The sequence below is a fragment of the Liolophura sinensis genome, chromosome 1 (assembly GCF_032854445.1).
Source record: "Liolophura sinensis isolate JHLJ2023 chromosome 1, CUHK_Ljap_v2, whole genome shotgun sequence".
Taxonomy (NCBI): Eukaryota; Metazoa; Mollusca; class Polyplacophora; order Chitonida; family Chitonidae; genus Liolophura; species Liolophura sinensis.
The window spans coordinates 31,746,700-31,798,780 of record NC_088295.1 but is presented as its reverse complement, the minus strand read 5'-3'; the positions used below and the strand labels follow the sequence as shown (position 1 = coordinate 31,798,780).

Below are 52,081 nucleotides of genomic sequence, written 5' to 3'. Positions count from 1 at the left end.
TGTTCGTGTTTCATATTGGCAAATGAAGGCTGCTGCTGTTAAATAAGGTAATATAAAGAAGGGGTTATGTCACTGGCAAATAGAGATTCAGTGAAGTGATATGTAACTCAATGAGCCAACAAAACGCTGGCTTGCCGGTATCTATGTAAAAGTGATGCTTTAAGCATTGAAAACAAAAGGCTCAGAGCCTCCGTGGCTCATTTGGTTAGCTCGCTAACACAGCGTAATTACCCAGGAGCCTCTCATGAATGCGGTCGCTGTGAGCTCAAGTCCAGCTCATGCTGGCTTCCTCTCCGGCCGTAAGTGGAAAGGTCTGTCAACAATCTGCGGATGGTCGTGGGTTTTCCCAGGGCTCTGCCCGGTTTCCTCCCACCATAACGCTGGCCGCCGTCGTATAAGTGAAATATTCTTGAGTACACCAGTGAAATAAATAAATAAATAAATCGAAGACAAATGTTGGTCTTTTGTTTCTTTGTTCCCTTTTTTCCATTTTAAAGATTTCTCAGCGTAAATCTAACCAATTGATCCAAGTCCGATTTTCTTTCAATGGTCGTTTTAAGAAGGGTTTGTTAAGCTAATACATTTTCGAATCACGCAATGTTGGCACTACTGCATTTTCATTACTTCAGTTCTGTTTCACATCAACTGGATATCGGTGGACATGTACTTTCTTTCATGCAACCGATTTCGATTCAAAGGTGATTCAAAGGTGAATCAAAGCAAATGTTTTAGATTACTAGATGGAAAAAGCGTTAGAAACATGCAAAATGTAACATATGCCTATTATAATGGGTAAAACTAAAACCTCAAAGATGTAAAGAAACCATTCATTACATGATTTTCATGTGCATAGGTATATTAATGTTTTTCACATTATACAGTATAAATTAGATTGCTTGAAAATCATAGTTTCAAAGAGAGTGCAGGTATGTATGCTTGGGATTTAACGTCGTCTTAACAATTTTTCAATCTTATACCGACGAGGAGTCATTAAGTGTGTGTAGGTATAATGTGTGTTCTTGTGGCAGGGCCGAAGGCATGACACCCCACCCAGTCATCATTATACTGACACCGAGTCAGAAATGACACCGAGGAAACCGCTCAGAGCTCGGGGGAAACCCACGACCTTCCACGGTATGCTGCAAGATCTCCCCATGTACTGCCGAAGAGGAAGTCAGCATCAATTGGACTTGAACTCACAGCGACCGCATTGGTGAGATGCTTCTGGGTCATTGCATCGCTCTGGCGCTCTAACCACCACCGGAGTGACTCAAAGCAATATATGTACAACTGCTGCCACCCACGCCACATTAAAAAACAAGTTCCCTTGGCTTTAACTAGAAGAATTTATGCATGTATGGAGACTGAAAAAGTATAGACAGGGATTATATGAATTGAAAAGCGTGATATTAGTACAGGCTGTGTGCTTTCTTTGTCAAAGTGACAGTTAAAAGGAAGCGCCACCATGATGGCTGACACTTGGAGTGTATAACAATACACGTAAAATTATAAAGTTCATCTTTCTAACCTAAAATGCTTTAGTCATGTGACGTTTCGGGATTTTAAGTGAATGCGATAGAGGGTCGAATAAAGAGTAGGTTCCACTGTCGAACTGCACACATTTTAAAACCCCGTTAATATGACAATAACACTGGTTCAGAATGTTTTTAATACCTTTGTTGACACTGTGCTGTAGGGCGGAAATGATCAGATAACAGTAAACATAGGCATACTCAAATGCTATGTTGATGAATACAAGTAATAGTCCTTCTAGACAACAAAGGGATACACGGAATCACAAATGTGCGTAAACGCTTAAATACGCATTTATGTGTACACACATATTGTTTTGTTTTATGTTGTTTTTTTTATCTCGCGCACATTATTTGTCTTTATACACCGTGTCGAGAGATAAGCTTTTACATCCGATAAATGTACAGACGTGAGCTGTAATATGACATAAAAGTATGGATTTATATATCAACGGGCTTGATCATTATAAATATAAAGGCATGTCCTTTATGGTAAGTCCTTTCATGTTATTTCTGGTATCCAAGCAACAGTGTCATTTATTCGTTCACGATGTCTCCAAAACCAAAATAGTATAGCTTTTTCATAACTAAATCTGTATCAGTATAGGTTAAAAGAATACATTTTGTAAAGACAATATAAATTTGAAGACAATTCTTTGAGGGGTTGCCACTTATTTTGTCTTATAAATCAACAAACTTATAGTCACACTAATTACACTTACTGGAGTTCATTAACAGCATATTTAGTTATTTATTTGATTGGTGTTTTAAGCCGTACTCCAGAATATTTCACTTATACAATAGCGGCCAGCATTATAGTGGGAGGAAGCCGGGCATAGCCCGAGGAAACCCACGACCATCCACAGGCTGCTGACAGACCTTCTCAGTATACATCCGGTATCTAAATGTTCAGCCCTCTCGACGAGGTGGCGAAAAGATGCAAATATCTCTAACCTCTCGTAGCAGATAATTCATTCCTAAATCCATATTGCAACTTCATTTTTTTCAAAATGAATATAGGAGTACTGAATTCTTTTATAGAGAGGTTTATCTAACACATATAGGCATATATAGGACACATTTTACAACTTTATAGATGTTTGCATGCTATAATAAACAGTGGCAATTGCTACCAGCAGAGTCACTTCACATCTTTAAATTCAACTCTGATTAAAATGTACAAGTCTGTTTCATACCACTACACTTCTTTCGTGTATGATAGAACCATCTAATGATCCGATGTCTTCTGCGATTTGACACGTAACACGCCACAAGGTATATTTGTTTTTGCTATAATCCTTCATTTCTGTGGTATTCACGGTAAATAGTACTGTTTAGTTGTAAATTGCTTTTTTCTTTTCTGAAATTATACATGTATCATACTCAATGTATGACCTTTGCCACTTCTGTGTTTTTTTCTGATAATGGTGAGAGGTGCTGTCCAAAGCTTATTAAACATGCTAAAGTGGTGTTACATCTGTTAATAATACGAGTAGGAACTGCAATTGACCGGTACACGATTACTTGCCTTGTTTGTAACAAAATCTCTATGTGCTTGAAACCCGACACACTTAGAAATATACATAGGCATGGGAAGCACAGTCAGCTGACGAACACACAAGGACACCAGTTTTATCTTCAATACAGCATTTTTAGCTCTTGCCAGTGACACCTACGACTCAGAATTAAAGAAATTGTCTTAAGAATACCTGTTGACAATAAACGCATGAGAGAGGTAAGGGAATAACTATACAGCATCAGAAAGGTCAAACCTGGACTTGCTTTTTTCACGGAATCTTTCACCGTTTTTTCTTAACCCTCGTCTGCTCATTTCATTACATGCCATTAGGCATTACTAAGCTCTCCCTGTTGCTTACTGTAAATAATATATTTGTAACTGTAAATATTGGGTTATTTCATGAATTTCATGAACTGTCTCCCTTTTATCATAAAAGTCTAACGTTACTAATGTAATAAACACAAGCTTTGAAAAATCGCTAAAATAAGTCATCCAAATGTTTCCGGCAAAACATGCGATATCGGGTAAATTGGCGATCTTCAGAAATTTTTGTGAATTCAGGTCTGTTTCCATCAGATCTTCGTTTAACTATAGACTTTCCGTGGTAACTGGCTACTTGCAAAACATTTGCATTTCCATAAGATTAATAAATGAAGGAACCCATTATAAGGTCACAAGTCCAGTTACTGAGGGAATGTTTTGAATATCCCTTGGAATATCTATGTGTTGTTGTCTTAAAGCAGTGACAAAAGAACTTTTCATTCTGTTAATTAGAAACACCTAGATTTTGAACAGAAACCTTATACTACCTTCGATAAACTAAGAAGGTAATGTTCTGTCACGTCTGATGACTTTTGTTATGAAAACCCGATGTGATAAGCCATGCTCCTAAATTCCCAAGATAATCCAAGTGGAGGTAAAGCGCTCAGGTTTCTACAAGCCAAAATCTACCCTGGCTTCAAATGACAAATATCAGTGAAAGAAAATAATCTGCAATCTGTCTTTTGTGATCCAATGACTACGTACAGATTGGCCTGGAATTCAGGTTAAACATTATCCTATGTCTTACTTAAACGCAAAATACTATAGAAATGAAAAGTGACACAAAAAGGCTATTTGATCTATGTCACCAAATCACCAAAAAGCCAGATGTTTCTCAGGAATACCTGGCCAAGGGTATTTAGTGGTTTACTCTACGCACTCCGCTAGTAGGGGAATTTCAGGTTGAACTCTTTTGTTCTTAAAGATAAAACGAGTCTTACTGTATCATGTACCTTACTGTAATAATGTTACACAACCTTTGTTGCTTCCTTTAGGGTTCTTATCAACTTTACAAAAAATTTTTTCAACGCTGATGTTGTAGACGTAACATTTTTGACAGGTCACAGGACATGATGTTGTAGAAAATGTGATCAAAATTAGTTGCCTAACATATTTGACAGGTCACATGATATGATACGGGAGTACTATTTTTATTCTTTTCGATTAAAGAGTTCAATTCGAAACTTTCCTATTCTATCGACTCATAAACCCGACCACCGTGGAGCTGAAACAAATTAACACCCTGCGTCAGAGAATATGACGTGTCCAATCGACAAATAATCAGGCAGGGTTAGCAATTAAAAGCATAAACACTAGCTACATGTAGTGTGCAAATGTAGATAAATTATCACTTTTATCAGAGAATAAATATGGTAGAAAATGGACTGAAGATGAGTGCTGCTGAATGCAGGATGTACGTGCTGTTAGATTCTTCCAGGTATAGGAAAATTCCATGAGTGAAACAAACCAAGAGCGATAGAGTGACGAGACTTGACCCGTCGCACACAATCTAATAATGACGTGGCGAACTTACTGGCGCTGCCCTTGTACGAGGAATGTGCCAATTTGAATATACAGTAGCAAGTAGCAATGCGAATGTTGAACAACTCTATCAATGTGAATGCTAAAAATGTGCTAATGTGAATATTGCAAAAAGTACCCATATAAATGCCAAAGAATGTGCAAGTATAAATGCTGGAAAATGTGCCGGTGATATAGAAGAAAGGAAGAAAGGTGCCAGTGTTAATGTAATGATGAAACACTGACAAAAGTGTACGTATGAAGTTTAAAGAAAGATACTACAATGAATATAGAAAATGAGCTGGTGTGAATACAGCAGAAAGTGCCAATATAAATGTCGCAGAAGGATACCAAAATGAATGCTGAAAATGTGCCAAGGTTAACTGCGGTGCGGAAAAAGCACAATTATCGTGTAGCATAGGATGGAAAAGAACCGCTATCAGTTCTGAAAACTGTGCTAATGTGAATACTGTGGAAAGTGCCAGTATAAATGTTGAATTAACTGTCAACATCGGATTTGAACAAATATGGCCATGCGAATGATAATTTGAGTGTCAGAAAGAATACTAAAGATTGTGTCAGCGTCATTGCTGAGGGAAATGCCAATATAAATCTTGTATCGAGTTTCAGTATTGATACTGAAGGAAGCGCGGTGTTAGATGATGAAGAAAGTTCCCATGCAAAGGTCGGCGTCCTCGGAGTAAGATCGATAGCATCTTATTAAAACAACTTTATATTCTGCATTCCTCGCAGAACACCGTTAACTCGCTGACGCCCTAGTCATTATTGAAGTTGTTAATGAGATAGGTATTATCCCAGGCCAGAGGCAGCTTTGTAAAGCGGATTCGGTTTATAGTTTTCGAATTTGAGTTTCTAGCATTAGACTAACTATTCACTCACATTGTATCGTGGACAAGCATAGCTTACAAATGCTGCGCACTTTAGGGTTGTTGTTTGCTGTCACATGGAATGCCGAAATTGTCATCGTCGTTCATCGAATCCTGGTTGGACAGTGGGTTTAACTAACTGTCCATTGGGACAGTCCGGTCGTGTCGAGTCTTGTGCAGTATTGTACTATAGGTAAGCAGGTGGAGTGATCAATAACAGTCTGTGCTTTTAGACGACAAATTCGAGAGAGATATCAACAGCGGTGTAGTGGCAAATGCTGTGGCCCTTCATGGAATCGCTTTGGGTAAATGCAGTTCTCGTAGTGACGACCATTTACACACACCTACCCGTCGTCTTGTCGACTCACGATGTCTACATCCTCGGCTTGTTCCCCATGGAGGGCTCGTGGCGAGGCGGGAGAATGGCACTCGAGGCTGCCGAACTGGCCGTCCAACACATCAACAGCAGGAAAGACGTCCTTCCCGGATACAATCTGAAGCTCGTCTGGAACAATACTAAGGTATCTCTAATGGTTAATGTTTTTATGTATTTCATTATTGTATACGTCAACAATATATAAAGTGAGTCAGCAATATAACCACATGAGTTTTATGACTTAGATGACTCGAACCTTTTTTGTATTATTTGTTGTATCATTAAATACGTGCAGCTCAGAGAGTAAAATTAGAACACCGACGATAGTTTTGTAGCTGGCAAATAGTCACACGTGACCGATGAAATACACCCTCTTGTCAGTTTTATCCATTTAGTGTCTTATTCTATCTGTTCATGTAAGTGGCCAAATGGTAGCAAATTAGCTCCTGAGCACCATGGGTTAAGCAGAATGAGGTAAATCAAAAATGCAGTTATGTCAGTTGTAATTTATTAGACGTCACTGGTCTAGAATTGCTTAAAATGCTGTGTTTCCATCACATTTATCATACGATAGCATTAAACCAATGCAAAGAAATCAGATCTCGGAGAGGCTTAGACCTCTTGTAAACTATTTCCATATGCTGCACTGGTTAAGTAGACGATGGAGACAGAATGAATTAGTTTTAACATGTAGAAAACACCAGTGTGGTCATCTGAGCCCACTGAACAAAAAAGCATTTAAATGCCTATTTAAAAAATATCTGCAAGCCCTTAACCAGTACAAGCGGTGGAACGTTCAAGTAGTTTTGAATGGAAATTGCCTTGAACGATTTTGATTATTTGCTCGGCAAAATACAATTATTGAAGCTGACAAAGTAGAGCTTTAATTGCAAATTTAACATCAGACAAAGTGCTACACGACACCAGTACTTGTACAAGACATAGAGACGCTAGAGGCCAGCTCTCTGAAATTATGTATTTATTGATTGCATGCATAGGTTCCACTAGAAAGTTATGCGTTTACGCTGACGTTTTTATCATCATTTTATCGTTGCACATGGCTATTTAAAACACTTATGGGTCTTGTTAATGTATGAGAGATTGTCGATAGTTTCTAGACTAGAGAATCGGTAAAGGCAGTCACCGATAATTAATGTCAAATTAAGTCAAAAAACTCTCATACTGTTAACCGCTGTATAGTAGCAATTTTTAATGTACTGGAATTCTGCCCTACCAACGCCATGTACATCTCTAACAACAGTTTTAGTTCATGCCTAGAGAAACAACAGTGCTAACCAACAAACATATTAGTTTAAGCTAAAATGTCTCATTCTTGGTATTAATAGAGGAAATGCAATAGCTGACGAGTTTCATTGTACAGCTGTGGAATGATACTCCGAATGAAATTGTCTGAAAATTTCTCTGAAGAATTGCTGAATACAACGTCAAGCAACAACACAGAACTACATACCTGGAATGATTCTTATCCAAACGGCATCGTTTGTTGGTGCATAAAGCAGACGTTTTCTTTATTGCCAAGGTAACCACAAGGTGGCTCTTAGAACAAAGGACACCTACTTAATGTCACAAGTTATTACTGCAAAACTGGTGTGTCAAGGTTATGTCATAAAATCCCTTCACAACTTCGTTAAGTTTTAAAATGAGTATAATTCTCTTGTAAGCAAATATGGACAGGGCGTTCAGAGTCTCTGGCGCTGTGCTTCATGATTGTGTCTAATACCGCTTAAAGTACAAGACATAACAATCGAAATCCAATAGAAAGCAGCATTTTCAGGCGTGCTAGAAAGTATCATACTTTATTATTTTAATGAGATTTTGACAGAATAACTTGACAATACTGCACAAATGGCTGATGTGAAACGAGGGAGACATCTTGAGAATTTGATCCAATCAAACAAATTGCTATCAGATTGCGCGGCCTAAGCTGTGGCGTAGTCCTTCCCTCCATGAAGGGACACTTGACAACAAAGAACTATTGCACATCATTTTGAGATCGCTTACAACGATTTGCGTGTAGCCGGCGGGCTAGGTGTGTACCCTTACAGACAACCAATGACGTAAAATCATTTGATTTACAAGCCGTGTAATATTCAACGACTGTTCAAACAAATGCATCTTTTGTCGTTCATTTTAGCGTGTAGTCAGTAGTTTCTAAATAACAAATATCAGAGTCAGTGAATAATTCTTGAGGGATGCCGAAAGTTTGTGGGAATGAAATACATACAAGGGCTGATTTTTTGCTGTTTTCTGTCATAAAATACAGTAAAATTATTGAAATGCCGTGCTCAAGCCGAGGTCCTTTGACGTCCGGGATAACTAAGTCAGCACCGCTCTCATCTTAGAAGCCACCACCACAAAACTGAACTATAAAATTCAGCGACAGTCGAATGCCTAGATTAGCCTCAGTGGTGCTTAAATTTTAAAATTCCATTTGTTTCAGAATTGAGCATGAATCTAGCTGTGCAACAATAATCTTGTAATTCTGTAAACAGTTAACACGGGGCTTTTGCCAGCAGCTCAGTCCCTCCTTAGGTTAGGACCTGAACCAGGAATTCCTTGGCCGTGCATCTACAGGATACTTAAACTTTAAATGATACAGCAGGGTTGTTGTATCAACAATTCATGCAGTGGAAGAAATATCCTTCCATTCTGTCCCATTTCCGAGAAAGCTATTTATCACTTCATCGCCGAGGTTCATAACTTTTACCCGCCATAGGCTACTTCCTTGACTATAATACGGAAAATACTTTCGACGTTAGAGTGCTAAAGTAAACGAGAAGCACTGAAGTTGTGTCAAGACGAAACTTTACTGAACTTTTACTGGTGAAATAATTCTAAAAAATATTTAATGCCTTTAAAAGATACTTTGGATGGTAGTCTGTCAGTTGACATAAACATTTTTATGCAGCTCAGATACATATTTTGTTATCGACAACTTATATTCTACCAGGGGGCCTCCGTGGCTCAGTTGGTTAGCTCGCTGACCCAGGAGCCTCTCACCAATGCGGTCGCTTTGAGTTCAAGTCCAGCTCATGCTGGCTTCCTCTCCGCCCGTAAGTGGGAAGGTCTGCCAGCAACCTGCAGATGGTCGTGGGTTTCCCCCGGGCTCTGCCCGGTTTCCACCCAGCATAATGCTGGCCGCAGTCGTATAAGTGAAATATTCTTGAGTACGGCGTAAAACACCAATCAAATAAATAAATATATTCTACCATAATACACGATTTGAATACTGATTTCAGTCAGTCACCTAGAACATAGACTGCGTCTTTTAACAGCATTGAAAACTATTGACTGCTTCTCTTTGCGTGAATCCGTCCAATTTTCTACTGTATATACTTTCTTTGCTCTTTGGTGGTTTGTGTTATACGTCGTTTTGGGTTTATTGGTTGGGTGATTTAATAATGTCTGTTTCGACGCATAGATTCCCAGCTGGAAGCCACTTAAAATTTATTTATTTATTTATTTATTTATTTGATTGGTGTTTTACGTCGTACTCAAGAATATTTCACTTATATAATGGCGGCCAGCATAATGGTGGGCGGAAACCGGGCAGAGGCCGGGGAAACCCCACAACCATCCGTAGGTTGCTGCAAGACCTTCACACGTAAGGCCGGAGAGGAAGCCAGCATGAGCTGGACTTGAACTCACACCGATAGCATTGGTGAGAGGCTCCTGGGTCATTACGTTGCGCTAACGCGCTAACCAACTGAGCCACGGAGGCTTCTACTTAAAATATAACTCAAGTGTCTAAAAAAAACATCATGTTATCATTTATCATGGATGACCTTATGGCATGTAGAATAACATTCAGTAAAGCTAAATTGACGTAGTCTCTCAGCAACCTGCGGATGGTCGCGGGTTTCCCCGGGCTATGCCCGGTTTCCTTCCACCATAATGCTGGCCGTCGTCGTATAAGTGAAATATTCTTGAGTACGGCGTAAAACACCAATCAGTCAATGCCAAGGATTTAGTCATTCATCATTCATTCGGTTCTTGCTTATTTCATATATCCTCTGAACACAGTAAAATCGTTTTTCTTTCTTTCTTTCTGTATATATGTATGCTTAGAGATTTGCGTCGAACTTAACAATTTTTCAGTCATATGACGACGAGGAGTAGTTAGATGTGTGCACATACAGTGTGTCTTCTTGTGGTAGGAATCCATACCGCTAAAGTACTGCCACCACTGAAATATCATATCAAAGACACCACACATGATACCCCAATATACTGACACCAGGCCAATCAGTCATGTTTCCTTGCTGACACCAGGAAAATCAGTGCTGAGCGAGGCAGCATCAAGTATCATCTTTAAAGTCTTTGGTAGGACCCGACCCGGGTTTGATCCCGGGTCTACCCTATAACCTGAAAGCGCAAGTGTAAAGCTATACATCAGTTAGACAGCTATGCTGACGTGTTTTTTTTTTTATAATACCATGAACAGCTCAATAATTCACGCTACATATACATCACTTATCTGTCAAACATCTATATAATGTCCCACAGTTTTTCAGATATTACTAAACAGTTTGCCTTTAAATCTCTGTTTAGACGGGTCACGAAATAAATATTAGTACTCAAATTTTAACGAAATTCTTTTAATGCACACCAAAGTAAAGGTTATTCGATATTTCGGTTTCTTTTAAACTATTTTTAAGAATGTTATAAACATACACGAGAGAGACAATATAAGCATTTTACACACAAGGAGGGATTATAAGCTGCGGTAGTTGTAACCTAAATCAGAAATTACAATCGGGTCGACATGCTGTAAATGTTTACAATTATCCCAAGACTAACACTAAATACACATACTTGCCTCAGGTAGACTGCTAGTACTTTTCCGCGTGGTTTGCAAAGATGTGCAATGCAATTGTCTCAAAAGATGTCACGAGCTTTTTTCGACATGTTGTTATTAGCAGCTGAATCATTTTGATGCAGAGCTCTTTTGAAAATGAAGGCAAGAAAAGTTATTGACCGATACATTGTTCATTTACACATGTTACCTTTATGTACGAGTCAAATTTGGCCTACGGTCGCGATTGTAACTTTTTTGTGCAAGCGGGCTCACAAGTGCATCTTAATATCTGGGAACTTCTGATCACCCTACGTAGCAGCCATGTTAGATATTGTGCAAAACGAAAAAATCATCTTCTCCAGAGCAGCTGATGAGAGTGAGGTGGAATTAAAACTGCAATTGCACAAAGCCAAGAGGACATTCTTTGTTGGAAATTTTACAAGCTAGCTACTAGGTGAAAATGTCATGAGACCAAAAAACTGTTTGCTTTTGGTTTGCCAATAATTTCTACTCCATTGAAAATTTAACTGTGGCAAGTAGCCACAAGTAGCTTTAAGAAATAAAACTAGAGGGGCAGTCTTAATCTATGCGTCGAAGCAGACATTGGTATACCAGTGTCAACCAATAAAGACGTTACGGGTTAATAATCACAAGGCCAATTCCCAAACGACGTTTATCACAAACCGCCAAAGAACTAAGAAAGTATATAAAATACAAATAGAACGGAATCAAACAAAGAGAAGCGGTCATCAGTTTTCAATGATGTTCGAAAGACGCAAGGCATGCTGCAGGCGACTGTGTGAAATCAGTATTCAAGTCGTGTACCATGCTAGAATATAAGTTCTCGATAATAATTTACAATGTCAAAATTGAAACTATCACTCTTGTCGTACAGCGTGCAAGAGAGAGAGACCGTTTTGGTCTGTAGAGATACAGGTCCAGATAAGATGTACCATCTGGAGAATCTGTGGTTTCCGTTAAATCCAGCGAAGGTGGGTAAATATCTTTCACAACCTTGTCTATGTATGGATTGTTTAAAGCTAGCAGATCAGATCAGCAATAAACTGTTAGTGAATAAGAAATATCGGACCGAAAAGGAGGTGCAAAGATTGTACCCATCGGGATACCTATACACTGTTGGTATATGGTTTCAACGAATTTCAACGAAAGATGTTATTAATGTGGAATACAAGGAACTAAATGAAAATCAAAACATCCCATGAATGGTAACCCTTGTATGTAGTTGAACTCAAGAAGGCTTTGTTGCCTTTGACGTTAATGTAGCGGTGACCAGTTTTGTTAAACACTGAAACAATTTGTGATGAAATTGTATCAATTAAGTTTGTGTGAGGAACTGTAGTTTAGAGAGCGGAGAAATCCCAAGTGGAAATTTAAGGCCTAAGGATAAACTTATGCAGATGAAAATTATTTGTGTTCTGAGTAATGTGACTTGGAGCCCATGTTGCAAAGCATTTTCTCTAGAATCCCATGTCCGATTGAGTGGAAATTTAGTACACGTAAGAGGCACGCAGTGAATGTTATGTGGAAAAATGAATTTAAAGCTTCTATTCATGTTACCTGACGTAGTTTGAGGTCCGGGTCATAAGCCTGGCCTTATTTATTTCTTGCGATGTATACTTTTTAAAATTGCTGAGTTAAAAGGGCTATATATGTACTGTATCGGATGCTGAAAATCGATCACCTGTGTTAAAAACAAAAGGACTTCAAGAAGTGCCCAAAGGCCTATTACTACAGTTGGCTAATATACACGTGCTACATAGAGTGCGTACAATTTAATGATGGCTATACATGATGTACGCTTTTTTCTTTATGTTTCAATACATAAATACAATATTCAATTAAACGACGTGACGCCGCATTGGCTGGAATCAAAGGCTTAAGCAGCTATATTTATCATTACCAGTATTATTATTTATCCAGTGTAAAAATCACTTTTAATCTTGGGAGAATCTTATCTCTGCCACCTTAGACATTGTGTTTTTCTCAATTATTTTGTATAGTATGATGTCCATTTTCTCTTTCGTGCTCCCTGAAACAAACACTTTCGATCCGTTCCATGATAAATGTGAAGAAACGGAGGTAAACTAAAACTAAATAAGTCAGGTACATAACCGAATGCTTTCCCAAATGCAATCTATTCTCAGATTATGATGCTTATGAATCGGAAAAATCGTTAGGCTGATATCAAAGTGCCCCGATCTTTCCGGGAAGGATGTTGACTTCGGCAAGCGTGCAGCACTTGGACGCCATACTACGAAGGATAACAATGGGTGATAACAATAGTGGGAGGTATATTTGTGGTTTTTATGTGAAATGTGTGAGAGAGAGTTTCCTGCATATCGACAGCAACAAGAACAGATTTCCGCTCCATGAGATATTTAACACTCTTCGGATATAAAACATTCATGATTAGATGGAGTTTCCGGTGAAATGTATCAATACCTGCATTAGGTCGACCATGATTGATTGGTATTGATTCTTCGACTTGAACGTGAAGTCAATACTCCGCCTGAATGAGAGCATCCATCAATTAAATGATTGACAACACGTGTATATGAAAACATCAGTTTACATTCTTCTTGGGTTTGCTAATCACTTAATAAATGTGAACGTCCATTGCTGCTTACATCGTATTGCCTGTGGTTTCATAGTATGTCCTATAGCTTTTGCTTGGCGTTTTATAGTTACTTATATGATTTGAAAATCAAAGTTGAATGAATGAATGAATGATCATGGCTTAACTCCACACCGGCAATATTTCAGCCATATTGTGGCGAGAAAATTAAAGTTGAAAGTACATTTATGTGGGATGACATGTAACTTCTGGATTTACTTGTTGTCTTTGTATATTGCATTTCTTAATAAATGAATACAAAAGTCTAAAACCGGTGATTTGTTACAATATGCGAAAGATATCTTTCGTATTTTTTTCACTTTTTTCCCGGACCTTATCGGTCTATGTGATTGTTAACATTGCTTTCTAGTTCAAACTTGACTTGGGTCCGAATAAACTCATGTTCATTAACAAATGACTTCGAGGTAATCAAATATCAAGCTGAACATTTGCTTCTGATGAACATGCTTTGCCAAACGCAAAAAAATGGAAATCAATTAACAACAGTGAAAGGAGCAGAAGACGAATCAATTAGAGCCCATGCTAGTCAAACATATAGAAGTTTATTCTTTTCTCATGCGCTATTCCTTCTCCTTGTTTCCTGTATGTATCATTAACTTTTGCGTCTCTAATGAGCGTAAGGATGCACATCGCGAATGTCGTTGCAATTTTCTTCTGCAATGGAAGAATTATTGGGACATAACACGGATGCCTTTTCTTACTGTTTTATCATTTTGTGGCTTAAGACATCTCGGACCCAATAATATGTGTACATTATTATCCAGCTAAAATATGTGTTCTGCCGTTTAGCCAAACTTGCAAATATCGTGAAAAATATTATCAAAATAGGTCAATAAACAATAGGCCACAGGGCATCAGGCTAACTTGCGACGAGTTGGTCCCTCATTGAATGACCCACTCAATAACTTGTACATTCATTTTACAGTGCGACCCGGGGCTTGGGGCCGATGTCATGTTCAGGAACTTTTACCGTGAAGACATCGTTATTCAAATGATTCTTGGTGCCGGCTGCTCATTGGTCAGCCAGTCGACTTCCCAGGCTTCACACCTGTGGAATCAGGTTCAGGTAAATTGCTTTAATTACACTACTCGTTATACCTGTTAAAGATAAAAGACCAGCTGCACTCGTTCATTATGAGGTACATTTATGCATATGGCCGATAACGATGTAGAAAATTTACAGCAGTCAAACTAAAAATTTTTAATTCCAAAGTTTTATTTTAACACAGTAAATCAGATGGCTAGATTCTAAATAAGGACACCAACGTCTTTGCTTTACTTCACATGGAATTAAACAATAATAGAGACAACCTATGTCTTTCACTCATGCGTCTGATATATTTGTCTGGATTCAAGATGACGTGATTTTAAAGGCAACAAGTAACTGTCTGTTTCAACATATTATCGAATAAAGTTACTAACATTCATGTGTTTAGGGGCCCCCGTGGCTCAGTTGGTTAGCGCGCTAGCGCAGCGTATTGACCCAGCAGCCTCTCGCCAATGCGGTCTTTGTGAATTCAAGTCCAGCTCATGCTGGCTTCCTCTCCGGCCGTAAGTGGGATTGTCTTGTAGCAAGCTGGGGATGGTCGTGGGTTACCCCGGGCTCTGCCCGGTTTCCTCCCACCATAATGCTGTCCGCGACCGTATAAGTGAACTATTCTTGAGTACGACATAAAACACCAATCAAATAAATAAATAAATTCTTGTATTTAAGTGGTGCCGGCAAATGGTATTTGGAAAATATACATTCGCAATACGCTGGCGATCCCCAAACAAAATCCGTATATCATGGCTCTCAATCCTCTTGTTACGTAAACGACCCACGCTAAAAGATAGAATTCCAAAAACCGGACCGAATGGAGGGGTATGTTTTCTAATGACGACCAGCATAACTGCCGACGCGTCTCAAGAACGCGTGTTACCTGGTATTAGTGGGTTAATGCTGTTTCGTTACAGGGACGGCTGCCGTTTTAGATTTAAATTAGTTTATGCCCTGCTTTATTGACTTGTTTTTTCCACTCAGGATCAAAGCTTTGTATCATCAGGTTGTGTAATTGATCGGAAGAATGTGTTGATTTACTATGCCGAGATCAGAATCGTAGAATTAACACGAAGGAAAAATAATTTCCAAAAGGAATCTTCCCGGCTTAAAATCGCCGTGTTTAAAGCATCACGGTTGAGTAAAACGCACTATATTAGGCAGTATAGTTGAACTGATCTGATTTGTGTTTTAGCAGATGTTCACCTCATAAAATCAATTTGTTAGATCCTGTGTGTTATGCTACAGGTTATTAGTGGAAAAACTATTGTCAAGGTTATTTATCAAAAATTTCTTAAGTTTTCCAGTTAGTATAATTCTCTTGTGAGTAAATATTGACACAGTGTCCAGTATAATTTTCTTGTAAGAAAATATCGACACAGTGTCCAGTATAATTTTCTTGTAAGAAAATATCGACACAGTGTCCAGTATAATTCTCTTGTAAGTAAATATCGGGACAGTGTCCAGTATAATTCTCTTGTAAATAAATATTGACACAGTGTCCAGAATTTCTGGCACTGATTAATGGCTGTGTCTAATTCCGTTTAAAGCGGAGCCAGCGGATAGATATTTCATCGCGTTGAATTAGATTGCCACTTTAAATATATGAACAGTTACAGTCAAAGCGCAACTGAGACACACAGACTGTATTGTATTATCGACATATTGACATGGTACACGATTTTGAATAATGATACACTCTTTCGCCTAAAACATACCTTCTGCCTTTCCAACGTGCCTCTCTGTGCATAATGTCGTCCTAATTTCGTACTGTATGTACTTTCTTAGTTCTTTTGTGTTACATGTCGTTTTGATTACTGGTCTTGCGACCATTGACCTGAAACGTCCATAACGTTTTGAAGCGTAAAGCCTTCTATATAATCCTTTACAAATGGTGCATAGTTTTACTCGTAACTTGAACTGACTGCAGTTTCACGACTTCCAAGCAGTCTACACAGCTTTAGTATAGAGCGACATGACATTGTTTGTAGCAATCGCTCAACAACACAACGATGCTGGTATAGTAAGAAGGCAGTTCGCTTTAAAAACATCTACAGTTAAGTATTTGGGGTTAGGGATTTGGTCAGATTTACTTAAGGGCTTCAGTTTATACTTCTGAAATTGGATTACGCCGTTTAAACATCTCTTGCAAGATAACTACTAATAGTTTGCTCAGATATTGTAAATTTTGCTGAAGGTGGCTATAGTTTGGTGCAATTATAAATTTCCAGCATTCATAGCTTTTGATTTACATGCCACAAAAAGTACGTGATTTCAAAACCCTGAAATTAGTTTGAGACTATATGTAAACACGGTACAAACATAGATTCGGAATCACCAGTCCAAAATAATCTGAAATATATCAAAATTCAAAAATTTTTATGGTCCACAAATGCTGAGCTTCTAAAAGTCTTTAAAGGATTTTTTGTCTTTTTCAAATGTCATGTAACCAGTATTGCTGTACATGCATATCAGATTTCACAAAGGATGCACCTATTGATCATTGAAAGGAAGACTTTAAAGTTTTGCTTAAAATTCAATATAGCCGCCAAACTATGCAACTTAGAAAAACAAACAAATTCCTTAAAGATAACCTCAACGAAAATTGTCAGGGTTTACATTAAACATTGTGCTATTTTAGTACAATGCTGTTCTTATTTACCCTGTTGACTTGTGTTAACTGCAGCAAACAGGTCTTTATTCACTTAGGTGTTTAAGGCAGTACTCAAGAATTTTTTCTTTATTTGACGGCTGTCAAGTTTGGGTGGGGAAACTGAGAACAGGCCAATGTAGGTTAAATTTTCAGCTGCAGCGAGAAGCTTTATTAATCAACGTTCTGTTTGTGTGTAGATAGGTCCATCGGTTTGTTGGTCAGTCAGATTTTGGGTATATTCTCTCTTAACTTGGGCACATCGATGAAAGTTTTGACATCCTATACATAAAGCGAGTCATTCACTAAATAAAATGCTTAAGTGCAAGAGAACATTGACTTCTGTGCAATGCTACAGTTATTGGGTATTTGGGATTTCTTTTATTTTCTTTGGTGGTTTTTAAATACCGGCTGCTAATATTCATGTATAGAGTGAAACATTCCAGCAAGGCCATTTCACAGGGAGTCAGGAAATTTGTGACGCTGTGAGTGTTTTAGCATTGTGTAACGGTGTTCAGTAATATTTAAGGTTAATGGAATAATGTTAGAGCTTCAGGTCAGTGGTAGCTTACCGGATTTCCAGGCTTTTTCAGGCCTACTCACACATTTCCTCGTGGATAATGTGTAAATGCGATTATAACGCTCTCTCCAGATCTCTTACATCTCTACATCTCCGGCCTTGTCTGACAAAAGCAGATTTCCTCGTTTTTTTCGTCTCAATGCTCCCGACACGAAGGTGAATCCGGCCAGAGTGGAAATCATTAAGCAATTTGGATGGAAGAGGGTGGCCACCATTCACCAATCTCTGGAGCTGTTCTCCACGGTAAGATGTCACTATACATCAGTTTCTAGAGCTGTTCTCCACGGTAAGAGATCACTATACATCAGTTTCTAGAGCTGTTTCTCCACGGTAAGAGGTCACAATACATCAGTTTCTAGAGCTGTTTCTCCACGGTAAAAGGCTAATACACCAGTGTCGAGGTAAGTGGTCACCATACACGAGTCTGTAGAGCTTTTCTCCACGTCAGGTGTCACTGTCAGTAAAACTAATGTATATAGTATATTCAGTCATGTGTTTTTTTTTTCATATCAACATGAAAAAATTTTGATATCATTGCTATAGGTGTCCTTGTTCGTGACCAGACATGACGACCCACCCATTCAGTCGATACTAACACCAGGTCAACCAGTACTTGGTTTATTCCTGATAAATTTTAAGCAAGTCAAGTATCTAGGTGACGTACGTGTATTTAGCCCTTGTCTCGAACGCACCCAAGCGGGTGCGCTTAAATCTCCGCCATAGCAGCGTGGTGTACATAACTCTTATCACATTAACAAATGACAAGCGTGTCAAGGTTTGGGCTGTGAAAAGCCGCTCTATGGGAGGACTGTGTTGTTTTGGCTGTTGCTGTTGGGATGGTGTTCATATTATTGTAATGCGCATGCGTGGAAGCTTGTTACCGCACATTGGTCACTTATTCTTGTTTTGCGTATATACCACAGCTCTTAGCCATTCAACACGAGTGAGTTCGACACGTATATGAAATTCGAATTTCCTCCTATTACGTGCATTTGCTATCCCTTTCTTCAAACCCTTCAACATTAATGAGAACGTATGATGATTTAAAACCAGCCATTCATTTAAAAGTATTTGTCCAACTCTCTTTGATAATGTATGTACAGTCATTCGACATTTCAGTCCATGTTATTGTATTATTACCTGGTGACATGATATTTCTGATCAAGAAAATAAATGATCTGTTTTTCGGTGATATTCATGAGGTGTCTCTGTTGTTAGATTTTAGACGGGCTACTGGACGAGCTGGCGTTGAATAATGTGACTGTCATCACCTCGGAGATATTCAGAGACGATCCTAAAACCCAGATTGAGAACCTTAAGGTAGGTTTGTGTAATCTTGAATGCTTTACACTTATGCCAACCATATATGTCTACGTACACAACAATTTCTCGTAAAGAACTTGAGAGGAAAGCACTTAGTTTCTTCCAAATATGGTCAAGAAACTCAGTTTTGGTGTTTTGTTTTGATCATGCATATAGAAGATAGTTTTCATGTATCTGGCGTAATCTTCTCTTGTATGATGAGTAGTACTAGATGACCAGCATGACTCTGTTAGCTGGACACGTTTACTCAGTGAAGGATACGGATACGGACATACACGGTTACTGACACCCATAATGTTTCCGTATCATGCCACTGAGTAACCATGTATGAATTTATCCTGCTAAAGACTCATTGATTCTGCGCAGAAGGCTGATGTACATGTGAATTGCCTTACAGTGGTCATTGTCTTCATAGCCTAACAAATGCCGGAGATAACTCAGTCGTCTCGGTTACCGGATACAGAGATATACACCTCTCCTACTTGACAGATACTGTCCATTGAAAACCCGATTTTTCCCTCACGATTTGTAGGATGCGTTACTTTCGTCTGCAGAACGACAGTGTAATTGACCATTACGTCGCACGGCTTGTACCTATCCACGCAGCCGGTGCATAACCATCGTAACGACGAACGTTTCCTAAATCAGTGACGGTATTGAAGATGCACGTTCAGAAAATGAAACATTATATGCTCGTCTTTGATTAAAGTTATGAGTGAGTGAGTGCTTGGGGTTTAACGTCGTACTCAACAATTTTTCAGTCATATGACGACGATCAAAGTTATGAAATAAACATGTCAGCTCAGCCTGTTTGTTCTGCGGGATATCAGATACTGCCAATCTGGCGTAAAGTAATAATCATTCAAACATTCATAATCTTCGTAAATATAGCTCCTATCTTGCTCAGTCAACAAAGAAACGTATACATTCAGTAAGACATCAAGCGTCTTGTTTTTATATATTAAGTAAATGTATATGTGTCTATGTATTATTTACATGAGCGTTGTTTATCTCTTACAAGCTTGCCATCAAGATGATAGATACAAACATGCATAAGGCTTAAACGACATATGACTTCCCCTACCCCACGATCGTGTGGTGGATATTTGTCTCTGTGGATCTATTTCAGATTTCTGTCAAGATTGACTGAGATTGCTTGTCCTATTTCATCTGTACCCCAGAGAATTTATAGACGTCATTTAGATAAACAGTGTAAAGTAACAAGAACAACGTATTCTGCAATATATATGAATATATTCTACTCATTTGGGCGCAGTCGGCATTGTTGAATATGTTGATTTAAGGGTTACCTTACACTGCAGTATTCAAGAGTAAATCTGTCAGGAAATCAGGCAAACGTTTCTAGCGGAAGACCGCATATCGTCAACTGTCTGCTAAAGGACCTGCTATGGTAAGGTGGGGAAAAGACCCCAGTGCAAGAAACTGTGGGCCTCGAGTAGCGAGACTGACTATAGCTGTGACGTACAGCTGCTGACACACTCGTAAGGCTGCTTCTTTTCTCACTGCTGTTTTACCCGTCTTTTCCTCTTAAAGGGCATGCCTACGACTTATAAAGCTCCAAACATGCACTTAGGCGATGTATAGGTCATAAAATCAAAAAAATTATAGCCGGCTCCTGTCCCACTGAAATATCTTTTTTTTTTCATTAGCTGTAGAGGTTTGAAAATCACTGCGCTACAAATGCAATTTTCTGAAAAATTCTGGAGCACTCAGTTACGCATAGATCAATTAAATAAATATATAACAAATCAGCCTTATAATTTCTCTCCGCATAACATGTTAATAACATGATAGCTAGTGGACCAAATGTGCTCTCAACCAACATTCACGTATGATGTCGCTATAAATGGGCTCTTTCTAACTGCCCCAAATTTACATTTATTTGATATGGTGCCTATGTCTATGCCTAAGATTGACGCCAATTCTACATTACAGAGGAAAGTCATATCAGTTATGAATCTTGTTTCATGACATGAAAAACATTCAGCCCCAGAAGTCATTCCTCATAATTGTGTATGAAGTCCAGAACATGCTGACTTCCTCTCTGATCGTACATGGGAAGGTCTGACAGCAACCTGCGGATGAGTGTGTGTTTCCCCCGGGCTCTGTCCGGTTTCCTCGCACCATAATGCTGGTTAGGGTTAGGTATAAGTGAAATATCTTATAGGGACCTTTAGTTAGAAGTTACAAGTACGAAATTGTAACTTGTAATTTCAAATCAGAATTAGTTTATCTATTCTGGTCTGAAGCTACAAGTTACAAGGTGAACTTGTAACTTCTAACCAAAGGTATCTATTTTCTTGTGTAGAATATCTGCGAACTATAAATATTCTTATACTATGCTTAAGGGTTTCTTTTTTGTGAGGCTCAGTCTCTGACAGTGTGAATGGCAAATTGTATCATATATCATGCCCTCTCTCTAGAGTATGCCTTTTTAATTTCTTTTTAAATTTTTAACTTCCTTGAGGAATCGCCCCGGGCATAATGTTGATACATCATGGAAACATCTTTACCTACATGTATCAAAGCTGATGTCCAGTAATTATTACAATAACAGTAATTTCCACAGTCTGCTTTGGCTATGCTTGGGCCAGGTTGCACGATGAAAGCGTTCCATAAGATCAATTTAGTCATTTGAACTACAGGAGACAAAACAATTTGCATAAACGTATCCTGCAATGTACTGTACACCTGAATCTCAATTAAATGAATAATCTTCCTATACGATACAATCCTATTTTCTCATTGTGCGAGACCTTCAGTCGCATTTTCATAAGGAGAGGCAGGTTATCAGTGATGCTGTACATCTTTCTCTGTGGGGGATTCGTTCAATTCCAGACATAAAGGTTGTGTTTCATGGTCTATATGTGGCTTCATGCGGTTCGTGAGCATGATTACTCAGTGAAATAATTCTGTTTCAAGATTTAAAAGACATTTGCAGTGTTTTCAAGATGTTACACCATTATAACGTGGATGGTTCCACACTGCCGTCTATGAACCTGTCTTAAGTGATCTATGCTGTTTTATGGTCTAAAGTTGGCGTTTATCGATGAAGAAATAAAACTCCACCAGTTTTCATTCCTGTAGGCTGTGTATCGTTAAAAGAGGAATCAAACCGCATTCAATGGAAATTAACTTTTGACCTTGTCTTAATTTATCTTTCCAACCACAAAAGTGCTCTTAAGCGGGTAATTATCAGTGAAGGTGTTAAAGTCCATATTTTCCACCAGTTTTCAATTTTATAGGTTTAATGTTAATTAAGGTACATTCGCTAGGTCACTCGGTGCAAACTGACCTTTGACATTATCTTAGCGACTTTTCCACCACATAAATTTTGTCTTAAGTTGCTGAAGAGAATAAACTCTAAATTGTCCACCATTTCTCACTTCTGTAGGCTCTTTCCCTATTAAATTGCAAACTGACATTTGACCTTGTGTTAAGTGGCCTTTCCAGCACATAATCATGCGAGATGACCCAGCAGTCTCTCACCAATGCGGTCGCTGTGAGTTCAAGTCCAGCTCATGCCGGCTTCCTCTCCGGCCGTACGTGGGAAGGTCTGCCAGCAACCTGCGGATGGTCGTGGGTATCCCCCGGGCTCTGCCCGGTTTTCACCCACCATAAATCTGGCCGCCGTCGCATAAGTGAAATATTCTTGAGCACGCCAGTCAAATAATATAAATAAATAAACAATCACATAATCGTGTCTTTAGTTTATGTCCTCTCCCGCCGCACGCGGGAAGGTCTACAAGCTCTGTCGGGTTTCCTCCCACCATAATGCTGGCCGCTGTCGTGTAAGTGAAATATTCTTAAGCACGGCGTAAAACACCAATCAAATAATAAATAAATTTAGTTTGTAATTCGTGCAGTTTATACTATGCTCAACAGTTTACATCTGGTTTCACTGTTTTCGCTGTTATTCTATAATTCTATAGTTAACACTATATAGCCATTGTTTTAAGTTATGTCTTAAACTAATTTTGTCTTAAATTACCGATTCATAATTCGTAAAAATTTACTTTCCTTACAATGTAACATTAGCGTCAGTGCTATAGGCGCCAGGTCAAATAAATTTTAGGGTGAACCCCACCCACTACTAGCTGCACTAAAGGAAATGGTTTCTCTGGCCACGTAGACTGCCTCAATGCTTTTATAGCTTTCATGGCAAATAAATCCCCGCTTCTTCGACTTTAATAATCTTAATGAATGACAGATAACATTTTGCACTGTTGAATAAGTAAAAATCAAGGGGCTGTCTACCAAATAGATAGACTTATTTATTGATGTATTGTTTGCTAACTCCACAGATCATTATTTGCTTACCTCCAAGTATCATTATTTGCTTAACTCCACAGATCATTATTTGCTTAACTCCACAGGTCATTATTCCCTTAACTCCACAGATCATTATTTGCTTACGTTACTGTCCTTTCATCTAACTTGAAACAATATGCGACATCTGATGGATGTGTATATCTTTGTGATGCCTAATGCAATTATTTGTTGTTTTACAGAAACACGACGCCCGAATTATCATTGGTGATTTCTACCAAGACATGTCGTATAAAGTCTTCTGTGAGGTAGGCCATTACTTTAATACTAAGTTGCCGTTTTTCTTCAACTGTTTATATCTCATTGGAGAGTAACATGCTATATCCATTTAAATCAACACGTAGACTATATCGTTTTCTTATCGGTTTGCGTAACATTTCAACAAATTTATTCACGTTGCTCCATCATTCCGTTAAATGGAGTGCAGGAACGATTTGCTCTTTTGTGTAAGTGCGTAACTTTACCCAAATAATAGAGAGATTGCCGGAAATAATCTACCTCGGATAGAAAGGAATTTCATTTTGAGCCTTGGCATGTGAATGAATGATTTGGTTATAGTTCTACGCCTCAATAGCAATATTACACCTATATCATGTCGACGACCACTCGATCTCACGTCATATGATGAAATTCACGTCAAATGATAAATTCTTCTTTATTTGGAAATTCGCTTACCCCACCCACACCCTCCAACTCCACCACTCTTGAGATGTATGGTTTCCAAGTAAACGGGTTTGGAGAGTCCTTCCTACACATCGCGTGGAGGTGCATGCACTTGTTTATAGTCCGACCACGTTCATGCTAGATCGAGACAGGCCCTAGGTGTGAAATAATGTATGTCTCAACCATGAAGACGTAGTCGAAGCTTTGTGGTTACCAGATGGAAGGCTTTGCTTCAAAGATAATGTATGGCTTCACTCAGTATTCTGTCAGCTCGTACGGCTTCCACAATCTGTTTTATATTTTATAGCTGTCTTGTCAAGCTCTACGTCTTCAAAAAACCCGCACTGCACGGTATTCGTGTTTACCTTACTGTATGCACAATGTCTGAAAAAAGAAAAAAAAGCCATTACAACTAAACGCTCCAGCTGTGATCATAAAATTAGAATACGAAAGCACTTATTACCAGCGTCATCAGAGTAACTATATGGGGGTCAACAGAGAGTCCGGTCATAGGACTATCGTCAGTCCACAATTGGCATAGTCATACGGAATGTATTAATATCATATACACGTCTGTGTTGTAAGCCTGGAATTGTTGGGAATGGCTTTGGGAGGTAAACCCCATTCTCAGTATATTCATGTTACTAATGGAATATGACGATTTCTCATTAAGGTGATACGACTGGGTTCAGATCTCGATACAAAGCTGACTTCTCTGCAGAATTTTACACATATGAATTAGAAATAGCGATATATAGCTTTACTGCTATATATGAATAAACAAGTGTATGATTAAAATATCTGAGAATAAATTAAAAATCAGGTTTATAGAATGGTGTAGTCGACCTATTGTTACCTTTCACTGGGTTGAGGATAACATCTAAAGAAATGTAAATGATTTTTTTAATGAAGCACAGTTGGTGTTTTTCTGCAATCCAACTAGTGTTTGAACTACTGGGAACAAGAGACCAGATACAATAACCCCTGTGATTCCTATGTTTTCCTCATGTAAGTGCTGTTCTCTCCATACTGCACAGCTATCACAAGCTATGACCTCAAGCTCAAAAAACTTGCACTGGTCAGTTCTTCTTGATGTTATAATGATGTAACAAGGTTCCCTGACTTTGCTCAACCTTGATTTTTATGTGTGCATGAACGAACAAAATGTCCTACCTGTGATGTCTTTGATTTGTACCAATGCGTAATCACAGCTAGCCCTGTTAAAAAAAGTCAACCGTAACACAGCTTACACAATACAGAAGCTACGGATTGGAGACAGCCTGTAAAATATATGTAACCACGAACTGAACATGGCTTACCCAATATAGTAGCTACGGATTGGAGACAGCCTGTAAAATATATGTAACCACGAACTGAACATGGCTTACCCAATATAGTAACAGACTGATTCAACCCTGCTTACATAACATAGTACCTCGCTTGGCGTTTAGCATGAAGGGGATAGTGCAACGACTGGTTGACCCGTATCAGTATAATGGCTCGGGCGGGGCAGTTTACTTGCCTTCGGTCAGGCGTCTGAGTGAAGCAGCACTAAATAAAAGAGCGGTAGAAATCCGTCCTGCAACAAGGAGACACATTACATGCACTCTAAGGATTCCTTCGTCGTCATATGACTGAAAAATAGTTAAGAACGATTTTAAACCTCAGCCACTCACTCACTCACTCATAATATAGTAACCAGTGAATTAACAAAGCATACACAATACATGTTACCACTGATTAAACATAGCTTACACAACATAGTAACCAATGATTTAATCCAGTACACACAATATAAGTAATCACTAATTTAATACAGCTTACACAACACGTATGTATCCACTGATTAACGCACGTAACTGATGAAATTCGGCCTGTATGTCACTTTACCTCATTTACGATTTCATTCTGTTTCATTCATGAAAGGCATACAAGCAGAAATTGTACGGTTCTAAGATCGTGTGGTTGATCACTGGTTGGCTGGAGGAGGACTGGTGGGTGCACATCGATAACACGACGGGCATTGATTGTACAGTGAGCCAGTTAAAGGAGGCTATCGAGGGTCATTTCGCCATCAGAACCATCTACCTGAACCCGAAAGAGGAGGCAGGAGTGGCAGGCCTCACTGCTTCAGAGTTCCAACGTGCTTATTACAACAAAACCAATCACCAGGTCTTCTTCGGTGACATCAAGGCGTCTCTGAGCTATGACTGCACATGGGCTATTGCTTTAGCGCTAAACGATACCTTAACAAATCTTACTAATGGGAGTAAGTTCAAGTTTGGAAAAGCTCAAGCAGGGTTAGAATTTCTGCGAACTAATATAGACGATTTATAATGCAATCACCGTGTAAATAAATGTCAAAGCTTTGAGGGAAATTGTTACTTGGCATGCCGTAATGTATGTCATATATAATCCGATTTCGAATTCCTTGTCTTGAAGTTGTGGCGAGAACATGTTTAAATTTACGGCACTGTTACATTTTGTCATTACGAGGGAAAAAACATTTAAATGAGAAATAAAACATTTGATGTTTTATGACAAAGTTTCGCCTTTAATATGCTTACAAACAAGTTTAATTTTGAGTTTAAGCAGGTTTGTTAAATACAACAACCACTTAGCCGAAATGCATGTGTTTTACTGTTTCTGTTCTCGTGAACTCTATAAGTCAGGTTTTCTTCCTCTCTTTTAGTTTCTCTTAAACATAATGTTTTTAATAATTATCCTGCCAAAGGTTATATTCTGGTTAGGTATTAATCAACATACATTAGTTATAATACTTACGTTTTTGCATTATTTTCATCACCGAATACAAATATATAAAAAGGCTAAGTTCCTATAAATAGGGGTAAAACCTGAACTCCTATAAACAAACACTTCATTTTGTATCTTTCAGGTAGCGGGCTTGGTTTAGAAAACTTCACATACACCAACGATGAAATAGGCCTGCTGAATTTTAAGCACATGAAACAGATTAACTTTCAAGGAATCCGAGGACCAACTTTCTTTGATTCCAGTGGTGACCCGGAAACGCTTATGTCACTGGACAGAGTTCAAGGTCAGTTGATGAGATAGGTGCCTACTGTATTCGGGTGCCATCATAATGTACAACTTTTTGCCCATGTCACAACGTTTTGTCAAATGGGATTCGGGAATGAAATGAAACAGAATTTTGGTATTCGTAGGGAATGCCGTTTTAAAGAACAAGCGCATTCATTACCTGTAGAAAAGAATTCATGTTCGCTAAACGATGAAAATAGCATAGCCTTATTTTCTATGATATTCATCCCACATCAAAGGACAGTCTTCACGTGAAAGCGAAAGCTTTGTGACGTCATTATTATTTAACACAATACACAATTTTTCCACTTGTAGACACTTCACTTTCTAAGGTCCTTTGCAATTCATGTAGATTGTGTGAAGTCGATGAAATGAAGGATTGTTGAGGAAATCGAAGGACATGCATACAAATATATGCGTCATGGTTATATTTAAAGGAGACTCACCGTCGCCTGAATCCACAACTTTTACAGGCAGGTAATGCCTGGAGTCGCTATAAATGTTATTTTTTAGCCCATATATATACTTTTGGTTCTTGCATTTTAATTCTAATCCGAATTCGAATTTCTATCTTGATCTAAATTAGAATATAAACACTGTGATGAAAATATAGACCATATTTCTGGTCTTTTCAGCGGGGATTCGTGAAACCATTGGCTTGTACAACCCTGCGGCTACTAACGCCAGTAAGATAGAATGGTACCCATCACCTTTGCTCACCTGGTCAGGTACGTTATATATGTCTACTGTTATAACCTAAACAAAGACAATCAGTCAATGCTTCAAACCTTTGTGTGACAGTGACACTTGTTTGACTCTAAATAACATTTACTTAACCAATCAGCATTGTGTTTATTAATGATTTACATTGTCGGGAATATGAGTTACTGTACTGTAAATAGATAAAGCTTTCATTGTTGAATCAAAAAACTCTGCGAGGGAAACATAATGAACAAAGTGAACATTTATGGTCAAATCCTGTGGCTCATCAACATGTGTTTATATATGTCTTCACATTAAAAAGGAATGAATAAATGATTGTTGTTAACGCTACTTCGGCAATATTGCAGCCAAATCGTGGCGAGAACATGTTTAAACAGCACTTTTTCGATGAGACGAAAACATTCAAAATCAAATAAAAGGTAGATGGACATGTTTATAACCAGTAGGAAAACTCGAAAACCTCAGTTATTAGTAACTATGGAAAACCACAATATTTGAAATATGTAATGAGTGAAAGTGTATAATTACTAGAATGACAGATAACACAGCACTTTTTCGATTAGAGCATTCAAAATCAAATAAAAGGTAAATGTACATGTTTATAGCCATTAGGAAAACTCGAAAACCTCAGTTATTAATAACTATGGAAAACTACAATATTTGAAATATGTAATGAGTAAAAGTGTATAATTACTAGAATGACAGATAACACAGCATAGTGACACAGTAAGATAAAGTTTACACAGTACAGTGGCACAGTGAAATACAATTTACACAGGATACTGACTCAGTGAGATACAGCTTACATAGCACAGTTACGCGGTGAGATACAGTTTACACAGTACAGTGACTGTAAGATACAGCTTACAAAGCATAGTTACGCAGTGGTATACAGTTTACACAGCATAGTGACGCAGTGAAATACAACTTACACTGTATAGTGACTCACACAATATAGCTTACACATTATAGTGACCCAGTCAAACAATTTAAAGTTGACTGCCTAGAACTTTTGCCAAACAGTAATAAAGTGTACACCGTCAACCAGAGTATGTTTGTTTCCAAATTAGTTATCGCCTTGTAGCCACATTATAAAAAGATAGTCACTTAGTATTATGCTGATGTGAGCGTCAAGTTCTGACTAATGTGCTGATGTTGGCCCAATAACTATGTAGTATCATGTTGCAGCTGGTCGACCACCCCGCGATTCCGTAGAGGTTATAGTGAAGGTTCAGCTTGTGTCTCCTGTTCTATTCGCCGTCTTCTGTCTCTTGGCTGCCATTGGAATTATTCTTGGGATGTCATTTCTTGCCTTTAATCAATACTTCAAAGACCAAAGGTAAATATGAACCCGAATAATAGGAATAAATTACTTTTATATGAAATACGCCTTGATCTGAATACATGAAAAGCAAAATGCTTGTTGTCAGTGGCATTCACTTCGAAAAAGAGAATTCTGCTTCAATGCCGGATCTTCAGACTTGACCAGTTAGTAACTCTGGTTCTGCCCCTCCTGGCGCCATGATTTGGTGCGCTGGCTGAGTCAACAGGTATGACCTCTTTATGGCAGTGAGTGAGCACTACTGCTATGGTGGTACTGACTCCGGTCTGCAACAAAGAGACGGCGTGAGTACATGACCAAAATAATGGTGAAAGCATTAGATACAACAAATCAGTACGTTTATTTTATCTTCTAGTCGAAGACATTTTATGTATTGTAGTTTTTGATTAAATAAGTTGCAGTCAGTATAACAGCTCCGACTTGATTCATCGCCAAATGTCTGTTGAAGAAGTATTTTATCTTGTATGCAATGGGTTATTATTTCTGTTGTAAAAATGACAGCTGACTAACATAAAACGGTGTTCCCCGGTTTCATTCGAATAGTTTCAGAAAGTGAAATGCAATTTGCTGAAAACCAGCCTTTCTTTTATACGTTTTGTATCCATGCACTTATTTTATCACCTTGGCTAAATCAGAATCAATCGATCTATGGATGAACGATAATGGCATTCCAAGAAATAAATCAGGCATATTGTACGACAAATATGAGCCAAGAAGTAGTTTGATCTGTATTAACGGGTTATCCGAAACATCTGCAAGACTACAGTTTGACGATTAACCTTAACATTTGATCGACCTCGCATATTTATTTCAAATTAGGCTCTCCGTATTTATTTTCAGGATTATCAAGATGTCTTCGCCTCGGCTCAATAACGTTATATTAATAGGATGTACAGTGATCTATGCTACAGTCTTTTTCGAAGATATTAATGGTCAGGTCGCACAGATGTGCTGGGTAAGCTACGTATATCTACTGCCTGAAAAATCGTTGAAAACTCCGTATATGAATATGAACAAATGTAGTTCACGTGTTGGAAAATTGGGAAATACGGTCTCCCCATTACTTATAACACATTTAGAGTTATGGTGTCTTTGGTGCTTTCATCGGCAGATTTCATCGATTTTTGAGATCTTTTCTTTTTTTGTATGCGTTTATTAGGCCAAGCTTTTAATCAAAGTCATGCCATGACAGTTTGCTTCAAACTCATTGCTGATTACAACCAGGAATTCTAAAGGCAAAGAGATACATGTATCCCGGAAATGAAACATGTTGCTTGTACAGAACGTATGATACACATGAAACGGACCTCTCACATGGCCGGAAACCAGTTCTGTTCTTTTAAAAAATCCACACAAAGGAATATATCACCACACGCGCCATTGTACAATTAATATCCGCTCCGTTAATCTGGACTTGTAACCTTAATTGAAGTCCCATTGTGTACTTTTCACTTTATGTTCACTTGTTTATGATTCATCTATTGTGGTAAATTTCTCTTTCCGATAGATTAAAACCCTCTTTCTGTTGACTGGATTTTCCCTCACCTTTGGTGGTCTATTTTCCAAGACCTGGCGTGTATATGTTATCTTCACAAACCCAAAACTAGAACGAAAGGTAAAGTGTGTATCTTTTGCGAAATTTCAGATTTATATATATTCAGGTTTTTATGGGTTTTTGGGGGCGTAATGTTTGTCATTCTTCTACTTATGACCTGTATGTTGCCGTCACATCAAAACCGCGAGGTTGTCCTTTTGACCTCGTGCGGTATACTCGTTAGTTTTACATTTAGCTCCACTCCAAATACTCTCGGTACCCTCTCGCGAATCCATAATTAACATTCATCAATAATGATTGCAAAACTAATACGGCTACATGTACATCCACCTGTACATCACTTTCTTTCTCATCGCCTGGATTTAGCTAAGTTTAAGATTTCCGCTCAAAACTTCCTAGTCGCGACAGTGAGGTCAAGTATAGTGAGCGGTTAATGCTTTGTTAGGGAGTGTACCTTTGCAAATATCATTTTCATATTTCAGGTTTCAAGTTTCATGCATGTCGAGAAAATCCACAGAAAGTGGCTTAGATTTATCCCGAATTACGAATGGAAATAAATTATGAAAAAATTCTTAATCACAGGCTGAAAGTTATTTAGTTAACCCGATAATACTTTCCGCCACTATTTACTTATAGGTTGTAACAGACCGGAAGTTGTTTGGAATGGTAGCAGCACTTCTTGCCGTCAACATGTCTGTTTTTGTCGCATGGGAATGCGTGGACCCTCAGCAAAAACGAGGCTACAATAACACTCCAGAGGTACAATTTTTATCCTGTGACTTTGAAAGAAAAACACAGTAACTGATATTTACTGTTAACTTCTGCTTTTAGATCAGAGTAATAAAATACACTATGAAATCTTCTCGAAAACAAGCTGACGGAGTTTAACATTATGTATTTGAAAACAATATTCTATAAACTGCATTTATTTACAATAATAGTGACGTCCATCTTATCGATGTGTAGAGCTTGTGTTGTTAGGTGTCACTGAGGAAAAGCAATTTAGGTAGCGAGTATGACTGATCTTACAGATAGCTGAATATAAACGAGAAGTCAAAAGAAACACCTTATAGTCAATACAACATACAGTACTTGATTTACTGACTGTCGGTTTGTGGCGTGACAAATACAGGGTAGAACCCTCAAGTAACTCTCAAATGAACCGGGAGCTGTCCTGAGGAAATCGGGTAGACCGAATAAAACCCCGAGGAAACGTGGTAAACCTGGCTGAGCCTTGAGTAAATGGCAGGTGGGGGAGGGGTGTTTCTTTGGAAGAATGTGGTAAACTTGGCGGAGCCTTGAGTAAATGGCAGGTGGGGGAGGGGTGTTTGTTTGGAAGAATGTGGTAAACTTGGCGGAGGCTAGAGGAAATGGCAGATGGGGAGGGGTGTTTGTTTGGAAGAATGTGGTAAACTTGGCGGAGCCTGGAGGAAATGGAAGTGGGGGAGGGGTGTTTGTTCGGAAGAATGTGGTAAACTTGGCGGAGCCTGGAGGAAATGGCAGGTGGGGAGGGGTGTTTGTTCGGAAGAATGTGGTAAACTTGGCGGAGCCTGGAGGAAATGGCAGGTGGGGAGGGGTGTTTGTTCGGAAGAATGTGGTAAACTTGGCGGAGCCTGGAGGAAATCCATCGCTAACTGACCTCTTTCATAATTTATTTTGGTCGTTGAAAAGATTTGCATGTATTGGAAGTTGTTCGCTGTGACTAAGCCAGTTTGGAGGTTTGAGGTGCGCCAACTTAACATACCGAAGACAGTGACCGTTGAAAAGATTGGTGTCATTATTTTCATTTGTAAAACATTTGGAAGCTAAGGTTGAAACCCGGCTCGAGCAGCTAATGATCACAGCCATATAGCCTCTGCTTGACGCTATCAGGTAAGCCAGCTCAAAATAAATGACTTGTCAAAAGACCTTTAAAATGTTGTTAAACAACTGGAAGTTGCAAGTAGAAGTGAACCAACTCAACGCTGAAATATCAGAAGTGAAAATAGATTGAAATCATCTGATGAACAACAACAAGAACTGAAGTCGGAAAATGTATGTTTGCGGGAGAAAGCTGAGCAGTATAGCCGTCGGAACTGTTTGCGGGTAAACGGACTTCGACTTCACCAGAGTCCACCGACGATGCAGTATTAGGATAGCTAAAAGCATCAATGTTACATTGAGTAAAGAAGATATATCCAGGTCGCACTTTATAGGTTCGCCAGAGATACGCCAGATTATTGTAAGATTTGTATCTTACAGAAAACGGTCTGAGCTGATCTCCGCGAGAAGGCTACTGAAAAGGGACCATCCAGGAGTGTACATTAATGAGGACTTAACTCGATTGCGACATGGTTTATTTAAAAATCTACTTCAATGGAAGAAAGAGGGTCGGGTGTTCGCTGCCTGGTCTTATGACGGCAACTTATTCTACCGCAAGACTGAGCATGGCCAGAAATATCAAGTGTTAAAGGAAAATGACCTAGCCGGCCTGTAATTTCCTCCCCACAAATCTTCGCGCTACGCTGAACACTGTAGCTTTAAACACCACGAATTTCCTAAGCACACCTTACTTCTGTCTTGGCATGTCGCTTTGTGATTCTCAGTGATGTAAGGTTACAATCATCAGAACAGCCTGTGCAATCCATGCGGTGCTATCTTTTCCCGTGCTCTCCGTGCTCCAAGCTTTTCACCACCTTGCTCCTGTCTGTTTGTGCGATAGGCTGTGCAGAAGTAATTTGCATGTCTGCACTTCCACGACTTTCAGCAGCCGGCTACAAATTGTTCCCTCCATAGATACGTGCACATAGATAAAAGCCAGTACAATTGCCCTTGCATGTGTATCAATAGCCTCTATTATAAATTTACTGGCTCTCCTAATTATCCTTTTCCCAATTATGATTTCAAGTACATGTATATCGGTACATTTGTGCGCTGTGTTCATATGCTCTGCGACTATTTTTCTGTATATTGTACCTTAAATATTCTGGTAAATGATAAACCAAGAGCATGTAAAGGACACATATGGGATTTTAAATGTGCTGACTTAATACAGCTTCAGTCAATTATCTCTACCACTCCCTGGGAAGCCGTGTGTGACATATTCGAAGATATAGATGATAAACTGTATGTTGGGAACAATCTTGTTTATCTTGTTGTGCGGAAGCAATACCAAATAAGCAAGTAACAATACGACCAAGCTATAAACCATGGATGGCAAATGATGTTCGTTATAAATTACGAAAAAGAAATGGATGTTTTAAAAAATTTAAGAGGACTAAGTCAGAGGAAGACAGATTTCGATTTTATATATCTAGGTGTGAAGCTAATACCAGTAAGAGAAAAGCAATATTAAGATATGGTGAAAAACTAAAGGGAAAACTTTCTAATCCCAATTTAGATACCAATTCTTATTGGTCTATAATGATATCTTTGCTGGGTTCAAAAGCGAAACCACCTATCCCTACTTTAATCGTTAACGATAGAAATGTATCAAGTGATACTGAGAAAGCTAATGAGCTCGTTAGATTTTTTGTAAGCCATTCAACTCTTCCGTCAGTAATACCAGTTTTACCACCATTCACCTATTATACTGCTGAACGCCTTAATTGTATACAAACAAGTGAAAGGGAAGTAGTTGATTTTCTGTCCAAACTAAATATTAGAAAAACTTCTGGTGCTGATGGAATTAGTAATTTCATGCTCAGAAATACAGCGGAAAATATAGCACTTTACCTCACTAAGCTATTTAATTTCTCACTTCAGTCAGGAGTCTTTCCAACAGCTTGGAAACTGTCTAGAGTATGCCCTGTCTTTAAAAAGGGAGACAGACATGATGTCAAGTTACAGACCAGTTTCTCTACATCCCGCTCTCTCTAAAGTCCTAGAAAAAGTAGTATATAAGCACCTGTATGAATATTGTATTAACCATAACCTTCTAATATCGAATAATTCTGAATTTAAACATGGCGACTCGACTATATGTCAGTTAACTAAAATTGTACACGATGTATACAGAAGTCTGGATAACGGTAATGATACGTGTTTAGTTTTCCTAGATGTAAGCAAGGCTTTTGATAAAGTCTGGCATGAGGGTCTTTTGTTTAAATTGAGACCGTTGGGTGTTGGGGACCCATTACTGACATGGATAAAGAATTATTTATCTGATAGAAGAATTAAAGTTTGTTTAAACGGAGTAGATTCAGACATATATTCTATCCAAAGTGGAGTTCCATAAGGCTCCGTTCAAGGACCGCTTCTTTTCCTGATTTTTGTAAATCACATAAATGTGAACATTGAATGTAATATCAATATTTTTGCTGATGACACATTTTTGTCCGAAGAGATGACTGAGTTTATTACATCTGAAAATAAAATAAATTGAGATCTAGGTCGCTTGTCACAATAGGCCAAACAGTATATATAAATCTTCCGTCTTCCCGAAAACAACTAAGGACTGGAATAATTTACCTAACCATATTCGCTATTCTTCAATTAAAGAACTTCAAAAATTTCTATCTCCATCAATTATTACTACGTCTAGTGATTTAATGTCGTTATATAATGACTTTAGCAACTTTTCATCTGTCCAGCACTGCAGAATGAGAATGGGACTCAACGCTCTTCGGGCAGACCTTTTAAAGTATAATATTATCGAAGATACTACTTGCCATTACTGTAATGATACATGTGAAGATACCTTTCATTATTTTTTTATTTGCTTTCAATTTGCCACCCATAAGAAGCACATGCTACATACTCTCACACAAATTACTTCACCCGTTGTAAATTATTCTGTTTTTATTCCACAATGTTCACGATATATATGTAATATACTTTTGTTTGGCTCTAAATATCTAAATTACGAAGACAATTAACTTGTTTTTCAATGTGTGCATAAATTTATCAATGATACAGAAAGGTTTAATGACACACGCATTTATAGCCCATTCCTTACAGACAGATCACTGCTGATATGAGTTTGATAATGCGAATGACACACACCTTGTTGTTCAGACAGACCTCACAGATTGATTTAGTCCACGTATATCCATCCTGGCCTGTTTAACTGCTTTCCGATATGGAACTGATTGGACTTATTGTCCGTTAGATTGCAGATAACGGCGACACCGTCTACCAGCCTCAAATAAACAGATGTGAATCACAGTATCAACTGTACTTCCTCGGGGTACTCTACGCTATTCAAGGCATTCTCCTTTTGTTCGGCTCTTTTTTGGCCTGGGAGACAAGGAAGGTTAGTCTGTCTTTTAGCAAATTGTTTCTCGAACATACAGAATGGCCACTGTTTATACTCAATTGAGCAAATATTTGCGAATTATGGTGTGTAAGTATATTACATCATACTTGTTGGCTTCAATAAAACTTGTCATATGCAAATGTATTTAGTTTGCACGTTATTGAATGGCGATTCGTGAACAATGGCCTGAATATAATTCTGATGTATCCGAATTTATTTAATACTTAAACTCTGCAGAAAAAGTGTATAGAGAAAGATACATTGAACAGTTTATCAATACTCTGGATATAATCGTCCATCAACAGATTGTGCAATGATTGTATTAGTGATGTTTACAGTTCCACACTGCACCCTCCGTGGACGTGTTTTAGTTTACTATTGAAGATGACGTTGCCGGCTTGTAATTTGTTGAATAATACAAACATAGGAGGAAATAAAAATCTGGAAATAATCTAGAATAAACAATCAACCTTCGGCAAGTGATTTAAGATATTATCATGTGCATATCTGTACCTCCTGAGTGGGAAAGTACTGTGCCAAAGGTCCGTTATTTATCCTGGGCACCCCAGTATCCTGTTTACCCCTGGGCATCCCGGTTTCCTGTTTACCCCGGGCATCCCAGTTTCCTGTTTTCGCCGGCATCCCAGTTTCCTGTTTACCCTGGGCATCCCAGTTTCCTGATTACACTGGACATTCTAGTTTCCTGTTTACCCTGGGCATCCCAGCTTCCTGTTTACCCCAGGCATCCCAATTTCCTATTTACCCTGGGCATTCCAGTTCCCTGTTTACCTTTGGCATCCCAGTTTTCTGTTTACCCTGGGCATCCCAGTTTCCTGTTTACCCTGGGCATCCCAGTTTCCTGTTTACCCTGGTCATCCCAGTTTCCTGTTTATCCTGGGCATCCCAGTTTCCTGTTTACCCTGGGCATCCCAGTTTCCTGTTTAACCTAGGCATCCCAGTTTCTTGTTTACTCCTGGCATCCCAGTTTCCTGATTACCCTGGGCATTCCAGTTTCTTGTTTACCCTGGGCATCCCAGTTCCCTTCACCCATAAAACTGATCTCCAATGTATAAGTGAAAAATTAACTAAATTAACTTGGCATGAAATAAATAAATAAATTTAATCCTTCAGGTTAAGCTACAAGCTCTGAACGACTCCCACTACATCGGTATGAGTATCTACAATGTGGTGGTGCTCAGTCTTCTCGCTGTCCTCGTGTCTGTGTTTGTGGATGAGAACGTGAACTTGTTGTTTGGACTGCTATCCGGAATCACAGTATTCGGTACCACAGCCACTCAGTGTCTTGTCTTCGTCCCAAAGGTAACATGTTCAGTTTCTTGGGGGAAGGAAGGGGGGGGGGGGGGGGTGTTGTAGGTGGATGTATTAGTATATCTGCTCCATTACGTACCGCCCATGAATTTAGGTATGCCTCTTAATTAAATCATCATTCAGGGCAATGCTGTGTGTTTTTAGTGTCATCGACAGGGGGATATGCCAGCGGTAGACCATTCAACATTGATGTACGGGAAATATTGATTTATAAATTTGAAATTTTGAGAATGGAACTATTGTGGTCATTTTCATTTTATACTTTGTTTTCCTTGTTGCCACTTTGTTAGTTAAGTTGGTTTACTTAAAAGGAACCAGGATGTCTCATTTACTCACCATAAACCTGGACCGCCATATTGGTGGCTAGTATAACTTTGATTGTTACTTTCTCTTTTAAGATTATGTATTTCAAAGAGAGCCGCACGGGGCCGATGGATGACCATGTGTCAAAGGTTTCGACTCTGCCAACGACCACATCATTGGACCAGCGCCTGAACGACCTACAGAAGCAGAACCGGGAGGTATTAACCATACTTCGGGATTTTCTCAGCTAGAATTAGGTTGTATAACAAGAGGGAAACAATTTGCTGCATGATCTGTTGAGAATGGAGTCTTGTGCATGAAAATGTGAGAATTATACACCCACCGAAAAAGGTATCACAGAACAGAGTCACGTAGTATGAATATGGTGTTGAGTGGTATGCTTGGCCCTCAGGTCATCTTTACAGATGCTGTCGTATTAAAAATCAAACTTTCTATTTTCAAAATGATTGCTTTTATTTTTGCCGAAGATAACTGGTTGAATTTCCCTGCCCTTTGCAGAAACTAGTGTTGATCGAGCAGTTACGAAGGCAACTCAAGATGGCACAAGAACGCATCGTGAACGTTAGTCCGGTAAACCCGTGAAGAGAGGGACGAGGGCAATTCAGCTGGCGTGAAGATGGAGAGATGTGGGTAGTTCACGTGACGCTAAATCCACAAAAAATAACAGAGCAGTGTGACCTCTCTGCCCAGAGCAACATTTTTAATGTTGGTTATATGATCCCAGCTATCTTCAAGAGGATAATTTGCTAGCTAGCCATACGTACATTTACAGTGCATTACACCAAACATGTATGGTTCCAGATATAGGTGAATGCATGCCTATAGTTACAGAGAAAGTAGAAAACCTGTGAGACAAATTGTAATCAGTCGAATTTAGCCAGCCTTTTTTTTTAGCAAGACGGGTGACCAGCGAGTGTTCGTCAGTGCCAGAATAAGTGAAACACTTGTCCTGTTCTGTTCTTTGGTATACGTTTAGTCTTAGTACATGTTTTGATTCTAAACGTTGTATGCTGTGTGTACCTTTACACGTTCGTCTCCTAAACTGATATCCAGGATACCAAGACTCATGCTCATCATGATGATCGTAGCAGTTAGGATGTGAAGCCCAAAGTTTCGTTTTGAGCAATGTATCCTATGTATAAGATATTGTTTAGAAACGTGCTAAGCATGGTGACACAGTTTGAAATACTATATAGTTCTGGTGATCACTATAATCTAACAGTCGCAAAGCCAGATGTTATGTGTTGGCTTTTAATATTTTGATTATTGAACATGTGTTTGAATAAATGAATAAATTCAACCGTCATTTAAACTTTCTAATTTCGCCTTGAATTAGTGAAGAAAACAAAGGAAAATTTAGCAGAAGTACAGCATGCAATCGGTGAAAACACAAGCTGATACACAATACACGTCATGCGGCATAAGTTGTAGTGCCCTGACACAGCTGAGCTGCCATTTGTGCACAATGCACTTAGATTTCTTTGCTGTCATCCAGATATATGTCTGCCCTTACATTACATATACCACAATGACATACATTACTGGGGGCGTCCGTGCGTAACAGTTGAGTTCAAAAGAATAACTGCAAAAGTATAAGCTAATAAAAAGACCGGAACCATATTTAACACAGTGTCAACTTTACCAAGAAGCAGTAATTTGATTGGGGTTTAACTCCACATCGGCAGTATTTCCGGCAAAATTAGCGGACAAAATGTAATATCCTACCTTGAGCCTCGTTATTGAAGTTTCAGTCTAACTATGCAAAAATATTCGTTCCTAAGTGTTGATTTTGTCTAAGGAGTGTGACTCTTGTACAGGAGGCTTGCTTGCTTAGGTAAGTAAAATTATTTTGTAAGTAGAAAACTATAGGGTGTCTTCACAGTGTGGTGTTTAGGGTCATTCATGTCTAACCGTCAACCAGCCGCTGGATTTAACCTACCCCTCGCCTCCCTTATAAGCCACTATACCAACTTCAGTCATACACTACGCCGCTCTTTATATGTCGGCTTTACATCAGTGTCACTAAATCTTTACAAAAAATCTTGAACAACGCCAAGGTCGCTGAATCATGGTGATGTCAGAAAACACAAAAAAAATGTAAACCATTATTTGTAATATCTGATGCACACGCACTTTCTTCTTTTAATGTATGCAAAACATTAACTCTAACGGACATATCTCAAACAGTTAATTTTATTGACAAATATTGAGCATTAGTCCGCGTGAGGACATCGGTGGTGAAGCTAAACAAGCCAACGTGCTCGTGGTCTATTGGTAGCAGTGGTGTAAAGCGATGTAAGAAGTATGCCCAGGGGGTGGAGAATTATCCATGCATGAGAGAGCTTATTTCCATCATAATATATGCTATACGTAACTAAGCAAGCGTAGCTGTCTTGTTTTGATGTCGAGTTAATAGTACTTGACAGGAGTTGATCAGGTTTATGTCCCAGTTTGGTCGCTCATTCTCAAATACACACAATCAGGTATGATTCACGTACATTCTGAACTATTTTCACATACACATATCCTGTTTGTTAAAATATGCACGTCAAAGATGAGACGCAGGTGTGCTTAAGTCAAGAATAAAAAACTGAATTGAACTGAACTTAAGCACTAACCAGGGCCACGTCCGTTTTACAATACTTGATCGTTCCGGGGAGGCAGGATTACAAATGAAGTACAGAGAGAACTTATCCAGAAGACATTCTGCTTGTGCCGACAGGAGAGAATGTCGTTACACTATTGCATCATCACAAAGCTTCCGATTTGCTTCATTTAAAGCGAGGCCGTCTACGTTATTGCCCATTTAATGCCTATTACAGAACAGGTCTGGCCCATGTTCTGCACTTCGAAACGAACGGACCTGTACTGAACCACCATGTTCACCCGTACGTACGTTAATATACATGAAGCTCAGCAAAGATCTAAGCTCATAGGTACAGAAGATTACGCCATCAAGCCAAGGACAATCGTAAGCTTTACTGTAATGTAGGGTTAAGCATATAGGATTATTCGCCATGCGTGATGGTTCAAATCACAGATGGGGTTATGATTTGGCTCTCCGTGATAGGCACTAGAATTATTTAAAGTGTTGTGTAGGCATCAATAACATCACAATTAATTTTTAAACTAAACTCAAAGCGGTTTATGTTGATACAATTGACGCACGCATGTGGCCTCCCTGTCTAATGTATAACCACTCCTCTCGTCATCCATGCGCGATGCATGTTGTCTACAGGGGTGATGAACATGGCTTTTAAGTCTGCGGGAAAGACACAAAGGTGACTAGGTTTATCAGATCAGTGCAGAGATCAGTCGTTTTCGTCATGCCATGGAACCATCGCTGCCGGTACACAAGAGAATGTTATATAGAACGAGAAGACACAAATCTGGATTAAGGTAAGTTCGGAAGCTCAATTCAGTCATATACATGTTTGGATTGAACCAATGTGAAGAGTCATAAATATGACCACCAAAAGGACCTTCCGTATAACGTATATTTCTATTTATTTATTTACTGGATTTGTGTTTTACGCCGTACACTTGAATATTATATATTATAGGATAGAGCACACCATTATGGTGTGAGAAAATCAGGTAACCCAAGACCATACGCACACTACTGGAAGACCTTTTTCTGTTTTTTTTTTTTTTTTTTTTTTTTTTTGGTTTTTTTTAGTTCATTCAATGAATTTCGTCATGATTACAATTGATCAAATATTCAAAGCTATTGATTAAAAACCTATTATGGGATGGCAGTGGATCAGTCACATCCTAATTTTTGTCGAGACTTACGCAAAAAGGTATACTGACCTTATAAAGTTTTGTGCTAACATATTAATATAAATTTCATAACTTTAAAGAAAAGTATCTATGTTAAAATAGGAATTGTAACAGATGTGCAATATAAAAGCGTAGAGAGTAAAAGCAGAGAGCGTTCACATTGTGATAGATGGACAATGGTCGAACTATGAAATTGCTAAAAACCTGGCCTCTTTTTACCTAAGTTAGGACTTTATTCTAGTTGTTCAAGTAAATACTTATAGAGTATTAATAGAGATACCCCCTCCAAGCACTACACTTTAAGCAGAAATAGGTAACAAAAAGTGGCAGTGATGTTACTTACAATTGATTTCATTTATTTATTTATCTGATTGGTGATTGATATGCGTAAAACATGCGCATATACCTGCACGTCATTCGTTCGTCAGCAACTTGACAAAGGGTCAATGCTTTTACCCAGGCATACTGGATTCCTCTATCCATAAAACCGACAGCTCTCCTAAGTGAAAAATTCATAAGTTGGACTTAATAAATAAAAAAATAAATACCTATATAACCTCGAATATAGACCCGAAGACGGCGACAGGTTCTACATCTAGAGAATCGAATTTTCACAAGTTTATAGGGAAGATGTTGAAGTACAAGTGCGTTAAGTGTATTAAGCGAGTCTCCCCAGGATTATAGAATTTCCAAGGAACGGTATAAAAGACAAAAATATAATGCCATAGGTAGCATCGTGATGACTGAAAAAAATTATTCATGCACTGATCATTTTAATGAAAGCCTACCCACACGGAGATTGTATGTTCATATTACACTTTAAAGAATTCATCCGCCGAACACTTACAGTCAATCATTTGTACTAATGTGGCTCAATCTTCCCCTGTACGTGGTAACGATCCCAGCAACTAGTGGGTGGTAGAGGATTTCCTCTGGGTTCTACTCGGTTTCCTCCCACCACAATGCCGGCCCCCAACCAATCAAATAGACAAATAAATAATAAATGTAAACAACCCCTTTTATCCCACCTCCCTCCTCCTTTATCCCCTTAATGTCTCTGATCAGTATATTATTCATTTATCGTCAGGTATAAAACGGAATTATAAGATTCACGAGGCGAGAGTCGCACTGCTGGGAGAAATTAAGACATGGGCACGAAATTGACTGTGTCGAAAGAAATTCCGGTATATGGATCCCTCCAAGCCACAGGTAAAAAAGGACACGTTTGTGCGATTTAATAGTTTTACCGAATTAAAGATGGACACTACAGACGAATTGTAAGGTCTTAAGATTAGAATATTAACACAGTATGTTTTTGTTTTTCAGCTGGTGAAGATCCGAGTGGAAGGAAAATTTCCGTGATTCAATGGCTTTTCCCCTCAGGTTTTATGGAGGAGCTTAAAGAGCTAGCAAGACTAGGCTGTTCAGTGGTATGTAACCACCTCTAGCATAAAAAAAAAACATCTCGATACACTTTGCTCCTACTTCTGCCATTTTTGTTAATACGTATAACTTATACTCTAGTACTTTGAAGTACTCTAGCCCACACATTTTGCCCTGGTGGCCCAGACGTTCAAGATGATGTTGATGTTTACTCACTCTCTGGTATTTAAAAAGCATTCAGGCATTTAGAAAGAGTTACTTGCACCTAACCGGGATAGAGAGCAGCAGTGAAGGTATAACGTGATCTTGCAGCTATATGGCTGCAAAATTGCCACCGTGACGTAAATATCATTAGTTACATGGTACTCAGTAATAGGGTAGGGAAATTTATGGTGGCAGTAAGCCTCATATTAGGCGAGGCGTTACTGACAGCATATATTTCCGTACTCTATCACTGAGTAGCCATGTAACAAATTTATTCTGTTTAAGACCTTCGAATTCAGTGCAAAAGACCGAGGTAAAGGCGAAGCGCCTCACTTATTTGACCACTTTTTCCTTAAGCAAACAAAGGGAGATAACCTAGTCAGCAGACATATATAATGTCGGCTGCAGAACACGGGAATATACATGTCCTCCTCGTGACCGAGGCTGTCCAATGAAAAGACAAGTATTTTGTCTGGTACTGAATAAAATAGACTGCAGCACAGAGAATAAAACCAGAGCAGCGGCGACAGTCGGATAGTTGCCAAACGGTGACGTGTAACCGGTGAAATTCTGTTTACCGCAGCTAGGGTTTTATTCTAACTGTTCATGCATATGCTTAAAATTAGCATTTAACGCTCACCTAGAGCCATGAATCAAGCAAAATATGGTAAAACAAGCGCAGAGATCTCAAATGCAATTTACTAGACGTCAATGGTCTAGAAATACTCAAAATGTTGTTATCACACTGTCACTGTCTGTCTTCATATGTTATCTTGTTATGTAATATTTTGATAAACTACCACAGAACATAAAGAGTAAAACCAGGGGAACGACGAAAGTGTGGTAGTTGTCAAATGGTCACACGTAAACGAATACAATCTGTCCTCTTGTCATTTTATCTTACATGGAGTTTGTGTTTTAGTTTAACGCATTGATTTTAACGTATTTATTTTAATGTAAATGTCTAAAAAGTGATAACTTCCACTCTCCTATCGCTATGGTTTAGGCAGAATTACTTTTAAAAAGCCATTGTGATTCGTTCATAACGTGATGATGATACTCTGGTACATGTAACGTTACTGGCGCTTAATACAAGTCGACTCTGGTTTATGCCTGGATGAGACCAGCCAAAAAAAAGCATCAGGTGTCATCTGACTTACATTTTACACGGGCGTATTGATTTTCCCTACTATATTTATGTAGTAAATTTGTCAGATTTAACCTCAAAATAAATATTCCCATATTCCTTGCATACAACGAACAAAATATAGTTTTAACGATATTACCCGTTGTTACTTTTGCAAACGCTCTTGTACGGATGGGACATTGTATAAAGTACAATATCTCCCATATTTAACCACTACCCTTTTCCGTTTTCTATATAGGCTTTGTGCTCCTTCTGCATGTTCTTTATGTCAACTGTATCCGTCATGTTTTGCGGCCATCTTGGACAAAATGAACTTGACGCAGTTGCCCTCCATACATCGGTGAGGTTCTTCCACTTCTGTACAAATTATTGCGGAAGAACTCAAGAATAGGCAAATATGTAGTCAAAATATATTTTCTCACTGAATTCATGCTCATTAAAGTTTTGTCAACGTCAGCATGCATTTTCACGGACTTAACAAACAAAACTTGTGAGGGATAATGCTAGTAAGTTTATTCTTGTAATTCAAATTCTAAATGACAAGTATTGCCAGTGATTTCTAGCATTATTTGTCTTATCTTTGGTTTCATGAAAGGGAAATTAACCGCTGTCTCTTCTTTGGTATCACGTGATGTTATTTTCAGATGTTAAACGTGACAGGAGTTTTCGTGTGCATGGGAATGACAGCCGCGTGCGACATAATATTTTCACAGGTAAGCCGTCAACAACTAATAGCAAAGCCCCAAAAGATTTATTTGTTTATTTGAATGATGTTTTACGCCTTACTCAAGAATATTTCACTTATACGACGGCGGACAACATTATGGTGGGGGGAAACCGGGCAGAGCCCGGTGGAAACCCACGACCATCCGCAGGTTGCTGACAGATCTTACCCAAACGACGATAGATTATTATTATAATATTTTACCTCAAAATGAAGTTTAAAAAATATTTCACTTTTTTCCACACTTGCATGTCCAGAGACATTTTGGCTTTTACTGTAAAATAAGCGATTTGCCTTTTTAGATTTTACTATGATCAGCCTATAAGCAAAACATCTGAAAATCTTTACATAGCCTGTCATTTGTCTCAGCTCATAGACATTTCCTGTGACCATTTGCATGCACTGTGATAGAAACCTAATAGTACTAGTATTGATGTCAGTGTCGACTTCAGGCAGTTGGCGCACAGAATCGGAATGTTAGGGGAATATATCTCCAAAGAAGTAAGTTATTTTATTAACTGTTCTGTACATTGATTTGCAAATTGTGTGTGAAAGTTATACAAACTTCCGAGCCCGGAAAATTTGTGTTATTGAAAGGAAAGTATGCGACATGGAACTGAAAGTCTTTTTACATATAGACGCGTGTGGCCCTTCAAGATAAAATAAATAAAAAATTTCCCTCAGTTGACAAATATCATTCTACATCTGTCACGGGCACCCTTGTCCAACATTTCAAAGTCCGGTCAGGGATTATAGTTCGGCGACTTATCACTTTTATAATACTTCATTTGCACCAAAAAAACATCTTTGTTCCAGGTATTATCATTATAACACTGACGTGTGTTACTTGTTGGGGAGTCCAGCTTTGTTCAGAACCTCTTTTGATCGCAATGCATCAGGATTCCGTCACAAGCAAGTAAGAAGCATGCTGATGGAAAAATCGCATCTTGTGTGTGATGTCTTTATATTAGCATTCATTTGTAGTCTCTTTCATTACTTTGGTTCTTTGATATGACCTTCCAATGGAGGGCCGAAATATATTACCACTGTCTAAATTGTTCATGAACACAAAGGTGTTTTCTTTACTTTCTTTCTTTGAAGAGTCTCTTTGTTAAACTGGTGCAGCGGGATTGTGTATAGCAGTAAAATGTGCTGTTGATAGTTAAACGAAAATTTGAAACCAAAAACTAACATTCTATGCTTAAACGGGTTTCAAAAGCTATTTGAACGGTATTTCACAACCCCTGTCAGTCCGAATCCAGTTCTTCGATAGTTGTGTGAGATAACTTTTGGTGAACAGGCTCTTCCTGGATTTACTTGGCAGTAAATTTAAGGTTACTGCCGTCAAATAGATGTAACAACATTCCAGACATCATAAGATACATATTTAGAAAGTGTTTACACAACATTCTACACATGAAAGCCGCATAGCGCCACCATAGCAGAATTCTATTCCCGCATTGTCACATGGCAATGCCGAGAAGGGAGCCAACGATGCTGCAAAGCGATGCTATGAGAGGATTCTGCGAATCTGTATGAAGTTGTGAAACTCCAGGCAACCTTCATTTCCGACAGATTCGCTACAGATTTTGTTGTAGTGTTAAATGCAATTTATTAGATATTACTGGTCCACAATTACTCAAAATGTTGTGTTGAAATGACATTTTATAAGCAATCGCATAAAAACAAACCCAAAAAAAGTGGGCAGACCTCGGGGACCCACATTCCACCAACATGATCCTTGTTTGAATGCACAGGAAAACATTATGAAAAAATACGACATAAAGACAAAAAGCCAAGGCAGCAACTACAGTGTAATAATTGGTAAATGGTAAAAGGTAACCGGTGAAATCCTGCATCTTTTCAATCTACCTCAGGAAGAGTTTTAACCCACTTAACTATTACATTTTGACCTTCATTTTCCAGACACCTAGCTCATACGGGCATAGCTCATGATTCTGTAATCTTGTGGCAATTCGTTTAGAAATCTTCTTGTTATTCTACGTACAATACAGACATTGTTTATTACTTTCCAGGTAAATTTTGTATTTCAAGTTTGTACGAAGTTTCTTATCTTCCAGGTGAGAAAAAAAGAACGTCATGAAGTGGCCTTGCTTTCGTTTCTGCAAACTAGAATTCTTAGTTATAAATGCAATCAAAATCTAATGAAGTAAAATGCTTGTTTGCATAAATTCAAATGATAAATCTCGATGGTTAAACTGGAGACTTCTAAAGCAGTTCCACTTCAAAAATGCTGTATTTTCCACTTACCAAAAGGACTGTGCCCACAAACTAATCGACAGGCATTTTTCCAACATAAACTAAACTCAGATGGACAATGATGAAAACAAAATGGGGTTTAACATTACACATTAACATGAATAAGCCTGCGTGTATTTTGTACAAACACTTAGCCTCATCATTCAGAATGCTTTCCCTGATTTCACAACCGCATGTTTTCGCAAAATGGAACATCTGGTTCCAAATATCTGGTCCTTGCCGCTGCTACGAGACACACCACGAATTGTCAAGTTTCCTACCTCCATAATGCTATGTTATTTTACGTTGTTCAGAACATCGTGGTCCCAACCGTCATTGTTGGTCTATTAGGGAACGTTGTGAATATCTTGGCACAGTACAAATGTGCGTTCGAGTTTTGGAGCAAGGATCGAAGTAAGAAACTCTGGCTGCAATTAATCAGTATTTATTTCCAATCACAAAATGATCAAACGTCATCATGAATATTTGTAGGTTTTTCCGAATTAATTAAGGATTACCACTGGAGACGCCACAATGGCGTAAATATCATTCAAATACATTTGTAAATAAACATGACTGTAGAACTTGTGAATGACAATAAAGTTCATAAGTGCCTGAGTTCATATCTTCACCCGAAAGATCAAGGCATATTCAGATTAAGGAACTTATATGTACATTGCTAGTTTCCAGCAGAAACCATTCCCGAAGCCTCTTTTGTTCCAGAGGTTCGGCTGTAGCACAGGCACTGTCTTGGATTTTCAGGTGCTTCTCCACAATCAGTTACATTCGGTTTAGTCATGCACGAAAGGAAACTTGTAATGGTAAGAGAATAATCATTAAATACGTAACATATGAAATACCTGAGCTATGAATGTCTTACTATGCATGTTTGAGTATATACAAGCTATGATATACAAAAGTATTACATTTCCAACAGTACTTAATGGATGCCATTTAAGTTGCAAGTTTTAATTTAAATAAACAGTTTTCACATCCTATGAATGGTTTTATCATTCTTCTTGTTTAGTATAACACAAAAAGTTTTATTAAAGCTGCCCGAATAATCTTTTTACTCTTACCAGCGATCTTGTAAGGCAACAACAGCTTTGCGGAATACATCATGTGTAAACTGGAAGGTTATACATGTAAAGTGTTGTCTTGAACAGGCTGGTCGTGGAGATGTTTACAAGACTGGGGTTATTTCCTGAGACTTGTGTTGGCTGACACGGCTCTGCTGCTGACATATTAAGGGAGTCTGTTCCTGAGTGGTAAGTACAGAAAATAAACGGTTTACTGACGCTGAAAACCCAGTGCCATTCTCCTTTTCTCTTTTCAAAATTTCCTCACATTTGTCATTTGCTTGGTTTATCCACAGGTGTCCTGGGCATTGTTGAACACGGGGCCTTGTCAGTTGCGCTATATTCTGAATGGATTTTGTACACGGTGTAGTAAACTGAATATTTACCAATATTGCTACAAAGTCTGTTACTATGCCATTGTTTGCTCATTGCACCTCTTTTTCCGACAGAAGTCAACTCAACTCTCTCCGGCCATACGCGGGAAGGTCTGCCAACCTGCGGATGCTCGTGGTTTTCCCCCAGGCTCTGCCCGGTTTCCTCTCATCATAGTGCTAGCCGACGTCATACAAGTGACATATTCTTGAGTGCGGCGTCAAATAAATCAAATCAAATCAATAAATGAATCAAATGAATTTCTCAATGAAATGAGGTGAATGTTGGGCCAGTCGATTATTACAATCACAATAACATAATTTGATTCACAACAGCCTTTAGTTTGAGGATTTTTGTTAAATTATTTAAGAATTAAAGAAAACATAGTAACAAACCAAAGATGTCATTTCCTTTGTTTTTTTTGTAGATTTCTCATGGTATCTCTATAGCGTGTAGCGTACGGGTGGGACAGAGCCGTGGAGCTGGAAATGTTGATGGAGCAAAGACTGCTTTCCTTGTAGCACTACTTGTCAACTGCAAGCGAAACATTCTTATTTTATGCATTTTCTACTTATTTTTGATAAGGTTATAAGATATGAAATTTTACTTACATGAAGCAGTATTTACGACATTGAAATTGTATGACAATGTTACACAGATGTTGTATTCCTTTGAAATATTTACTTTGAGATTCGTTAATCGAAGATCTTTACGGCGTTAATGCAAACGATTTCCAATCAACAAAAGGCACAATGAATTCAAAATGCAATAATTTTTCTGTTCTGTTGTAGATATCTATTTGATAATGACTGCATTGGTTCAAGCAATTTTCAGGAACGTGATCCCGTTGGCCTTTACAAATAATCAGTAAGAAATGTCACGTTTTAAGAGGTCAGTAGAGATCTCAAAGATAACTTCCCCTCTATTTCAATTGTAACAACGTCGGAAGTGTTATCTGATACCTGGTTGTTTCTTTTCGTCATCCAGCTTTGCGTGTATTGTCAGTTTAAACGTTTGAAAGAAACCAGTAAAATTTCTCCTTTTTTCTGCGATAAATCTGTTTAATAATATGTTTCTTTTTACTGAGCTGTGATACAGCTTGTCTCCGAAGTTGCCATGATGGCGATTACTCGTGTGATAGACATGTTCGTTGTAAGTAATTTCGATGCCGTATCTGAAGCAACCAACTTTTGCTAAAATCAGCTTGTGCATCCAGCTAAGTTTGCACCGTCTCCACAGTGATCTTTTTAAAAAAAATACTATGATAACCGATGAATGTTTTAATTTTTTTTTGTATTTTTAATCATGTAATTGTAGAGCAGTGTAGTATATTAACAAAGGAAATAATTTGATAAAGACGCAATAATACCAGTAGGAACGTGTGTCAAGATTCTGCTATAAATACAGAGTTGTTTCACTTTCTATTCTCAACCTAATTTGCTCGTAGTAAAGTCTAACGTTTTTTGTGTGTGTGTGTTTTTTTGTTGTTGTTTTTTTTTTTTTTTTGATGTACTTCTATTATTTTTATTTATTCACTTTGTGACATCAAAGATTTCACTAATTATGTGTTACACTTGGCCTCTGTTCTAGTCTGTGACTACCGGTGCCCTGGGAGGTTGTGGCTTGCAGTGGATTGGAGGGTTGTTGTCATTCATTGCCTATGGTCTTATTGCAAGTCCATTCATCGTTTATTTTATGCTTTATACACGTTTGGGAGTCATTGGTATGTACAGTCAGATTTGTCTTCATAATAAGTTGGAGATGTACGACAAAAATTAATTAAAATTCCAACGTCATAAATCCCATAATCCTTACAGCGCATGCGCAGCTCACTACTCTCCCTTTACATCACTGCCACCGCTAGACAAGATTGACCTTCGCGACGAAAGTAGCGTCACCACTAGTGTCGTCTGGCGAAACCATTTAATCAAGATTCATCAATAAAGTTGTTTCAGGTGTTTGCTAGAATAATGTTGGCATACATTTGATAAAGAGAACGCATTTGTATAAAGTATTATTAGAAAACAAAGGTAGAGATAGTTTTTGTCTTTCCTGCCTCATCACCGTGACCCCGGTGACACGGCATTGTTAAACAATTTTGTACAAAATTTGCTTTTAATGCCAATGATGTAAAGTTAATGTGCTGTAACGAGTATACATAAATAATTCTATACTTACTACAGCACATGTGTGGCTGTCTATGCTCGCTTTACATAAATGCCACCTTCCCTCGGGCTCTGCCTGGTTTCTCTCCCACCATAATGCTGGCCGCCGTCGTATGAGTGAAATATTCTTGAGTAAGGCGCAAAACACTAATCAGATAAATAAATAAATAATAACTGCCATTCTTACGTTAACGCTGTTATCTTAGCTAAGATGATATACATCTATTCATTTCATTATTTTAACATTTCCACTAATTTTTTTCGAAGACTCCACTTTTCCCCACTGCTGCAGTCACATGTAAAAATTTTCGAAACCGTTTTGTCAAATTTTGTCTGTCTCCATCTCTTGCGCAATGGTTTAATATTACCACGTACTATCAAATTAATAAAAACGGCCCAAATCTTTTTAAAGGAAACCTCTTATGACAGTTAGAGAACATAGTACCAGTAGTAAGTTACACATTTATAATTCAGTATATATAAACGTCTTACATTTTTTACGAATTCTGTGTGAATTGTTTGCTTTAATATGGCGGTATTTTATGCGTGATTTTTTTATTAACGCTAAGGCCATGGAAAAACACGATAAAGAAACAGTGAGTGTGCTGACCGAAGACGGGTATGCGCGTCTTAACCAGGACAATGTGAAAGCGTGTAAAACACATGGCACATCCATGTTGTTCATTTCTATTCAGGGGAGACTATTCCTGCTTCTTAAACGTGTTTAGTCAACATCGCTTGCCCAGAATGATACACTGTATTTAATGGGTAAATCCTGAAAAATTATTTTTTTAATAGTGACAAAATAACCTTATTAATTAACATCTTAATGGAAACATTAGTTAAATCTGGCGACACCATGTCTTGAAGAACTAATACTACAAGAAAAAATGTTTCTATTGAACAAGATGATAAGTTTTGAAGATGTTAGCTGCATGTGTGTTTTCTCGAATATTGCTGATGTCAGCAATGATTACATTACATTCAAGAAGAGTTATGTCCCTTATTTCTTTGTCCACACAGAGAAACCGACTGATGATCAGAGACCAAGCGATACGCTTAATGAATTGATCTCACAGCCTCACCAAAAAAGTATTATTTGTACGAAGGAGAAAGTGCTTCTTCTCTCGAAAACCTTACTGGCTGTGCTAGTGTCGCTG

The 52,081-nt window shown here is 38.4% G+C and overlaps 1 protein-coding gene across 1 annotated transcript; it reads left to right on the top strand.

Annotated features, from left to right (window-relative positions):
- The first annotated feature begins 14,622 nt into the window (after positions 1-14,622).
- On the top strand, positions 14,623-42,950 carry LOC135477596 (uncharacterized). Its single transcript, XM_064757796.1, has 15 exons — positions 14,623-14,697; positions 17,973-18,143; positions 19,119-19,220; positions 23,756-23,821; positions 26,163-26,505; positions 29,208-29,358; positions 30,202-30,316; positions 30,869-30,976; positions 31,553-31,675; positions 32,256-32,513; positions 36,006-36,149; positions 37,284-37,472; positions 37,880-38,002; positions 38,304-38,375; positions 42,915-42,950. Exons 1-15 carry the CDS (start codon positions 14,623-14,625, stop codon positions 42,948-42,950), a joined length of 2,076 nt encoding a protein of 691 aa, XP_064613866.1.
- The last annotated feature ends 9,131 nt before the right edge of the window (positions 42,951-52,081 follow it).

Bases quoted from the DNA above. Each gene is read 5' to 3' on its own strand.
- LOC135477596 (XM_064757796.1), top strand. From the start codon at position 14,623: ATGATTCTTGGTGCCGGCTGCTCATTGGTCAGCCAGTCGACTTCCCAG. The intron at 14,698-17,972 runs GTAAATTGCTTT...CGCTCTCTCCAG, and splicing joins ACCTGTGGAATCAGGTTCAG to ATCTCTTACATCTCTACATC. The intron at 26,506-29,207 runs GTAAGTTCAAGT...ATCATGTTGCAG, and splicing joins AACAAATCTTACTAATGGGA to CTGGTCGACCACCCCGCGAT.